Below are 72,089 nucleotides of genomic sequence, written 5' to 3' on the forward strand. Positions count from 1 at the left end.
GTGATTGTTATGGAAATTTCGTATACACTGTCGTCCAAAAGTAGCCTCGACAGAAAACAAAACGGCATTTAAAAAATTTGAAATTTGAGCGATTTGATGATTAATCCATTGGCAAAAAAATAGGCGCGGAAAAAAATCTCTAGGTAGTAGAGCTTGCATTCAATATCTTCGGATACAATTACTCTTCTTTAAGAATTTTAAATACAGTGAAGTTGCTTACATTCAATATGTTGGCAATTTTTCCAGTACTTCTTTCAGGTGACTCCGCAATTAACTCGAGAACTGCTTCTTCTAGTTGCACAGTTCGTATTTCTCGAGGGCGCCCATAGTCAACCGTTTGTTTCTAAAATGAACCATTTTCGCGCAAACGTTGATGAAGACGAGCAAATATTGTGTGATGAGGTACCCTACGTCCTGGATACAACTCAGCATACAATCGTCGAGCTTGCCAACCATTTCCATTACTTCGACCAAAGACAAAATGCATGTCTGACAATTCCGCATTTGTAAAATTTTCCATTCTTTTCGATGAAAGAAAAATTAATTACTTATTAACACTAATGTTATAGCAAACTAAAAGCTTAATAAATTAATAATGACGAAACGCTAATTTGACATTTCTTAAAAATATTCGTATTTAACAAACAAATGTTGACAATAGCCTACTAGGTAATGTAATAAAGAAATAAAAAATACGCGTTAAGATATTTTATTTTTTTGCATCAAAACGGCGCCCCATACGAAGAAAAGGCAAGAGAGATTTTTTGTCACAAATTGAACGAGGAATGCAAAAATGATTTTAATTTGTAATATCCCAGTGGCGTACCATTTTTTTTTAAAAATTGAGATTATTACCCGTACGTGCGCCAATGATGAACATAAAATTCTTAATTGCATGTCAAAAAAATGCGGCATAACTTTCTCTTAAAACACACCAAATTTCATTTGCACATCTCGACCGGTTTCAGATCAATAAATTAAATCATCAGTTTTTAAGACAAACTTTGACACCCCGTACCTTGGAAAACGAATCATTTGCGGACATATGTTTATAAGCAAACTGCCATTATTTTCTCATGTAGAATCACCCCCTGAAATTTGTCGCACTTATTTACTAACACCCTGTATATATGAGATTGTTTCTTTATACAGGTATATTGTTTCCTGATAATGAAACGAGTAAACAAGTAAAAGATGTAACGAAGTGCTACCATCTAGTGGCCACTGCTACTAACTGCGTTCATAGTACCTACAGTACAGGTCACTGTTTGCCATTTTTGGCCTCTTTCTAGATCTCAGGTAGTTAGTGGCAGTGGCCACTAGCAGTAGCAGTAGCATTAGTTACAGCTTTTAGTAATACCTACTTCTTTAATGGATTTAAGGAATCAAAGCAGTTGAATCGTTCGTGGATTGTTGTATCTATGGCATGCTGATGAGGCTTAACAAGTCCTAAACCGGTATATGTCTGGTGTTCCTAAATAAGGGTTGACAACGGGGTCCCATAGGGTACACCCGCAGGAATGCGTACCGCTGATTTTTGCAAAACAAAAATCCTGTTAATTGAATTATAATTACCCCACAATATTATCCCATAACTTAAGTGGCTACGAACTATGGCAAAGGACACTGATCTCAAAATATCCTCTGAGAGAGAATGTTGAAGCAACCGCATACAAAAAATTTGCGACGACAGCCTTGAGCAAAGTCTGTCTACTTGTGTTGATCAACTTAAATTAGTGTCAAAATAAATTCCTAAAGTAATTTAGCAATAGCTTTTTCAGCTCCTTTATCAAAAATAAATAAAAAATTCTGTTATTGTTATCTTGTTATTGTTTAATTTTTAATAGATTTAAAAGGGAAATCGTTAATATAAACGATAAACAGAATTGGACCTAAAACAGAGCCTTGAGGAACTCATTTATTTATGGGGAGTAGACTCATGATCGTTCATGCTAACATATTGTTGTCTGTGGGATAAGTAAGAAGGTAGCAAATTTAGTGTATTACCTCTATATTCTAACTTGTTTGGCAAGATATTAACGTCAACATAATCGATATTACTGGTGAAATCCACTGCTAGGCGGAGCTATAGCTGGTAGAGTAGGTTCCCTTTAATGTCATCACTTAAAAAGATGGAATTATAGGAGAAACTAGTAGAAAGAGGAAAGAAAAATAAAGATTTATTGTATTGAATTAAAAAGGACCCTAATTTACTCAGTCTATGTATGTTTTGTTATGTATCTCCACAAAGAATTTATTTATTAGAAATAACACTAGAGTCGTCCTTACGACACATGATTTTTTTATTACACTTTTTAGTAAAAAAATTATATTAAAATTAGGTACGTGTTATTTCTTTGTAAATAGCATTTTCACATTTTTTAAACAATTTCGATTTTTTTTTACTTTCTTTGAATATTTTTTCCAAAGGTGATAACGATGAAATAAAACAAATAATGTGATATACAAGTATATTACGGTACATTAATATATAGTGTTATATGTATTTTATAGAACACACAACGTATACAGGGTGTTTCAGAAAGGCCTTCCGTAAATACAGGGGGGTGATAGTGTGATAAAAAATAAGAATTGTTGTCTTATGAACTATATGTCTATTTCCTCTTGTTTTCGAGATACAGAGCAACAAAATAAATTTTTTTAAACAGAATTTTGACGAAAATTTCCAAGTGCGAAATATTTTTATGATGTTTGATATTCTGGGATTTTTAAAGCTGCCAAATACGCTGGTCTAATTATTTTTTATGAAACTGTACCTGGTCGTCAAGGTCAGCGTTACTATTCTCCATGTCAAATTAGAAAAAATGTATAACGGGTTCCCGACATAATATGTCCGAAAATGGTTTTAACTTTTTCAAGTTCAGCTCACTTTATTTGGGCAAGGAAGCATTTTTCGACCAAATGTTCTTTGAACTACTCTTGATTTCATTGTAAAATCTATTGGAGACGAAAATCCTGGATATATATTTGCATTTAGTAGTTCAAGGAAATTGTATAAAATATTTCCAAACTGCCATCTTAAATTGTCAGTTGTAAAACCTGTCCTTTCCACCAGTTTCTAGCTCCCATAGTTTTCTGTATAGCAATATAAATATTAAGTTGCTGTGCACTAAACTGTTGCTCTGAGTGCTCTGTGCAAACATCAATCAATAAATTCCCTGTTTTAAGTTACATTTTGTAAGAAAGCATAAAAGCTATAAGCAGTTTTCACCATCTGTAAAGAAAATTATATATTAACAAACGCAGTGTTATCATTACTTGTAGCTACTTTAAAATAGGGTGTCATCGAAGGTGGTATAACGACGTGATGCTTGTGCAGCCTTTTGCTGACATTCACCGTAGATTAACACGGTACTACAAACACAAAGGTGATTTGCAAACGACAGCTAAAAGAAAAACCCCAATTTCAATAACATGATGTGTTTTTGACTTTGTCCTTTTTTGAAGTTTATCAGTACAAAAGAATAATTATAGGTATTTGAAAAGTTTTTACAACTAATATTTACTTACCAGTAGAACAGTTCCGTTATTAATAACGTGGTAGTTTCCAGCCCTTATACAAACACCTCTCTGGTTCCGGGTCATCATAATCAAAAAATGACATCGCAGACACCGTAATTTCGGTAAGTACCATTTGCACTCGGAATATATAGTGTCTGCTGTTGCTGTTGACTGAGAAATAATTACATTTTATGAGATTATCCTAAATTATTCACAACATTCGTTTAATACAAACCTCGTCCATCAATATTTGGGCGGGTAGGCCATATGCCAAAAAGAACTCTGCGATTACAGATAAGATTGTTACAATCGTTCTACCTTTGTCAGATATAGATCCTTGGCTGAAATTCAACGAAATTAATAGTTAAAAATCATAGCTGAATTAAGAGTCTGCAGAGAATGTTTCGGACGGGCGCTCACATATGTTCTTAACCTACACAGGGTGCTTTAAAAATAAGTGCCGAAATGTTAACCATGTATCTATAGACTGTTTGGAAATGAGAAAGAGTAATAAAATCCCGAGATAAGAACCGGCCATGGGCGTGGTAATATTTCGTTTCAGGTAATTATCGGGTAACACTAATCCTAACAAAAATGACAGGGATTGGAAAATCGACTATCTACAGACTTCTAAAGGAAACAAAAAATTAACAAGATACTGTAAATCCCCCAAAATCATCTACAGGGAGGTCAAAAGTCGTTATAGATGATTTCTTCAAAAATGTCATTCGCAGAAAAGTACACTCATTTTATTTTAAAAAAGAAATACCAACGCTAAACAAAATTTTAAGTGAACTTTCAGAGGACAACGATTTGCCAAAAATCAGTAGAAGCAAATTATGGGCCGTCTTACGAGAGTTGAATTTTTGCTGGGAAAAGCAGAACAGGAAGTCAGTTCTTATCGATAAAGATGAAATTATTTGTTGGCGAAGATCCTACTTAAGATCAATTAGAAAATTCCGTGACGAAGGGAGGAATATTTATTATCTAGACGAAACTTGGGTCAACGAGGGATATACTGTAACAAAAGTATGGCAAGATAAAAATGTAAAAAGTTTTCGACAAGCATTTTTGGATGGACTTTCAACAGGGTTCAAGGCACCTTCAGGTAAAGGGCGAAGATTAATAGTGACACATATAGGTAGTGCCAGTGGTTTTGTAGATGGCGGTTTACTTTTATTTGAATCTAAAAATACAGGTGACTATCACGAAGACATGAACGCAGATGTTTTCGAAGAGTATTTTACACAGATGTTGGATCTTATTCCTCCGGGGTCTGTAATTGTCATGGATAATGCCAGTTACCATTCACGGCAGACCGAGCGGACGCCTACGACTGCTTGGAGGAAAGCCGATATAATTCAATGGTTATCCGGAAAAAACATTTCTTTTGAAACAAATATGGTGAAAAAGGAACTTTTGACACTTGTCAATCTTAATAAAGATCAGAAAAAATATGTTATCGATGAAATGGCAACAAATCGCCAAATAACGGTACTACGGTTACCACCTTATCACTGTGAACTTAACCCAATCGAATTAGTCTGGGCGCAGGTAAAAGGAGATGTAGCGCGAAATAATACGACGTTTAAATTAAGTGACGTGAAAATTTTGTTAAAAAATTCCTTGGAACGAGTAACTGCAGATAACTGGCAAAGATGTATACATCATGTACAAAAAGAAGAGGAGAAAATGTGGGAACTCGATAATTTAATTGACGTTACTGTGGAACCTATCGTTATCAATCTAGGAGACGAAGATAATTCATCAGAATATTCAGAGGATGAATTTTAATATACCTACTTTTTTATTTTCTTTATTGTACATTTATACAACACTACATTTACTCACCATAATTTGAATTTTCAAAATACATATATTTTTGTGTGGAATAAAAGTCTATTCATTAAATTTAAATAAATATTTTGATAATAATATTGAATAATTTTATTTGAATTACTAAAAACCCTCTTAACCCGGTTATGATGCTTAAAGTAGCCTCATGTTTTGAAATGCTGTTTTTATATTGTTTACTTATAAGAGAAATGGACCGAGAAATTGAAGCGGCATAGACAAAGACGGATTGTCGGGGATTAAATTTTAGCTACCTGCTACAATTTAGTACAACCCGGTCACACAAAGTTTTTTTAAAAGTACACCTCATCTATACCGATAATACATAATATAAAAATATTGAATATAAGCACCAGTACTACATTTATTTACGATTTGCATACATAATAAGCTTTTATTACTCTCTTTCATTTCTAAACAGACTTTAACTCATCAAAAGCAACATCTCTTGTCCAATATTTTTTGGACACATTAAAATAGCCCTAACGAGTTGCCTATGAATGAATTAAAGGAATATTGAAATAAATGTTCTATATTCACTATCCTAATTCTTTTAAAAATTCAAATTATAAAAATGAAGTTATCTTATAAATTAAAAAAATTATTAGCCAAAAGTTGTTTGTTGTATCGATTTAAGGTACTTTAAAACACGCCTATAATGTTAGCACTTATTTCTGAGACACAGTTCTTATGCAAGTTCACACCATGATCATCATCATAATATTTATAAAGTATCATAGGACATTTTTGAGGATATATATGTTTGTAAAAATAATAATAATAATATATATATATATATATATATATATATTATTATTATTATTTTTACAAACATATATATCCTCAAAAATGTCCTATGATACTTTATAAATATTATGATGATGATCATGGTGTGAACTTGCATAAGAACTGTGTCTCAGAAATAAGTGCTAACATTATAGGCGTGTTTTAAAGNTATATATACTGGTGAGAATTACAAAATGAAAAGAATTTAAAAAAGTCGGCAGAGTATATAGCAAAAAGCAATGGTTTCAGTATACTTCTTTGTGGTACACTGTAATGAAAAGTATGGTCAAATTCCTTGAACTTTCCATGGTAACCTGTTGCCGTGAAATGTTCAAGTAAAATTCATATATATAATCAATATATATTTTAAAGGTTTTATTTAATATTACATGGGATTTACTTAATCATTCCATGGCAACATGTTACCATTTTACAAGTTCAAGGAATTTTACCAAACTCTTTGTTACAGTGTACACCTCTATTCAGTGTACTATAATCTGAAAATGAATTACCAAAAGTAACTCTTTGTTTGCGAAAATTTAAGTAACTGACCATAAATTTTAACGCATTATCATCTAGACCAAAGTATTTTAGCTTCAAAAAAAGAATCCTGTGATGTAATGTGTCGAAAGATTTACTATAATCCAATAGTACTAAGCATGTATTTAATTTATTTTCTAAAGCTCTAATTATATCATCCGTAACGTGTAACAATGCCATTGAGGTGTTTTAATAAGTTGTTTATACACAATCCTCTCCAATACTTTGAATATAGGCAGAATAATGATAGGTCGAAATTGATTTATTTGGGTGGGATTATTTACTTTAGGTATAGGTACAATACCTGCATATTTCCAAAGTGATGGGAACTTAGCTAATAGAAGACTACTGTTGATAATGTGAGGAATAGAACCAATAAGAGTGGGTGCAATTAAGAAAATCATTTTGAGACTTATGTCATCCGTGCCAATAACATTTGATTTAATCTGCCACAATATCTTTTCCACAGATTCTTCTCTTACTGTTGTAAATTGAAATTTATATGTAATATTTGCAAAAATTTGATTAATGTTCATATTAGTAACAAAATCATGATTATTGGAATTTACAGAAGATATACTCTATTAACAAGGACGATTAAAAAACAATGGATCGCTAATATCACCCGGGTAAATATATGGAGTTGACTTTATATTTAAATATCGTAAAGTACGCCAGAATCCCTTTGGATCATCAGCAAACTTATGTTGTAGATAAGCCCTTTTTTCATTTCTCATCACCGCACCATCGTGACAAATTTTCTAAGATCTTTATATTCCATGCCAGGCTTGTTCCTTTCTTTTTTTTTCTTAAATTTTGTAAGAGCCTTATTTCGTAATTTCATCTTAAGTTTAATATTGTCAGTGAACCAAGAGGCCGATAATTTTGTAAATCCAGACGTTTTAAAGCATGAGCATCAAAGACTAATTTTAATTTATTATTAAAAAAAATTACTTTTTTATCCACATCCATTAAATTATATAAGTAGGTAATTCCAATTTATATTCATCAAGTCTCGCATAAAATTATTGTAATTAAAACTGGAGTAATCACGATATGTACGAAAAGTTACTCGAGGTTTCACTTTCTTAACATTTAAATTTCAAATTGCTATGCAATGGTCAGATACAGGGTGTCCCACGGTGACGAGACATTAGACATTTTTCAGAGAGTACTTCGATATTAATTTTGAAAATTTTATTTTATTTATTACTTTAAATGGAACACTCTATATAATAAAGAACTCATAAAGTTCTTTCTTCTTAAAATTAACCGTTTCTGATATATTTAATTTTAAAAAAAAAATAAAATAAAAAAGCACTGCCTAATTCAAAAAGATATGTATTTTACAATAATAAAGTTAAATCCATAACATATATATGGGAAATAACTAAAACTCTAAGCTTCCCTGCCATAATTTCAAAATGACTTAATTTCATACAGGGTGGTAGAAATTTAATGCCGAATTTAGTCAACTTTAAACCATCTTATTTCTTTATTGTTAAAGAATGGAAAACGTTAACTTTTATTCAAATTCTGACATTCTAAATTTATTATTTATTCATGGAGAGTGCCACAAGATAATAAATATTCAAAATGTACACCTTTACAGGCTGTTACAAATTAGCTTCTAACGGTAAGAGGTACATATGTACCTGCTGTTTTTCAGTATGCTTTCGAGGCATTTTTCACCTATTTCGCATCATCTTATCGGAAAATTAGAATATACGTTTATATACGAATATACGACAGATTGTTTCGTTAGTTTAGGTTTTATAAGCAAAAAACTAAAAAAAATGCGTATGCATAAATATGTTTAAAAACAATTAATTAATGGTAAATTGGAGTAGGAAACATATCTACAGACTGTCTTTTACATGCTGGAACAGTGCGTTTGCTACTAGTATTTTTGTTACAAAATCACGAATTTAATGCTCAATTAGTTGGCCAAAATACATGCAAAATTAAAAATATATCTAAAAAATTTGTACTTACTTTATTGTCATATTGTACATACTTATACATTTCAGGGCAACGCTAGTAACCATTAACAGTGCAATTGGCACGCTTAGTAGTTCGTTTAAGTAGTCAACCAACCTGGACAACAAAGAGGTAATTGGTAATATTTCGGTTAAAAATTAGTACAATTAAATTAACCGAAAGAATAACTCATTTTTTTTATAAATTCGACAAAATTACCTGCAATATACTTAAAAGTTAGTCATAGTTTAACTACAAATTTCCAGAATATTCTTAGTGATTTTGAAAAGCTTCAGTAAAATTTACATAGGTAATAAAATAACGGACAATATTAAGGAATCATCATTAGAAATTAAAAATTTCCAGTGGTATACTTCACTGTACAACTATTGTTTTCCTAAATAAACTCTTCTTACAAATTAAAAATTTTGAAAAATTTTATAGTGTATATGTGAACATGACAAATCTGTAACAACAAACTTCAGTAAAGCATCAATTTGTATCGAAGGAAATTTTGTATTCCTTTAAGGAGGTATATCGGGGTCCGAGTGAAATGAGGAGCGCAGGGGGGGGTCCTATGCTTTTCTTATGAGACTAAAACCCGCTGCCAATTTCAAAAAATAAAATTCTATTGAAATTATTTGCGATAAACATTATCTATACAGCAAACAAATCTACTCATGGCTCATGCACATGGCATACATATTGACTAATTAACAACATAAAAATATCATGTTTAAGTAGTTTTAAAATATATTTAATGAACGCATAGAGACTATGTAGATGTGACAACAGCGCTAATAATTGACTAGCAGTTGTACACACTGTGAACCTACACCTCGGACATCGGAGATATTGCGTGTCAAATTCGGGTAAAGATGCGTACGCGTTCAAAAATGTATTGTGTGTAAATTATGTACAATATAATTATTATATATAGCAAATATATCGTATTATCCTCGATTTGTATCCTTTATTTAAAATCCGTAAATCATGTAAACTGGTAAAACAACGAGAATTATGTTAATTTAGTTTTAAAGAAATGAAATGACACTCGCGCCCATCTCTCGTCCAAGTCAAAGAAAATGTTGCATGCAATTTTGAAGGTTCTGTGATAGAAATTACATTATTACTCACTGTTCGTGTTTTTAATCTCTATTTTAGTAATGTTACAAAAGTTTTGCAGCTATAACAACAAACAAACCAACAAACAAGTAAAGAAAACTTTATGTAACCCTAAATATTGCTGAGTAATGATTACGATGTTTTTATAAACCATTAAATATACTGTATTTTATTCCAATAAATATATCACAGCTTCCTAGTCTTTTTTAATTAATCTAGTTTTTTTAAAATATTACAAAAAATCATCTGTTGTGGATAATTTATTGTTGATAACAATGTACATGGGATTTAGGAAAAATGTATGTGTTTGAAATCAATTTCGTTTTTATCAAGTTTTTCAAATACATTCGCTCCTTGCTGCACATTAACTCTCAAGTCAGACAGAAATGCAATTATTGGTTTCTGTTTCTAATTAATACAGCCGTACTATGTTCAAAACTTACATAAAAAATAAGATAATACCGTGTACTATCTATGGAAAAGTTTTAATTCACAATTTCTACATTTTTTTTCTCAGTTATGCGCAAAAAAAGGGCCGCACCGTCCATCTTCGCCATATAAACCTATGTTAAAATGAACAACTTTCAACAACAATATCTCAAAATCTAGATTCAAAAAAAATTTCAAAAAAATATGACGCACAGAGGGAGCACTGACTAATACGCTATATAAATTTCGAGTACATCTGTGTATTTGAGTAAACCCGATATACCTCCTTAATTTAACTGAGACAAATTAACTAACCTCATAAGGAACTGCTGATATTTAATTATCGATTTTAGCTTCCGTATATAGATCTCGACGTCGTGGTCATTTTCAATTTCCATTGTATTAACATCCACAATCCTCAAATTTACTAGTCTAAATTGCACTGCAACCACAACTATCAGGGAACATATAAATATGTCGAAAGAAACAAAGGCGAACGCAGCGTTTATAATAACGTAAAATTCGACAGTATAAAACAACGGAAATGGTATAAAAGGAGGTATGTAGCAGTTAAATATGGACGAAGCATTCGAAACGAAGGGTCCTATGACGTATATTAAAATTGCTAAAATTAAGATATTTTTATAAATTTTTTGCACACCATTGAAATGCTGCAGCAAATACGTTATCTGGTCGTCTGCAACATTGACTTTCCAGAAGAGTTCATTTGCCTCTAAGATTTGTTTGATTTTCTTTCTGCCTAGTGCAAGCGGTACATACTTCACCATTATCTGAAACAGAAATAAAATTATTATAATTATTAATTTTTATAACAAAAGAACCATACATAGGAACTTATACTAGTATTTATACTTACTACGACAAGTGCACTTATTGTTTCTACAATTTGTAGGTCTCTATCAAGATAGCATTTGAGGAAAGCCAGGACTATAACACACGCTGTTAAAAAGTTGTTGAAAGTAACACGCCATTTACAAGCAGAAAGGTGAGGATGAATCCCGAGAAGAATAAAACTTTTAAAACAGAAATTATTTTCCATTTTTCAGCATCTGCTGTTACTGCAGAAAGATAAACAGCATTTGCCAGACGGACTGCAACATATAACGGTTTTATAGTGACGAGTTACGATCTACACCCACCTATTTATATATTAATATAATTTATGACTGTAACTTTAAATATTGATTAAAATGTCTTCGAGTAACTGTGGTTAATAATTGAAATACGGAAAAGTTATCAACTGCATCGAATATTTCAATTTTTTATCACTACATATTTAATTGTAATGGGCATTCGAAAGGGAATATACCATACTCCAAAGGTAGCTTCCTTGGATTAAAAATAAACCGATTTGGATAAAGTCACCTTAGTACAATTTTACTTTCTTGAAAAGTTACAGGACTACAAAGAATATTCCCAATTATTTAAAATTTAAGTAATTAAAGTAATTTAAGTAATTTTTTGAGTCCCATATCCTACCTATCTCTTAGATAATCATCTACCTTAGAGCTACTAAACCCCATAAATCACTACCCCATAAATCACCCTAATTTTTCCTATGAGATTCGTTTTATTATATGTAATGCCTATTTCATCATATTATTTATTTATTTATTGTGTTTACTTGCTACCCATCGGGTTGGCAAAGTTATTGTCTACATTTATAAAAGTTAGCCCAGAAATGCTTTTTCGTGAACAAACAAATAACGTTCTTAGATTTAAGAAGTGTGTGGCGGTGGAAGATTCCCATATCGAAACTTAACTTATTCTTGCTTTGTTTTTCTATTTTATGTTATGTGTAAAGTATGTCTGTCCAATTTTGTTAGTGAAAATTACATTAGCAGACAGTAAGATTTGCTAGACTTATTTTAAAAATATGTACGGTTTTAACATAGTAATTATGTCCAATTAAAAATTAAAAACAAAAAATGGTGGATGCGCCGCTCGATGTGCACTATTACATAAAATCATATATATTTCCTAAACTGTTAATTTTACCGAGTTGAACCAAGAGGGTATTATCGTTGGCAAATTCTTCAGGGAACTTATTTTTGACACAGGCAGATTGCGATCGTCATCTATGCAAAAATTCTGGGTTGTTAACCATCGGGCATAGTCTGTCCCTGACGTTCTGGTCATAATGAGGTTTCACTTACAACATCAAAAACAAGCTATAGGCATGTGTTATCAATCACCAAATTTGCATCATGCTGAAGTTAATAGTTTAGAGACTGTAAATGAAAATAACTTTTTAATTTTCACCTTTGAGGGCCCGTAACTTGTTAACAAAGGCCCATATGAAAAAAAATATGACGAACTGATTTTATTTTGACCTCAATTATTTGTACTACATTTACTTTTTTGTATCAAGTACCGGGACACCCTGTATATACGAGTATAGCTAGGTTCAAGTACGAACCACACACTATATTGCAAGAGATATGCCTAATTCTTTTTTGAAATGCAATTTCAGGTGCACTTTGGGATACACGAACTTGCTATTATTCGCTTTTTATAATTATTAACCAGGCACTTTAGAAAATCAATGAGACTGGGAAGGCAATGAAATTCCTGAATCAAATTCGTAGGTAAAAATAAAAAACTGCTATTAATCTTAAGCTATTCATAATATTAATAATTTTGTAACGTAATCTTCCAAAGAAATATTCTGTATTCTTGTTTTTCATATTGTCAACACTCTTGACATTGTTGTTTCAAAATTTGATTTTTTCTAAAAAATTTGTGTTTTACATTTAATTTTGTTTTATTTAATATCTATTTATGCATCCCACCTGAAAACGCACCCTAAATGAAAAAAATGTTAAGAACTTTCTGTTATGGTTATTTTTACGTGTTCGTGTTTGTTAAATGCGATATTAGAACAACAAGAATACATAATATTTAATTGAAAAAATATATTATTTAACAATTTTAGTATGTCAGGTATTTTATATTAACAGAAAATATTGATTTCCCACATTTCCCTAACCTACTTTTTTCTTTTGCTGGACTTCTATAGCTTGCTGATTATATAGTCTTTTGTAACCCTAGTTCCTGGTTTAGAGCATTTTTTCAGAAACAAGGTCAAAATAATACTCAGAATAACTGATACTCATTTTATTCACATAAATTCTAATGTGATCTATACTATTCCACATCTACTTATTTCCTTTTGCAACATATATTAAGTGATGTCCTTATAAGGTGCGGAATTTTTTCTATTTGATAGTTATTCAAATGATACTGAAAATAGTGTGGATGTATTTTTACGGAAAACTGTTTAAAGGAGGTATAAAACCGCTATTTTTGAGAAAAGCTTCCTTATTTCATAACGCTTATAGTATTTTTTTGTTATTTCAGTTGTACTTTCTATATTACCACATTGGTACTATAAAAGTGTTTTAATATGGCATTTCAACTTTTCCTTCTAGTCTCTGTTCACGATGGACCATGTACAAAAAGACAGGAGCTAAATATTTTTTTGGCGAACTGAAAAAAGGAAAATTTCATATTTGAAGGAACCAAATCTTCTGGCTTTTCTGATATATTGTATTGTTTCAGATGAAAAGGATACTATAGCGTTTTGTTACGATATTGAAGGCCTAATAAACCAATTAAAACTCAACTCAAAGTTTTTAGAGACGAGTGGAGGTTATTCAAGACAGTTGTTCTACAATCTACATAGTGGTGGTAGATGTGATTCACTTCCAACAGCATACTCAACAAAACTGAAAGGAAACTGTTATAGTATGAAGAATATCTTGGAAAATATAAAACAATTAGAATGAGGATGGCGAATATGTGGAGCTTTCAAAATTATTACTGTTGTCCCCAAACACCAACCAGGATTTACTAGGTATCCCTGTTTAGTTTATGAGACAATGGAGATAAGAAGAATCACTTTATCAGAAAACCTGACCTAACCGAGGAGCTCTGAATTTAGAATTTTTAGCGTTACTCAAGCTCAAAATACATCCGAAATTCTGTTTTGTCCACTACATATAACACTTGGGACTAATAAAACATGCTTATGGTGCTTTAAATAAAATTTAAATTTCCCGAAAACAGACAGTGCTAAAGCTGAAAGAGAGTATATTCGATGGACCTCAAATTCCTAATATGTTACGTGAAGATTGTGTATTAACAATAAATTAATCTAAGCAGGTGCATAGCAAAAATTTAACATCTGTAACATGTACAATCCTTGCGAATGCATATTCACAAATAACTTTTTAACAATTTGGGGAGCATTTTCTCGAAAATGAAGGCTTTTTCTGTAAAATAGCATAGAAGCTGTAAGCAGTTTTTATCATTTGAAAAGAAACTACAAAAGTATTTTAAAATAGCCTTTCTACTTCTTCTAAGTCTCCATTAAGTGCAAATATAAGCTTCTCGTAGATACTTTAAACTTTAACATATAATTTTTTTCTTTGGCGACTGTTCAGTTCATCATTTCACTTATGTTACTTCTTGTAAGAAGGTATGGAAGGTGTAAGCAGTTTTCATCATCTGAAAAGAAAATTATACTTATATTAGAATGTTGAACATGTATCTCTAGAGACTTTATACTTATAGAAAATAACGATTTCAAAATCAATCATTTTTCATATCTACTACATTTCTGATTTATCTGTAGCCCGTTATTTTACTTACTAATAAAATTGTTCTGTTGTTGATAACGTGATAGTGTCCAGCCCTTATACAAATACTTTTCTGGCTCCGGATCATCATAATCAAAAAGTTTTTACGCAGAGATCGTAGTTGGGGTGAGTACCATTTACACTCAGAATATAAAGTGTCTGCTGTTGCTTCTGACTGGAAAATAATTACATTTGTTATATCAAATTTTTTACAGAGTTCTAAACCGAGCAAAAAAATTAGGGGAGCATAAAAATTTCCCAATTTTTTTTAATAATTTTTGAATGGCTGTAACTCGTGAATAATGATCGAATCGAGAAAAAGCATCTTGAGGCTCGAAGATTCTAGTTTTGAAAAATTAGTTTTGTTTTTTTTTTATTTTCTGAACGATTATTTCTCATCGAGATATTGGCTTTTGAGTGAAACTCACCCTTTTCTATGAGCCGTATCTCATGAACTAATGATCGTACACTGAAGGTGGGTTTTGTAAACTTGAATCACTACTCTTGAAGGCCTATTGGTATGTTTGAGATTTTTTTTTAATACCTACTCAGTGTTAATTTAAAAAAGTGCAAAAATGACCTTTTCTGCTGTGTTGGAAAATCAACGACTACCTTTCAAAAAATTGCTAATGTTCGTAGGTATTTTTTAGCTCAATACATGCCCATAAGGCCTGAAAATCCGTTTTCCTGTCCTGAATCGTCAAAGTTTTATAAAAAATAAAGGAGCGAGTTTATTGGTCTATAAACATCAATTAATGATGATTGGGACGAAAAAAAATTTGATGCGTTATATTTCTCACAATTCGCGTTATATATTTATCAAATATCGAAAGAAAAAATTTAAAATTTTGAAAATTCGATCTTGAAAAAAAATCAAAATTTTCAAAATTTCATTGCCATTATCTTTTTTACAACTTCATATTGAATATTTCAAATGACCAAATGTTGAAATAAAAAAAAAACAATTTTTAAATAATAAAAAAATATTATATGACTTCAAAATTTTCAGAAAATTATACCTAGGTACTTAATAATTTTCTGTCCAGTTTTGATGTGACTTTTTTCTTCGCATGCCGTTTTTCATCGAGTTAAAATTAATTGCATTAATTTATGTTGATGGCCTCATGTGAATCTTCATGTATTTTTTTACACATTTTTTTACAGTAAATCGATATACGATTTACTGATCCATTTTTAATAAAAAAAAAATTTCAAAAATATCTATTTTTTTCATTAAAAAAATAATATTCAAATTTTATTATTTTTTTAGATATTTGATAAGTATTCAGTGTGACATTGCGAAAAAAAAATTTGAAAAATTAGATTTTTTTAATTTTTAATTTTTTTTATCTATATTTGATGAGTATTTAACACGAAATAGTGAGAAAAATAACATAATTCTTTTTATCTAAATGATTGAATGATGTATAAGGAGCAAACCAGCTCCTATATTTTTTTTTATAAAACTGACGATTCAGGGAAGGAAAACGGTTCGACTCATCAATTTCAAAATTTCCAGACCTTGTGAGCATGTATTGAACTAAAAGAAAACCTACAAACACTGGCAATTTTCGCAATATTTGCAGAGTAGTTATTGATTTTCCAAATCAGCAGAAAAAGAACTTTTTGGCAGTTTTTCAAATTAATATTGAGAATATTTTTTTTTGTCAAACATGCCACAAGGTCTTTGAAGAGGATTGATTCAAGTTTCCAAAATCTACCTTCTATTCGCTGTACGATCATGAGATATGATGACAAAAAAAAAGGTGACTTGTCACTCAATGAGAAATAATCGTACAGAAAATAAAAAAAACAAATTGTAGGTGAGAAATCAGGCTAAATGACCCTCTCATTGATTAATCCAGAAATAAAATAAATTTCTGGGCCCATGGTCAGTTTAAAACAAAATAAAATTTTTTGCCCTTACTTTATTTTTTTGATTGCACTGAGAGTGATGTTCAAAAAAATTTTTTCGTCTTAAGATTTCAAAACTAGAATCTTCAAGATGCTTTTTTTTCTCAATACGACCATTATTCACGAAACTACAGCCTTTCAAAAATCACTAAAAAAATTTGGAAAATTTTCTTACATCCTTAATTTCTTTGCTGAATGTATCTATATGGGGTCCGCTCAAATTTTAATTATAATATGGTCTCCATTGCTTTGAAATCATTGACAAAAATTTCTTTGCGTCTAGAGTGTACTTCAAAATATAGTTTAAAAATTTGAACGATCCCCCTGTATTTATTAAATACAAACCTCGTTCATCAGTAACTGCGCAGGGAGCCCATATATCAAGAAAAATTCGGCAGTCACAATGAAAATGATAATAAAAAATCTACCCTCCTCGAACACAGAGCCTTGGCTGAAAATGATATGGAAAATTATTGTGTCTTATTCCCATACTGGGTGTATTTAAATGAATGATCACAAATGCCACCTTGTTAATCTTCAGGCCAAAAGTAGATCAAACTGAGATAAGTTCACTTTAGTTCAAAGTTGCCATGTTGACAAATTGCAGAGTATTTGATTTTTTCTAAAATATCACAAACATGTAAATATCTGGGAAGATATTGTAGTGACCATTTCAATATTAGTTTTATTGTAACAAATCAATTGCCTAATAATTTTTAAAGAGGACTGAGGTGTGCTCTGAACTGCGAAAAAAATACTAAGTGACAACGTCATTAAGAACATCAGAATTTCAATGTTACTGAATATTTTCGATATTCGATTAAGATCATTTGATTCATACAATTCATAACAGGAAGAACTTTTATCACATTTTATGCTAATGGTAAATGATTTACTATTTTTTAAATTAAAAATAAACTTATGCCACAGTCGAAAATAATTCGCAAACTATTCGTTTTATAAGAAAAATGCACAAGAGTTATTTTTAGAATTATAATTTTAAATACAATGTATCAAAAATCCCACACCTAAATTTTTTTCTCTTAACAATTGCATTGTATTTAAAATTGAACTCGTATAGTATAGTACTCTATTATTAGCTTTATAGCTAGTACATTCATGTACATCTTATTATGTAAACAATGCAATATAAAAAAAATAACAACTACTGTCAAGATACCTACACTTGGTAAAAAAAAGGTAACAATAAAAATACTTGAAAATAAAATTACACAAATAAGATGAAATGTTGAGAACAATTTTTGGAAAAAAACATGTTACACGCAAATAACTTGAGTTTTTATCATTTGGCACAATTTTTATCAAAAACTATACGAAAAGTCACATTTTTCGAACTTCGTTTTTTCACATCCTGATATTTGGCGGACTCTAAAGGGTGTCTATAATATAAACGCCATATATTTAATTTGTGTTAGTATAGATCAAAACAACAAAAAACCGTTATACAAGGTGTCCCGGTACTTGATACAAAAAAGTCGAGTACAAATAGATGAGGCCAAAATAATATCAGTTCTTCATGTAAATTTTTTTCATAAGGGCCTTCGTTAAAAAGTTACGGACCCTCAATGGTAAAAATTAAAAAGTTATTTTTATTTACATACATTAAACTATTAACTTCAGCATGATGCAAATTTGGTGATCGATAATACATGCATACAGCTTGCTTTTGATGTTGTAAGTGAAACTTCATTATGCCTAAACCGCCAGGGACGGACTATACCCAATGGTTAACAACCCAGAATTTTTGCATAGATGACGATCGCAATCTGCCTTCATCATAAATAAGTTCCCTGAAGAATTTACCAACGATAATACTCTCTTGGTTCAACTCGGTAAAATTAACTGTTTAGGAAATACTTGTGATTTTATGTCAGACACACACAGACACACTTTACACATAACACAAAATAGAAAAACAACACAAGAATAAGTTAAAGTAAGTTAAGTATTCAACTCCAAATATCGATGTCCATACAGACGTTTCTGAAAAACGTATAGACCTATTAAATTATTACCCACTATTAATGTATTGACAGGAATAATGGATAATAATTTAATACGTCCATACGTTTTTGAGGAACGTCTGAATGGATACATCGATATTTGGAGTTTTTGCAAAGTAATTTGCAGCCACTATTAGACCATGTTCCATTAGTCACCCGAAAAAACGTTTGGTTCATGCACGATGGGGCTCCTCCCCATTACAATGTTAATGTATGAAATTATCCATTATGTTTAATAATAACTGGATTGGGAGAGGAGGCCCAATTTCATGGCCACCACGTTCTCCAGACTTTAATCCGATGGACTTCTTCCTTTTGGGATATCTGAAAAATTTAGTGTACTCAACCCTAAATTATGTTGCATGGTGATAATATTAGACGTATCATAAAAATGCTTTTTCATGTACAAACAAATAACATTTATAGAGTTAGGAATGGTGTGGAAGTAGAATGTGCCCATACAGAAAATGTATTTTGATAGTTTTCTTTCTTTTAAATTATTTTTTAACTTCCTTTAACTTAATCCTGCTTTTTTTCTATATTGTGTTATATGTAAAGTGTATTTGTCATATTTTGTTAGTGAAAATTACATTAGCAGACAGTAAGGTTTTCCAGGGTCTTATTTTAAAAATATGTACCAGGCAGATTGTGATCGTCATCTATGCAAAAATTCTGGATTATTAACCATTGGGTATAGTCCGTCCCTGGCGTTCTCGTCATAATGAAGTTTCACTTACATCAAAAACAAGCTGTACGCATGCGTTATCGACTACCAAATTTGCATTATGCTGAAGTTAATAGTTTGGAGACTGTGAATAAAAATAACGTTTTAATTTTCACTTTTGAGGTCCGCAACTTGTTAACAAAGGTCCGTATGAAAAAAATTTATACGAAGAATAGATATTATTTTGACCTCATCTAATTGTCCTCGACTTTTTTGTATCAAATACCGGGACACCCTGTATACAACGTAAGTCCTAGACTTAATTTTCAATAAAAACAGTTTATATCAAATTTTGTAAATTTAATAGTCGAAGCTTACAAAGAATTGTTTGCCATTAAGGGCAACAATAATTTCTTTGTGCAAACATCTCATATTATTTCTCGTCTCGTATTTTCAGTACGAATGATATTAAGCTTGCTGTAATTCGTTGCCTGTTTTTTATTGTTTTCCACAATTTATCGATTATTAGAACTTGAGATGTTAAACTGTTGCCAGGGGAAAGCAACATGTAATTTTTAGAAAGCAAAATGTAATTCTTAGGATAACCGGTACCCAAAACATATGTTTTGATTATAAGTTAGGTTATTTGTCGCTATGTTCCATAGTGTTTTAGATAGTGGCAACGTAATTTCTCGCCCTGAAAGCAAGCCACAATAACAAGTTCGTGCAAAAAAGTAAATACTATACTTTGTTCGCGACAATTTTGCTACAAGTACAAGAAAAATTATCAGTTAAAGGGTGTATCTAAAACAATAGTTGCAATATACTTAAACAACATAAACGTCACGTACAGGAGTTGACAGTAGCAGGTTTTCCCGACAGACAGACTATCCGAGTTCTTCTTAGAAGCAAATCGCTATTGAACACACGCACTGCCAACCCCCTGCACCTGTCGGGGATAATATATGACAAACTGGCCTTATATTAACCTTGAAATGATTTTACATATTCGTCTGACTATAAGTGCAACTATAAAAATGATAAAATTTATACTTACTGTGTCGTCCTAACATACAGACTACTACAGATCATGGTAACGCTACTGACCATCAGCAGTGCAATTGGTACAGTTAATAATTTATTTAGATCATCAACAAATCTGAAAGAAAGTGGATTGGTTTATTTTTTTCATATCCGTTTCAAGTGAAAGACTGTGATTTGGCCAGGGAAGTACATAGGTAATTTTTTTTGCTGCTACTAGAAAATGTGATAGGTTTGTTGTCAAGAAAATTATTATTGATTGTTTTTTAATCGATTTCTCTTTCGTTTATTTTATTTGTAAATATATTGATTAAGTAAAGGATAAAACACCTACAATATTCAAAAATTAAAGATTCTTTTCCTCATTTAATTTTTTATATAAAATGTGTTTAGGAAGGAAATGTATCTCTAAATATATGTATTTTCTTTTAAATGGAACAGTCGACAGTCGAACAGGCGGCAAATGTATATTTGTCGCCTTTTTTTTCTTTCCTTCTTACTTCTGTTTACAATGATATGTAAGTGTCATATATTTGCTTCGATAGTTTGCACATTTTTTTTATTTACTTCATGGCTGTTACAATAGTTATTTAATTATGCAGTAAAGTACAAGATGGTATTTAAGCAGCAAAGGCATTAAATCCACTTTACTGCCCAGTTAAACACATATTTTTTTTTAAATTTTATCATAATTGCAAACAAAGCTATTTATTTATTATTAAAATTGTATGATAGTTCTTTCATGTCAATAACATTATATCATTTTCAGAATATGTACTATTGGTATATTTTGCTGAATTAAGTAAAAGTATGAAATCTTCATTATGATCAATATATGCGAAGCTCAGAGCTACTTTGAATGTCTACAACAACATCGATATTGGAAAACAGGTAACTAAAATTAAAAGAATTCTTGAAACGGCAATCGGATGGATGTCGTGCTAAAAAGTCAGCAGTTTTAGAAAATGAACAAATTAAAATACTCTAATGGAGGCTCTTGATGGTACGTATTTAGATACAAAGGCAATTATAAACAAAATATTTTTATAAACGAAGAATACTGACTATTATTATTTTAGGTGACAATGATTTTTGCCATATCTGGGGCATGTCGATGTGATGAATTACTTCAAACAAAAATTGGAGATTGTGTTATCAAATTGTGTTATCAATCTGAAGTTAATAGTTTAAAGACTAAATAAAAATAACTTTTTAATTTTCACCTTTGCAGGCCCGTAACTTGTTAACGAAGGCTTGTATGAAAAAAAAAATTATATGAAGAACTGATATAATTTTGACCTCATCAGTTTGTATTCGACTGTTTTGTATCAAGTACTGGGACACCCTGTATATGAAAAAGTCAATGTTCGTCTAAAATTAATTTTACATCTGCAAAATAAAAATCCTTTCAGTGGCTCGTTCTCAAATTGTCGTATGTCACGAGATAGATTTAATTTTTTTCATGCTCAATGTATATTCATGATCATGATTATATTGTGCACATAAAACTTCGTTCCAGTATTTTCATGTTATTAGAAGATATTGGAGATATAACATTTTTTTTTCAAAAGACAGCATACATCATACATTATAAATGAAAGCAAATGTATAATATAAAAAAATATAAAACATTAATTAAAATATTATTAATTAATATTATTATATATAGAGCTAAATTGATTTCCTCAAGAAATGAAATTTTTAATAATGATTTGAAAGTCAAAAAATTGTTCTAATATACAAGAATTTTCTTGAAACAGTTGTTAGGAATATTGAAGGTAAGACAAATTATGTCAGACAAAAAAGAGAAATTACATTCACAATAAAAATTATAGATTAAAAAAAATAGGTATTAAAAACCTTAGAACAGTTTTCCAGACAACTAATACTGCATGAACTTTACTGTCAAATACGCGCCCAAATAACAATTTTCAAAATTCAGAAAATTGCGTAGTAATAGTAGAACAAACATCATATGATATGTTCAACCACGGAAACAGAAAAAACAAACTTTAAAGTGTCAGTGATAAAACGTCTCCTTAATTTTTGACAGTTATTTATTTACGCACTGTATAAAGTATAGATTCTAAGGTATTAAACTGTTTCCATTAAAGTGAGGCACGTGGAATAAACCAATTTCAGTAACACTGACATACTAGAAAGTTTATGTAAATAAACTAACAATAAGTTACACTTACCTTATAAGAAACTGTTGATATTTAATTATGGATTTTAAATTCACTTTGTAGACCCTAAGGTCGTGATCGTTTTCAATCTTCCTAGCATTAAGATCTTCAATTTTTAAGTTTACCAGCCTAAATTGGGCTGCAACTGAAACTATCATAGAACATACGAATACATTGAAACAAAAAGCTGATGCCGCCCCAACTATAATGACATAAATTTCGAAAGCGTAGAATATCGGAAAGGGTATTCGGGGTGGAATGTAACAGTTGCATATGGACGATCCTCTAACAAAAAAGGGTTTTGCAACATGTAATATAATGCCGAAAAAAATAGCGTGCTTATAAACTTTCTCTATTGTTTTGAAATACTGGACGTAATATTTTACTTGGTCGTCTTCAACGTCGGTGTTCCAAAAGTGTCGCATGGCCTCTAAGATTCGTTTTATCGGTGCTCGACCAAATATCAGTCCCAAATATTTCACAGTCACCTGAAGTGGAAATTTTCTTAATGTACAATACAAGTAAAAACGTCACAGGTATACTCCAGTCGAATTAGAGTTTGAACGTAAACAAAGTCATTAATAGACATTTTATTGCAAATTGTGATGGTGAAGGGTATGTAGAATGATAAAAACTAACTCGAAAGAAGTGACACTAAGTTAGCAAATTGCAAATAAGTGTCAAAATTAAATGTTTTTTTCACTTTTTGATTGCCCATGAAAATTTAGACGACCTATCGGAAAATTGGTTATTTTATATTGTAGGCTGTTAAATTACCTACAATTTAAGCTACCTAAAGTCATATTTCACTAATTTGTTAACTGTAATATTTTTTTTTATTTTCAGGTTTTGTAATCTAATTCGACTGGTGTAGTAGCAAAATAACATAAAACAGATAAAAAAAGGATACTTACAATAATAAGACCATTGCATACGTCCACGACTCCTAAATCTTTTTCGAAATAAGAGTTGAGTAGCGCCAGCAGACAAATACACGATACCAACGAGCAGTTAAAAATAATACGAAGTTTGTCCATGGGTTGGCTAGGATGTATCCCAAGGAAAGAAAAATGTTTAAAGTATGAAATATTCTCCATTTTCGTGTGTTCGCTGTTATTAGAAGAACACAAATGATTCTCTCGTTAGCGTGTAACAGAATATAAATACAATGGGCAGTTACCACCAACACCCACCTGTTCAAGTATTTATAAAGGTATACGTATAATTTTAAATGTTCGCTGAATTTGTTCCTCTCTCTAACGTTAGCGATTGAAATATTAAAACGTCATCAATTTGTTACCGCTAATTGAGTAGTCAGGGGAAATACAGCATGTTTTTGAAGTTAGTTTGCAATATAAAACCAAACATTTTGTATAATCATTTATTTTTTCAGTTATATAAAAATATCTCAATTTTTTAATGAATGAGCGAGCTATGAAACAATACAGCGAGCTTGAAGTATCTTGTGGAATGACGCAAAAAGAGCGAAAACAATACTTTTGAATAAAAAGAGGTCCCCGAACTGATTTTACGTTGTTAACTTAATTGAGTTACTATATTTAATACAATTCAAGAGATAAAGTTGTTATAAAGTCCTATTGTAGTTATTTTTTCTAATGTTAATGCGGGAAACTGGAATAACAATATTCTCAGCATGCCTGGTATAGTGCTGGTGTAGGTTGCAGTGTTTGACCAAATTTCCAACATTTTTACGAATAAGAAGTAAGGATTCATATATAAAACGGATGGAAGTGGTAAAATCCTAATTTTTAAAAATAAACCGCAGCCTTCTGCAGAATGAAAGCTTTTTGGGCATTACTAGAATTACCCCAAAGTGCAATGCCATATGTCAAATGACTATGAATGAATAAAGAGTAATACGCCATTCTCATTACACTGTTATCAGCTAAAGGTGGCAGCTGTCTTAACAGGAATATTTGTGTAGTTTTATATCAACATATGCTGTCCAGTTTAGACTAGAATCTAGAGTAACACCCAAATACTTTACATCCGATTTGGGTTGGATTTTACAAGAAGTAAATGTTATGTGTTGAGTTTTGGAAACATTTAGCTTCAATTTATTCGCTGAAAACCAATTTTCCACCGCAATCAAATTACCCGAACTCATATCGCTACTAGCACGAGACAACAGTGTTATGTCATCCACAAAGGGGATACATGTATATTAGGAATATTGACAGGCAAGTCGTTGATGTATATCGGGAAAAGCACAGGACTTAGTACTGACCCTTGAGGTACACCATTACATACAGATATTATATTATTGATATATATGAGTAATAATGAATCCCGCTCACTATATTGTTTTATCTTTACTTGAAACGCTTATTTCAAGATATAATGACGTAGAAAAACAACAAAATTTGAATGGTCGCCCATCGCCAAAAATAACGGCAATATTTAACGAAAAGAGAAAAGGTCGGGAAAGTTTTCGAAAAGGCAATCTTCGTGATATGATAATAATAATTATTAATGACTATGTGAAATGAAGAAAAAATTAAGTATGCGAAAAATATCACTGGATTACCAAGTAAATGGGGCAAAAGTTACAACGAATTAGAAATATTTTCGAGCTATAAAATGCTATACTACGAAATTATAAATTGCATTTCCCTTCAATTAAGTATTCGTTTTGGCAATTTACATGATTTAAATTTTCTTGCTTTACTAGATTCCTCAAAATTTCCCGAATATGCAATGAAATTTCTCGAAAAATTGTTTGAATGTTTTCTACAAATACAGGGTGATTCAGAACTTATCAAAAAAAATTCTGGATGTACAGGGGACTGTTACAAATACAATTTTGTAAAGAAAAAATTAAGAAGGGCAGTTCGAAAATTATTTAAAAATACACTGCACGGTACTGGAAACTGGTCCACTGTATAACTTAGCCTGGCACAATGCGACCGTCACGGCGACAGTGATAAAAACGAACAAAAACTTGAAAGAATATCGTAAGGAAAGGAATAAATATAATTTTATAGCCCCTATTTTATATCAGCAAATTCAACTGATTGTTAGTATTAATTATTAAATTTATTTGTGGCTTTAAATCAAAATTTTGTCCACCGACGTGTAAACACATTTGGGTCCGTCTTATTCTTTCAGTTTCTACGAACTAACACAAATGCTGTCTTGTTCCACCATAACACAAATGATTCACAATAGGTAATACAAATGTTTTCTTGCTTCACCATAAATTAAAACGATATCCATCAACTCCGAGATGCTATACACGCAAGCCATTTTTGGCACTAACTACTAAAAAACTATTGTAAACGCTATGGTAACGACTACTGTAAAATCGGATTTCAGTATTCGGAGTCGCTGAGGCCACGTGGTTCTCCATGCATTTTACGAATGACGCTAAAGGCTACAGTTGTCCAGCTATGTAATGGTTGAAAGTACTACAACTTCAATAATTTTTTTCTCGGAAACTATAAGGACTTTACAAAAATTTTTACGATATTGACTCCATTTCTCATGCCGCATCTATTCCCAATTTTTTTAGGATAAGTTGTGAATCACTGTATATCCAAACCATTTTGGAATTTAGATAGGTTGAAAAACGAACTTAATATTTTATACAGAGATGAACAATTTCGTAATTTAGAAGTTAAAAAAACGGTAGAGATATTATACAAGGAATTTAAAATGGTATTTTCGGACACATACAAATTGTTTTGTCTAGTTTTAACAATTTCTCGGTAGAAACAAACTTTTCGTGTCTTAAGTGCATTAAGACTTACTTAAGAAATACGATGACACAAGAGCGCTTAAAGGACTTATCAATGATGGCAATAGAAAAAGAACTATTGCAAAGATACAATATTATGAAGATATTATAAGTAAATTTTTAAATTTTGGAGACCGATGATAAAAAATTAATGTTTTTAAAATATTTTGTTAAAATACATAGTAAAATAGATAAGCTGTTTTTTCATATTTTTTAATATCCTAAATTTCTGGATATTATAGGTTCTGGTAATGGTGCTAGTTATTTTTGACAGTACGCACCACAATGGGTACACTTTCTTAATTTCTCAATAAATCAGACCAAGATTTTGCTTCAATGCACTGCGATTTTAATAACATATTATATTCTATTTGCAAAATTTATATCTAACAATTCAAACGGAACAAAAATATAGCTCTTTGAGAATTCTCTTTGAAACATCGAGGATCAAAATGTAAGTATTAATTGTAAGAAAAATTTAGATTGTTCTGTACGGTTTTTTCGAAAACGATCAAACTGTTTTATTAATGGTTTTAGGAAGAAGGACAAAATAAAACACAGTATCTTAGGATTATTTAATTCAATTGAATTCTAAAGAGTAGTCTACATCGTGTTGCAGTTTCATGTTTTCTTTCACAATATGCATCTGTGTTAAAATAAATTAATATTGTTAGTAGTAGTACTTAATGCTCCTAATAAAATTGTTGTTGTGAATATGCCTGTGTCCAATATCTTCACGGAGTTCATAGGGTCATAATTACAAACTTTAAGTAACTATTTTAATATCTAGAATATTGCTTTAAACGCTCGTGAGAAATTAGTCAATTAATTTCTTGATTTAAGCTACTTTTTGTAGAAAAGTATAAAAGCTGTAAGCTGTTTTCATCATCTGAAAATGAAATTATTTATTAGGGAGTATAATTTTTCCAATTTTTATATTTACGCTATTCAACAGACCACAGCTCAGTAACAGAATAGAGAACATAAAACTCATGTAAACAAAATATTGTATATTGTAATGTGATATAATTCAATATGATACATACAAAGAAACACAACCAAATGGAGTATACCAAAAAAAGAGAAAACAAATAAATAACAAAATTTAACACGTATGTCAAAAATTTAAAGTAATTTTCTTAAAATGAGTTAAGTTGCAGGAAAAAATGTCAGTAAAAGTAGACGCATTATTATAAAAGTTGCAAATATACTGTATTTTATAATATTTATTTGTTCGACGTAACCCAGTTTTAGGGATGTGTCGATTTAGTAATGAAGTAATGTAAACAAAAACTTAAGCAATATTTTTAATAGGATCGTTAAAGTTTAGTTTCTTGTCAAATGTAACATCAAGATCAGAAAAATATTTTGGTCTGAAGAGAACCTTATTAGTAAGTTAGTAAGTATAGATTTATGACTTCGATACGAACGAAATCTATTGCGAAGGTAAGATTTTGGTATACTAATTTGACTTATCTAGCTTTTTTTCACGCAATTGAAAGAAATATAGGTATTGTATTCAAATAAATCAAATCAACAAAATGTGCTTCAATTTATAACAGGTTTTGCAAATTTATTCCTTTTTCAAGTAACTATATTTTGCGTTTTCCACTTACAATTAGAATAGTCCTGTTGTTAATAATATGATAGTTTCCAGCCCTTATACAAACACCTTTCTGACTTCGGGTCATCATATTTAAAAAATGTTTTCGCAAGGGCCGTAAATTCGGTAAGTACCATTTGCACTCAAAATATACCATGTCTGCTGTAGCTTCTGACTAAAAAATAATAGTTTATCATTTTGGTACCTATATGGAGTTAAAAAAGAGTGTAAAAAATGTTAAGAGCAAAGAGTACTGCAAAAAAAATAAGAAAAAGTGTCAGCAAGTGTATTTCAAATGCATCTTTTCCGGGATATAGAGTGTCAAGTTTTCCAAAAATATCTGCTTATATCTTCCAAACGTATTGATCAAATCATTTCAAATTTGGCAACGGGTATTAGCTAATGATTAATTGAGGTAATGATGATAAATAAGCGGAGATTCAGATGTACCTTCACTTTATTTTAAAAGTACTTCCACCAAGCCACGCCATACACTAAACTTTTAAGATAACCCCTTATGCAACAGATGCAACGTATTCAGGTCTGGCAATTTAGATGGGTTTACCAAGTTTAATCGTCCGTAAGTTTCATTTATGTGCTTTTGAACCGGTTTTGAACCGGTAATGAGAAATAAGGAAGAGCACCATCGTGCTGAATCACAAACCACGCCAGATCTTCGGTTGCATGTTTTCAAGTAGCGGTAACATCTATTTTAAACAGTGTAGATATTTAAGATAGTTTAAGTGATTATGTAATGTAATGTGTTAAGTATATATTACCTTCATAAATGATTACAAGCCACGTGACTGGTATATTCTTTGAAATAGTAATTTTATTTCCTTCGCGTTGGCAATTCAGTTATAGTAAAACTAAAATTTATTGAAACAATTAGATCAAGGTTAGGTTAGAATACAAAATTCTGTTACATCGGCTTATGATTGGTGTAATTTGTAACGACATGTTATTTATCCAAGCGGCGATCGCATTATCTCGCGCGTAGACATAATGGTTTGTAATTGGCCATTGTAAATGTAGATGATGATGATATTGATGACGCTTAAGATTAAGGGATTTTTACTTGACAGTACTAACGTGCAATGTTGGTTGCCTAAGCTTGGTGATCCTGTGGTTTGTAATCATTTATGAAGGCTCTCTGGACCATATAGACCAAGCGGGATCTGTTTTGGTGTAGGTGTTTTATATAGTATCGCTAATTTTTGCTTTAATGGCTCCAAAATGATATAACAAAACATAATTTCACTATACGCGCGCCACAAAATGTGTGCTAAACTTATTATTACACAAATAGTGAAAAAAATAGCAAAAAAATTCCATTTTTTCTCTCTTTGTTTCAACACAGTTCAAAACCTATTCATTTTAGAGAAAAATTGAAGAGGAAAAAAAATCGTAATTAAATTTTACACATGATATACCTTTTTTCAAATAAAAATACAACATAATTATTGCAAAGATAGCAAAAACAAAAAAAAAAAGTGGAGAAAATTACAATATTTTTGCGATTTTTTAAAAGTACTTATATTATAGGTAGGATCTTCATACTTGGTTATAAATATCTTTTTGATATAATAAAACATCACACCAATTTTCGTTAAAATCGGTCCTACAGTTTTCGAGTAATAATTTAGCAATCCTGATTTTTGAAAACATTGTAATTTTTGCAAATTTAACTGAGCCTAAATTAAGAGTTCTAGATACTTGAAAATTTTATCACATAAAAAAGGGCACCCAAACTTTAAAATGCGTCCAGAAAAATTGAAATCCGTTAATTAGGAGAGCCGTGGTAATTGTTTAAAGATATGCGTAATTTTTGGGCTTATAAACAAATAGAATAACTATATATATTCATTATAATTATTTTATTAAATTATGCTTTTATAGTACTCGGAAATATGCGAAAAATACGAGAAAAGTAAAGCAAATTAAAAAGTGGTAATTATCAAAACCTTAATAGGTCGATAATTAACTATAATTCGCATTTGAAAATGCGATATTTGGACTTTTCGGCTCGCGAGACATCGATTTAAAAAAATCCATCAAAATCGGACCACTAGAAGCCGAGATAATAAAAATATTTAAGCGCGCCGCTATTTTGAACGCGCGATTTCAATTTCGAGTCGGCCGGCGCCGTAGCCGCCGAGCTCTCGACCCCCCACCACTACCTCCCATACATTATTCGTGAATTTCATGCTCAGTCCAATAGTTTTAATCGACATTTTGTATGGCTTACACAAGGGCGCAAGTTTTACAAATTCACTCCCGGAAAGTACTCGGAATGACAAAGGTATTTGTTTAAAAGACAGCCAGTCCTCGTAGTTATGCCACAAATACCGGTCATTTGATCTGGAACTAATTCAGTCATCTAGTATCGAAACCCCTTAAATCCGTATTTGATGAAAAGTGAGATATACGCTTCAAAATATTCCTACTAAAATGTGTGTGTTCATTCGAATAATTGCAAAAGTCACCTTTTTTAATTTTTTTAGTGGGGAATTTTAGTAGGAATATTCTGATGAGTATATCTCATTCTTCATCAAAAACGGATTTAAGGGGTTTTGATACTAGAGGACTCAATTAACGAATCACCACGTTTTTTTTTAAAGAAGCGCATTCCCGAGTACTTTAAAAGCATAATTAAAAAAAATTATTATAATGAATTTATAAAGTTATTCTATTTGTTTATAAGCGCAAAAATTACGCATATTTTTAAACAATTACCACGGCTCTCCTAGTTAACGGATATCAATTTTTCTGGACGCATTTAAAAGTTTGAGTGCCCTTTTTTATGTGATAAAATTTTCAAGTATCTAGAAGTCTTAATTTAGGCTCAGTTAAATTTGCAAAAATTTCAATTTTTTTTTCAAAAATCTGGATTGCTAAATTATTACTCGAAAACTATAGGATTGATTTTAACTAAAATTGGTGTGTTTTATTATATAAAAAAAATTTTTTTGGCCAAGTATGAAGATATACCTATAATATAGTAGGTACTTTTAAAAAAATCGCAAAAATGTAATTTTTTTCACTTTTTTTTGTTGTTTTTGTTATATTTGCAATAATTATATTGTATTTTTTTATTTGAAAATAGGTATATCATGTGTAAAATTTAATTACGAATTAAATTTTTCTCTAAAATGAAGTTTTTGAAGTTTGTCGAAAAAAAGTGAAAAAAAATGTAATTTTTTCCAATTTTTTCATTATTTGTTTAATAATAAGTTTAGCACACGTTTTGAAGCGCGCGCATAGTGAAATTATGTTTTGTTATATCATTTTAGAGCCATTAAAGCAAAAATTAGCGAAACCTAGGTTATACTCTGTATGAAACTAGAAATGATTTAGTCAACCTGTTCTATGAATAATTCACAACTAACACCCTATACCTCGGGAAAGAAGGGTTTATCGGCATATTTTCATCTGACCCTTTATTATGATCCTTTGGTATATTCCTTTCTTTTTCAATTTTTTTAACACTCTTTATATTTTAGTATTTTTAAATCCAACCTCGTCCATTAGTAACTGCGCTGGCAGGCCATATACCATAAAAAATTCGACAATTAAGGTGGAGCAACTTATCATAATTCTACCATTATCAACCATAGACCCTTTACTGAAAAAAGTATTGTGGAATTAATATGGTGTTTTGATAAGAAATTTGAGCATTAGTAAAATGAATTCATATTCCATGATAATAAAAGGAAAAGTAAAATCTTTTTATTATATTAAATAAAGTAACTGTAAATTGAGGTTTTAATATATTTATTTGGGAAAATATTTACCTTGTAGTCAAAGCGTACATGTTTAAACACATCAAAAAAACACTAGTGATCATCAACAGTGCAACTGGCACATGTAGTAATTCATTCAAAACTTTAATATATCTGGAAAAAAGTATAATAAATATTTTAGTATTACTGTTTCGTTACTTTTGTGGCGAGAAAATGTTGTTTTTCTCCAACCGAAATTCCCATTTAATTATTAATTTGTGCTTTGAAATTATTCAAACCAAAGGATAATAAAGCAAAGTAAGTAAGTAGGATATATCGATGTGGTCACGAGTACTTTGTCAATCACATTGCTAATTGAGTTCATTTGTGATTGTTTGTGGTTCAATTTGCTGAAAATCTGTAAAAATGGAATCTAATGGAGATTTAGGTGTACCTGAAGAGATACTGGAGTGTGTGAATGAGGTTTCTTTGAATTTTCTCCCAAAGAAATTTATGAATCAATTTCTGAACTTTTTTGAATTGATTTTTTTTTTATAGATTTGTGCAAAGGAAAAACATTAAGTTGTATTCAGAAGATGTATTGATGGTGTATTTCACAAACTTAGCAAATAAAATGAAGCTGTTAACGCATTGGTCACAATATTCAATGTTGCAGTCAACGTTGGATATAAAGAAGAGGATTGATAGGTATAGCAAATGTTCAAAGTTCCTTGCTTTTCTCAAGAGACAAAATGAGGTAAATGTACCGAAAATATCGCGAATATTTATAGAGCAAGTTGCCGTTCTGAAGAATTAGTCAATTTAACACTTGATAATGTTGAAGATGTGAGATCCGCCTTTAACATAAAAATTCCCAATACCAAAACCAAGAGACCACGTTCTTTTATTGTGCTGGAAGACAATTATTTCAGTTTTTTATCGAAAATATGTTGCTTTACGTCCACCTGGATTAGTCGAACGTTGATTATTTCTCAGACATGTTAGTGGGAAGTGTCATCGAATGGTGGTCGGTATTCATAAAATCAGTACCGTCTTGCAACAAGTGGCAAAATTTTGAAAGCTCGACAACTGGAAAGAGTACAGAGAACACGCATTACGACGAACGTCTACTACCCATTTTTATTGACGGCGGTGGTGACCTCACTTGTCCTAAAAAACACGGAGGATGGAGATTGAGCTCTTTGGCGGAAGGCTACAATAAAGACTCATTTTTGAATAAAGAAAATATTGCGAAAAGAATACTGAAAGTTGATAGTGGTAATGATAAACCAAACATCGTTGTCATTTCTTATTTCACAACATCTGAAAATAACAACACTCGGCACAGAAATTAAGGGATATTTAAAAAATCCCAAAATTTTAGGTTATATTCAAAGAGCTGTAACTTGGAGGGAAATGGTCGTAGAGAGAATAAAAAAAGGAAATTGAAGTTCCAAGTCTCTAGTTTATATTTTTTTAGCTTTATCAGTTTTTAAGTAATCGTAGAAATTCAATGGAAATTTTTTTTGGTAAATTTTTGCTTTTTTTTAAAAGGCCTATGAACTTCAATAATTTTTTTTTGGTAATTTCATCATAAAGCTCTTTTAGATAATTTAACTCGCTTCAATTTGAGCAGTTCCGGAGCCTGGTACGATTATTTAAAAAAAATTTAATAGTGTACAAGTTGATTAGGAAAAGGTAAACCATTGCATAATTAGGGTTATTTGAATAACTTGGCATAACATTGCAAATAATGAATAAACTAAGGATATTGACTGCAACTTTTCAACCTCAAAGTGTCCTAAAGAAACCCTGATAGTTTCAAAACGCCGCGATTTTTTTTTCCTAATACCCAAAATGTTTAAATTTTCGTTTTGCTGAAAATCAATATATGTAATTTTTCAATTTTTATTCATTTTTTTAAGTTAAAAATGTTTTTTAGCAATAATCCATATTTTCTTCATCAAAAAACGTTCCTGATTTGTAAACAAAAAATGAAAAAAAAAATTTCAAAATTTTTTAAATATACACAAGCTTCACAAACGTCAAAAAAATTTGGTTGATTTCACGTTGCAAATCACAATTTAATATCGGATATTTCCGCCTCTGTTCCTGATCACCGATTCTAAGCGGTCTCGCATGTAGATATACAAATATTGTTGAATAAAGTTTTAAAAATTAAAAATTGATTAACACCTTTAGTCGTTAGACTTTAGCTCCTAGGATTAAAAGTGAATACTTTTGTTTCTAAGATGCCATTTTTTTTGTCACAGTAAGGAAAACGTCAACCTTAGAGACCTCTGACAGTCATAGTCATAGTTTTGTGACGGTTGGAGAAAAAATATATTTGTATGTCAAAGATATAAATTTAAAGGAGGTCAAACTTTTCAAATTTTGAAAGAAACTGATGTTATGATGGAAAATACCCCTACCCTCGTCAGAAGTTCCCATTGATATGAAGTTTTTTAACACAATAGAATTATACATACAGGGATGGCCAGAAGTACGGAATAAAATTTATATCTTTCGAATGAGTTAATTTTTTTTAAAACGCCAAAACACGTTAACTGATTTTGATTTTTTCCCATCTTTCGGTTATACAATAATTAATTTTTCTTCAACCCCCTAACCCCCAGCTACCCCTACTTTTTTTTCTAATGGAAACATTAGGCATTAGGGGGCTCGTTGAAAAGCTTATAGAAAACCGAATCCAGCCATACCAAATAAACAAGTTTTATTTTTTCAATAGCAAGGTTTTTAGGGTTGTATAAAGCACCTACTTAAAATACACCTAAATAAAATTTAATTATCTTCAGTGTTATCCTCCATGAATTTGCACAGAATAAAATAAAGAATTTGAAACTGTACCTATCACTGCTATCGCAAAAAATATACATTTTTATGTTGCGTTTTTTTTTACTTGCCAGGCTTTCTGGTTAATTTTTCGCTTTAGTTGTAAACTGGAGTTTGAAACGTTAATATTGTGTCAAAATCAAGTTATTTACTGAATTGCAATGGTATTGTCGGAAAGGCAACGCATCGAAATCTTGATATTGCTTGGATGTGGAGACAAAATAAGAAGTCAGGCTGAAGTGCGCGATTTATTTAATGCGAAATATCCCGAAAACCAAATGTCGCAAGGGACAGTTAGTAAAATATTTCACAAATTTGAGGAACACGGTACAGTACAGACTTTGCCCAAAACTGGGCACGTACTTTGAATGAAGAAAAGAAATTAGACATTGCATTAGAACTTGTTAAAAATCCTCATACTTCAACTGTTTCATTGGCCCGCAATCACGATGCTTCTCGAACTGCAATTCGAATGTTTCTGAAACAAGAGAAATACCACCCCTATAAGGTATGTCTTGTCCAAGAGCTTTTGGAAGACGATTATGATAGGCCATTACAATTTTGCCAAGAAATGATGAGACGGTGTGACAACAATAATGGTTTTCAAGGAGACGTACTTTTTTCGGATGAAGGCACAACTATCGCTTTTGGTCCCAGGAAAATCCACACTGGAGATGCGAATCACATACGCAGCATCCACAAAAAGTTAATGTATCGGCAGGTATCATCAACAACATAATCTTGGGCCCATTATTTTTTGAAGAAAATCTTACTGCCGCACGCTACCTGGATTTCCTAACGTTTGACCTGATACCTGCTCTAGCTGTGATTTTCCCTGATGAAATTGATCCAGATATACCGAATGAAAGAATTTGGTTCCAACAAGATGGCGCTCCCCCACATTTTGTTATTGATGTTCGAAGACACTTAGATGAAATGTTTCCAAATCGTTGGATTGGTAGACGGGGTACAGTTGAATGGCCGCCAAGATCCCCCGACTTAACACCCCTGGATTATTTTCTTTAGGGATATTTGAAAGAAAGAGACTACCAGGACGGACCGGATAATATTGAGAATTTAAAGAACAAGATTCATAAATTACCAGCTGAAGTCATTCAGAATGCTGTGGACAGCATTACTATCGTCTTGGAGAATGCCAAATAGGAATGGAGGACATTTTCAGCATTTGTGACATTGAGTTTATTTTTGTAAATTATCTAGTTGTTTCAATTTCTAAATGAAAAAAAAAACTTGTTTATTTGGCATGGCTAGATTCAGTTTTCTATAAGCTTTTCAATGAGCCCCCTCATGCCTTATGTTTCCATTTGAATAAAAAGTAGGGGTAGCTGGGGGTTAGGGGGTTGAAGAAAAATTAATTATTATATAACCGAAAGATGGGAAAAAAATCAAAATCAGTTAACGTGTTTCGGCGTTTAAAAAATATAACTCATTCGAAAGATATGAATTTTATTCCGTACTTTTGGCCATCCCTGTATACAGTGCTATTTTTTGAAAACCTGACATAGGCTAACTTTTTTATTTAAAGTGATAGACTAGTATTACCAAATGCAAAGTTGTAGGAAATAACTTGATTAAGAAAAATTTACAAATAATTCTTTCCGGTGTTGCCAGATTTCTGCAGTAGCTACTAAAACGATATTTTTTTAAATGGCAACACCGTATTTTTTTAACATAATTTGACAAACCTTCAAATTCTAAATAGAAAATGCTATGTCACATTTTCTTATTGGAGTAGCCGTTTTACAATAATCAACAAAAACAACGAAAATAATATGTAGTCGGCGGGAACTAAAAGAAGCTAACATAGCAATAGTAGGCCTTGCATATTAAACAAAAATTCTGTCGTTTGAAAGGAGCCATCATTATTCTGCTGTCATTGTGGTATTTGACAGTTGTTGTATTTGAATGTGTATAAAAAATAACGTTTTAATTCAGTTGCTAAGATGAGTCAGTTTCATAAATATTCCACAAAAGAAAGTTAAATTAATTTTTAATTCCACGCAAGACATCCCGATACGCCTCTTCCAAATCCAGTTTTTTAAAAATAACTTAGTAAAACTAAAAACAACTGGTAGTTGGTAGGATCTGCCAAAGGCTGAAAATCATATTCTCAACTTAATTATATTATGTCCATTTGGTGCAAGGATTTATTTCAATAATTTTTATTTTTTTTCACAGATGGCAAAACACTCAAAAAATTAGGAAAAAAATGAAAACTATGCTACAAATAAATAACTTTAGACAATATGTCATTACAAATACATTTGTGAACAGCTGAGACAAAATAATCATCAACTTTTAAATTTAGAAAGTAATATTAATAAGAACTTCTCTCTTCAGCATCAAGCAAGCATCAAATCAATGAAAAATGGATCCCCGTCAAACTGACTAAAGTTATATTTTCTAGCTTTTGGCTTCCTGAACAAATGTTACTCGTGGTCATAAGGTCCAAAAGGCTTGTTTGCGGGATACAGATAGTCAAAGGACATGCGATATCACGTGTGAGACTTGACTGCAAGTCAGTTGATTGGTAGGAGACGCTTCTTTGTAAAAGAAATTCTATTTGAAACTTATTGGGTTTGGGACGAGACTCTTTACGTTTTTCCAAACAATCACTGACATGACATTTGTAGATCTTAAAAAATTGCCATTTCTGGATTTCATGACCTGGAGAACTTTTGTTTTAGGGATCTAAACACATAGAGTGACCTACTGTCAGGTCTCATCAATGGAACAAATTTTTTTGCGTTCTGTAGTTATTAAATGAGTATAACAAATGCACTAACCTCATTAGGTTCTGTTGGTACTGAATGACGGACTTCAAATCTCGTACGTATCTGTCAAAGTAGTGTTCGTTTTGGACATCCTCACAATTAAGAGCTTTAATCTTTAAATTCAGTAATCGGAATTGCACCGCAACTAAAATTATGAGAAAACATACAAACACATTCCAAGAGAGGAAGGCGGATGTCGCAACAGTCAGCGTATACATCTCGGCAACATAATAGGATGGATACCATATTTCTGGGGGCACATAGCAGTTAAACACGGATGACCCCCTTACAACTAATGGTTTCGCAGCAAATATCAGAAGGACCAACACAAATGTGTATTTGTAAATATTCTCCACTCGCTTTAGATGCTTCAAGAAAACTGTTACTCGCTCATCGATAATATTCAACTCCCAGAAATTTTCCGTGGCCTCCACAATTTGTTTTATTAGTTTTGGTCGGAATATTAATGTAAGATATTTCGCCATTACCTAAAATAAGATTAAGTTAGGTTAGGTTAGTTAGGTAGCCGCGGGCAGATTAAAGAGTAAAAAAGCGCCGGGAGCAGATGGCATCCCCCCGGAGGTCATTAAAGTGGTTGCGGAAGAACAGGACCTTGTTAAATGGTTTTTATTCGAAACGAGATTTTCCAGACACCATGAAGACTGCGAAATTGGCGCTGTTCCCTAAACCGGGAAAAAAAGGTGTGGAAGCGTCTGATTTTCGGCCAACATGCCTTCTGAATACGATAGAGAAATTATACGAACGTGTAATCGTACACAAATTTAAGGAAGAAATAGACAGATGTGGAGGACTTAGCGAGAGGCAATTTGGCTTTCGAGAAGGAATGTCCACTCTGGGTGCTTTGGAAACAGTACTGGAAACGGTAGCGAGGGTGAATCGCAATAATAACTGGTGTGCGTTGATTTTAGTAGATGTCCGAAACGCCTTCAATATGGCATCTTGGCATCAGATTCTTACGGCACTGCGAACTATGGGGATAAACGGGCATCTACTGAGAGTAATCTCCAATTACCTGTGCAGAAGGAAGGTGATAGTATATAAAGGAGGAACCCGACCAGTACAGAGGGTAGTACCACAGGGATCCGTCCTTGGTCCAACGTTGTGGAACGCTATGTACGATAGTGTACTGAGGGTAGAAGTCCCTAGAGGGAGTGTGTTGGTGGCATACGCAGATGATTTGGCGGCCGTGGTTGAGGGAAGTACGAATGTGGAACTTATGAGAAATGCCAACAACACGTTGAGGAGAATAGAGGAATGGATGGTGCGTCACGGCCTACAAATGGTCCCGGAGAAAACTGAGGCGGTTGTTTTAACTGATATGAGAAGAGCAGCGGACGTTGTTTTCTGCCTTGGAAATAATGACATTCATCTAGGAAGGATAGTGAAATACCTTGGTGTCATAATCAACAGAGGCATGACGTTTGGCGCGCATGTGGAAAGGGCATGCAAGAAAGCGGAAAAGACGGCGTCTGTCGTGGCTAGGATGTTGCCAAATATCGGAGGTCCGAGGTGGAAAAAGAGGCATGTGTTGGCGGGAGTTGTGGACTCTATCCTTATATATGCGGCTCCTATATGGCATAGGGCGACGTCGATCGCGAAGCACAGAACCAGGCTGATGAGCGTGCAGCGAAAAAATGCGTTACGCATCGTCTGTGCGTATAGGACCGTATCGACGGAGGCGAGTATAGTGGTGGCAGGCATAATCCCTATTGACCTCAGAATAGAAGAACGAAGGAAAATCTGGGAGGCCCTTGGACGGGGAATTGAAAAGAAAACTGACATGGACGAGTGTAGAGATAGGGCTTTCACAAAGTGGCAACAGAGATGGGATAGCGAAGGGCTAAAGACACAGTGGACGAAAAGACTTATCACAAATGTGAGAGCATGGGTAAACAGGAAGCACGGTGAAATCAGTTATCAGATTACGCAGTTTCTAACGGGGCATGGAAACTTTGGCTCCTATTTAATGAAAATAGGCAAGACGGATACCGATAGTTGCATATACTGTGGAGAAAGAGACACTCCGGAACATGCTGAGCTAGTGTGTGAAAGGTGGGCGGAGAGGAGAACTAGGGTAGAGGTAGATCTTGAGGTAGAGCTTTCTACGGAGAATGTAATTGGGTTTAGCCTGGCCAGTGAACGGAAGTGGACGATAGTTATGGGGATGATTGGTGACATCATAACAAGGGAAGAGCAAGACCTCAGGGATATAGAACGAAGAGACCCACAGTGATGTAGGGAACATAGTATGGAAACGAACTAGAACGGTGCGGACGGAGAATTGGAGCTGACCAAACTGAAGAAAACCATGAGGTAGTTCCGGGATGGTCGGCGGTATAGGAGGGGTTTTAGCCGGTAAGAGTCCGGCACTATCCAGCGCGATAGAAACTAAGCGATAGAAAAATACAAAATTTTCATAACTGCATCACTCAGCGAAGGCCTCAGCTGCCTCATAATAAAAATCTGCGTTGCAAGCTTAGAACAGAGAGAGCCGACATGAGGTGCCCAGGATAAACTAGGATCTAAAGGCAAAAATAATACACTTGCAGTCACGCATATTGATTGGCAAGTTATTTACGTAAATTAAGAAAAATAATGGCCCCTCACCGACCCCTGCGGCACACTATTTGCAACGGGCAGTATAGCGCAATTACAGTTATGTATTTATATTGACAAATTGCCCTCTATTTGCCAAGTAAGAACCAAAAAGATTCAACGCTAAACCTCGGACACCATAATAGTCAGAAGTACATCAACATTAACGCAGTCAAAGGCCTTGGTCAAGTCACAAAACGTGGCATTCGTTGTTTGGCCATGGTCATCCAACCCTGGTCCCTGGGTTATGGCTTCCACGCCGTCATGGCAATTACAAGTAAAAGTGTTACGGAACAGGGGTTCGGATCCCCAGAACCGGCGGCTGGTCAGGGTGGGAAGGCGGGCCCGCAGATGTCGTCATCCAGCGACCGTAGCTCCGCATTGGTGGGAAACTTGCCCTTTGAATAGTCAAATGCTACAAGTCAAAGATCTTGTAAAAATGACGTTAACAGCTTTTGTATCGTTTGCGGACTGTATACTCCCAAAAACAAATTTAATTTTTCAGATTCATTAAAAAAATATATAAAAGCACATTTAATATTGTGACTGATTCTATTAGCAAATCTTACACACCAAATATCATCTGTGGTAAATGTCATCATATCGTCAACGGAACAAGGAAAAAATATATTTAAAAATGTATAAATCTCATTAATGCATAACATGGTAACAATCTCAATCTGCTTTGAGATGACCTTGAATGACCTCGAGGATTCATGCAAAGTAAAAATAAACACCGGATTCGGATTCAGCGACCTCAAAAACATGTCCATGAATTTTTTTGACCGTTTGATTTTCAAATGACCTTGAACTTGACATGATGAAGCCTAACCGACCCGCTCGTCGTAATCAGCGTCCCCAAAAACCCTAGGATACCATCTTCGATTCCCGTGCAGAAGCCTAGATAAAATGTTGACCTGTGTTATTAACTAATCAGAATAATTGAAGATAAAATTATTTACCTCATCCTATTTCTACTTCTGTCCAATGAACGATGACAGTTCTTATTTTAATTCGTAATAAAGATTTAAATTTCTTTCGCATTAAGTTTTAAAACGATTTTACAAACATAGTTGCTACGATATTGACTCCATTTCTCATGCCGCATTTATTCCCATATTTTTTTTGGATAAGTTGTGAATCATCCTGTATAATCGAGTCTGTTGATTTTCGGATCAGTTTATTGTTTTTTTTTCATTATCCGAACAAAATTGTCGGCTGACAACTATTTATGCACCCTCCTTAAATGTGTATCTTCTTCACTGTTAATTAGACGGAATAACTACTTTGGCCGGCTCAAAGAGTCGATAGAATAACGATGATTTTGCCGTAAGGGAACAAATTTAAAATGTATTGTAAGCAGAAACGACTTTCAAGGCATTTTGTGAAAAATTTTGACTTTTAAGTCAAAAATATCTACCTATACTTGGAAAATGCGAGGATTAATTTAAGGTAAAATACACCTAAATTTAAAATTAGTTTTTAATTAAGAAGAAAAACTAGGCTAATATGTTTCTTAGAAAAAAGAATATACATTTATATCAAAAATTTTTTTTAATTTGCTCAACAAGTATTATAAATTCATAAACGGACATATTAAAACTAATTAGTTAAATATAAACAAATCTATTGTAAACTGTTTGTTTTTTTTAATTAGAACAAAACAAATAATTTGTGTTAAATGGCACTGATTTTTCTCAGTGTAATTCTCGAAACAACCGACTACATTCATTATAATTGCGTATAAATTAAGTTGGTACGCCTTGCGAAAAATAGTGTAAAATATGAAAAATGTGCCTCACAAAGATGACACCGTAAGTGTCAAAATATTTCTTATTAATATATTAACAAATGGGGTGCACTGTACTTACGAGAATTATACAACTAAGTGTTTCCAGGGCTTCTAAATCTTTATCACGATAAAATTGGTACAACGCCATGAATAGGAAGTATATTAATAGAGCAATGTTAAAAATGCAAAGCCATTTTCTTAACGAATGAAAGGGATGTGCTCCAAGGAAGAGAAAATTCTTATGGCAAAATTTGTTTTTCATTTCTATTAAGTAGTGTTAGTTGTAGATTAAGGCAAATGGTGAACAATTTCCACATATTCTTATATATAGTAGGGAATTGTGACCAACGCCCCCTTATTACAGCATTTGAAAACGTATAATTTACGATAATAATCTAGAGAACAGTCAGGTACTATATTTTAGCTCACTGCTCAACTTAATAGTCTTACCTACTTTCATGATAAAAATACCACTTTGAGGGTCGATTCCTGATAATTAGTATCAATTGAACATTATTTTTAGTGCCCTTCTTCTAAACATGTTGTTAAACTTGTGTTTATAAAAAAATATTCAAATAATTTATATATTTATATTCTTGAAGAACATCTCAAACTTAGATCCGAATTTGATGCAAAATTTCTAGTATTATTATATGGAACGTGGGGGTATGAGGTGAACTCAATTAGCATAAAACACCATAAATTTTAAACATAACATATTTTTTGTTCTTTCTGGCTGCTTATTAGTCCTTAATAAATAACCCTAGTTTGACTTCACTGTTTATTTAACTAATTTACGTATTATGAATACATTTATTGCTATATTTTATGAAGCTTGTACTATATTTTTGTATTATTTTTTCATGCACACCTTGTCCATCAATGATTCGGTAGACGGTCGTAAACAAAAAAGAAATCAACGACTGCAGAGCAGTTCATTATGAAAATTCTACTTCTTTCAACAATAGATCCTTGATGGACAACAATTACAGTTTATCAAACAAAACAATTAAAAAATTTACGTCAAAAAAGATTGCGTTGTGAGTAATAATGACTTCATCAATTAAAATTAATGTTAAAGGCCGAATATTAGACACAGTTTATTTTTCAATTACATTTTTATAATCAAATGTTGATGATGTTTGAGAATATACAGGGTGTTTCAATTGAAACTTTCCATCTGGAAAATATCGGAATTAAAAGAAAAACCTAAAACGTCGATTTTCTTTTCAAGGGGGACACGTGATGGCGTAAGTTTTGGTGTCTTGGAAACTACCCCTTAGGCGGGAGTGCAAAATACTTTTAAACTTTAAATAGCAGCGTATGTAAAGTGACACTTTATTTTAAAACTTTTTCAATTCTGTTTATGACAACATACGACTTTATAAATTTTTTGGATATGACAATAAAGTCATCACTTAAAGAATAAGAAAATATCAATGAATGAAAGATTGTTATTTTACTAAATGTTCAAATTGGTTTCACTCCGTTTCCATACAATAATAAAATCTTCGCTCCACTTCCAAACGGACATTTCGAAGCATTTCGGGCGTTATCTGACGACATTCTTCAACAATTCGCCGACGAAGCTCGAGTTCGGTCGTAGATATTGCATAAATTTGCGACTTTAAGTGTCCCCATAGAAAAAAGTTTAAGGGCGTTAGATCTGGCGATCTGGAAGGCCACTCAATTGAACCTCTGCGTCCTATCCAGTGATTTGGCAAGTTCTGATTAAGAAAATCACGCACAGCTACGGCATAATGTGGTGGACCACCATCGTGCCGAAACCACACATCCTCTTCTGGCAAAGCATTGTCATTTTACAAAACTTAGATATTCGTTCCAATAGATTCAGATCCCTCATTTTTTTCTTAGAACTGCAAGCGGCGATCAGGATCGTCTTCATTAATTTAAACCAATTTAATTTTGTATGGGTGATACTTAAAAATCTTTAAGTTTCCTGAAGTACTTGCAAGTTTCCTGAGACTCAAATTTGGTTCCATTATGATGTGACAGCTCATTACGTACGACCTGTTCACGTTGATCCTTTCTGTTTGCAACCGATCCAGTTTCCAAAAATGTATGCACTAAATCCAGGAAATATCTGTGCAAAGTGTTTTTGTCAGGATGACGATCATTAAAAATTTGTGTGTCTCGTCAATATGAGACGAAACAATATTGTCTCGTTTAAAGTAAAACAGGGAAAACATTGAACTGATAGAGTATGAAGTTTTTGTAGTTACAGATAAACGAAAAATCAAAACAAATTTTTTTATCGAGAAATTGATGACGATTGTCGTCAGATAACGCCCGAAATACTTCGAAATGTTCGTTCGGAAGTGGAGCAAATTATTTAAGTGATTTTATTGTCACATTCAAACCAAAATTTAAAAAGTCGTATGTCGTCGTGAGCAGAATTGAAAAAGCTTTAAAAAGAGGAGTCAGTGAACATAGGGTGCCATTAAAGTTTAAGGGTATTTTACACCCCTGCCTTAGGGGTAGCTTCGAAGACACCAAAACTTACGCCATGATGTGTTGCCCTTGAAATGAAATAGACATGTCTCAGGCTTTATACTGTATAACACCCTGTATACTGTTGCACTAATTGATATATTCATCCAAAATATTCATGAATATTTGTAATTTTATAATCTTTCGACATGCGCAAACTGTTTCCATAATTGATCTTTAAATATCGTCAAAAATTTTACCAAATTGTTGCATACATTTTTTTACACTATATTATTTTAGAAAACTGTAATAAATCTTATGAATGCTCAAAAATAAATAAATAAATATAATATTATTTTTTTTAAGTTTTATAATAAGTGATTTAGTGTTAGTAAGGAGTGATACTTACTTACTTTAATACTGAACCTTATAAAGATAACTTTAATAACGATAATAAAACTAAAACGTTTTGATAAAATTGTGAGAAGAGTAAAAGTAAGGTTACTGCTTAATATCTAGAATAACATTGCTGAGAATCTGCGGAAAAAATTTTCTACGTAATAGAAATAAGCAGGTCATTCATACCTTATACAGAAAAAGTATATGATGATGAATATTGATGTTAATTAGTTTTTAATTTTGTCACCCTGGGTGGACATGCCATAGGATCACTAGAAATTTAAATGGGCACATTTCTTTTTTGCTTATTTCGCTTCACAATTACATTTTGAGCATTACCTACATGTTGTTTTAGTTAAAATTTATTTCATCAAGGCCACAATTTTCTTTATCAGCCTGTATTATTAGAGTTTATTTTTTTATTGATTCATTATTTTCTCCATATCACAAATGATTTGGTAAGGTAAGTTTACAGGCATTCTAGGTTATGGGGTACCGTACTTCTGTTATCTTTTTATTGTTGATTTTTAGAGAAAAAGTTATTCCTGATAAACAGTTTTGCTTATCTTATGGGCAATAATTAAATATGTAATAAAACTTACAGGGCGTCCAAAAAATTTCAAAATTTGAAACTTACCTAAAGCAAAGTGCGTTTAATTTTTGTTTTTCTTAAAAACTGTTATTATGCTACACCAGACTTTACTCTTTTAAATTTTTGAGTATTAGTTATCAATCGAAAATTTGCATTATCTTTTGCCCAGTATCTACAATTTTGAAAGGAAACCACGCCATTAGTTGATTCGTTATTAAATAAAATATTGTTATGAAATAATTTGTTTCAATCAGTTTCTCGACCATTGTTAAACAAAAGTCTCTAAACGACGAACACCATCTCCTTCAAGCATTTATGGTTGAACACTGGTTTGAATGAATAGACATTGTATTATTGTTGTATACTAAAATTCTTTGAATATGAGATCTGCTAATATCTATGTTTTCTGACCATTTCCTGAGTGACATCTTTGGATTTCCCATCCGGAGACACACTGTATACCAGTACCAATTCAAAATAAACTTTTTCAGCTCACGTTTCAAATTTCATACCAGATCTACTTCCTCATAACTTTACGTAAAAAATTATACAGGGTGTTTCTTAATAACGTGCTAATATTTAAGGAGGTTATTCTTGGGTCCATTTTAAGAAAAAAACTTCATATGAACATATGTCCTAAAAGTCTTAACTTGTGAACTACAGGGTGCTAAAGTTTCATGAAAAAACATTATTTTATGATAACTTTGGTATTACCCTAGATATTTTTTCAAATTTGGTACACGCCTTCTATTCATCGAGATGCATTTTCTGATGTACAAACTATTTTATAATTTTTGCCAGTGGCGTCTGTACAGGTTTTGTATTGAATATTTTTGAAGAAAAATATGTTACGCCACTGCTTTTTCTTAAAGTAAAAATCATTTTTGAAATCCTCATTCCTTTCTGAGCAAATGTGGTGTCTTTAATTTTGTTCGTTTGACGTACGGTTTTCGCATAAAAAAATAAAATTCATTCATTTGTACACTGTTATGAAATTAGGTATTAATAAGAATTAAAAACGATCTAGTAGGTAAAAAGCAGATTTTGTTTTGCAAACATAAACAGTTTTGACAGTTGTCTACCCAGACTAGTTGTCACGTATTTAAGTCATTAACATTAATAACATTATTTAAAAAACATGGTCCTATATACGAATTCTGAGTTTACATACATGCACTACATGTACGGGCTTGCTGATGGTAACGCACTGGAAGCCAGGCGGTTGTATGAAGACCGCTTTCCAAATAGAAATATTCCGGATGCGCTAACATTTTCAAACATTAATAGAAGATTGTGCGAAAAGGGGAAGTTTTAAACCAGACAATCTAATAAATGGAGTACACCGTACTGTAAGAACTCCAGAAATTGAGATAGCGGTTTTGAATTCAATTGAGGAAGATCCAGAAGTACAAGAAAAATTGGGAAAAATTTGAATGTCTCACATATTCTTATTAGGAAAATTCTCCATGACTTTTTATTATATCCCTACCATATCCAACGGGTTCAAGCTCTACTACCTCGCGACTTTCCATTACGGATAAACTTTTGCCAATGGTTTCTTCATAAAGTGAATAAAAATCCATCATTTGACACTGAAATTTTATTCATTGATGAAGCCAACTTCTCCAGAAACGCCATCCAAAACTTCCACAACAATCACTTTTCAATCACATTTGAGCTGAAGAAAACCCACATGCAATTTTGAAATCCCGTCACCAGGAGCAGTTTTCCATTAACGTGTGGGTTGGAATATACGGTGATTATTTAATTGGACCCTATTTTCTTCATGAGAGGTTAAATGGACATAATTACCGGCATTTTCTCGGAGAAGAAATGCCAGGTTTGATGGGGGTTGTTCCCATTTATTAAGAAATCGACTATGGTTTATGCACAACGGAGCACCAGCGCACTTCAGTGCTACGGCGCGCGAATATTTAAACCAAAATTACAATAATCGCTGGATAGGTCGCGGCGGACCACAGTTATGGCCACCTAGGTCCCCGGACCTCAATGCTTGAGCTTACTTCCTATGGAGTCATCTCAAAACATTGGTTTACAGCACACCAATTCATACTTAAGAGCAGTTGAGAAATCGCATCATAGTTCGTTGCGAAACTATTAGAACCACTCCCGGCATTTTCCAAAGGGTAGTGAGTCCATAAGAAGAAGAGCAGAAGCATGCATATTTGCAGGAGGTGGACATTTCCAACATCTGATATACCTAATTTATTTCTTTGTGCGTTCAGTGTAATTTCCTTTTACCATTCCAAAATGTATGTAGATTACTGTAATTTCATAATTTCTTCGTTTAAAAGTTATTATCTTAAATAAATTATTATTCAAAGTTACATAAATCTTTTTTTCTCGTAAATAAGATGCAAATGAATGAATTTTATTTTGTTATGCCAAAACCGTACATGAAACGAAAAAAATTCAAGACACTACATTTACTCAGAAAGGAATGAGGATTTCAAAAATGATTTTTACTTTAAGAAAAAGCAGTGGCGTAACATATTTTTCTTAAAAAATATTCAATACAAAACCTGTACAGACGCCACTGGCAAAAATAATAAAATTGTTTGNACGAAAAAAATTCAAGACACTACATTTACTCAGAAAGGAATGAGGATTTCAAAAATGATTTTTACTTTAAGAAAAAGCAGTGGCGTAACATATTTTTCTTAAAAAATATTCAATACAAAACCTGTACAGACGCCACTGGCAAAAATAATAAAATTGTTTGTGCATCAGAAAATGCATCTCGATGAATAGAAGGCGTGTACCAAATTTGAAAAAATATCTAAGGTAATACCAAAGTTATCATAAAAAAATGTTTTTTCATAAAACTTTAGCACCCTGTAGTTCGAAAGTTAAGACACATATGTTCATATGAAGTTTTTTTCTTAAAATTGACCAAAGAATAACCTCCTTAAATATAAGCACGTTATTAAGAAACACCCTGTATAAGTACATAACAGGAAGATCTACGAAAAAAAACATGTGTATTTCCATTTAATAAAATATGTATGCGAACGAAATGACCGTTAATCAGGAAAGTCTTAGACGAACGATTATCTGGATCGAAGTAAAAGATAGTATCAATTATTTAATGCATCCTTTAATATTAACATTTTATGTATGAAATCGAATCGTGGAAAGTTTTTTGCGTAGCTTTTGAGTAGTTGGCCATTTCTACATTTTAAGAATTGAAAGAATTGAAATTTTAAGAATTTAAATTTAAACCAATAACTGCTCAAAGTGTCTTCCATTTTAAACATACACCCAATAACATTTAAGGAACAAAAACTGTAATTTTTCTAAATATTCCTGCAGATTCGCAAACCCTCGTTTCTTTGAATCTCTGTCGCAACTGCTAAACTGAAATTAGTTCCACAGCATAAACTTATAACCTCAAAAATGATTTCAAGGGAAATGACAAAATAAAACACGATATGTTAAGATTATTTAATGTAATTGAAAGATTGGTGTACATTGTGTTGCAATTTCATGTGCTCATTCACAATATCTATCTGTGTTAAAACAAACTAATGCTACTCGTACTAGTACTAGTGACACTTAATAAATCTGTTAAAAAACAGTTGTAGATGTACCTGTGTCCAATAACTTCACGGAATAGCCCGCATACGGTGGCAATATAAACTTTAAGCAAATATTTTAATATCTAGGACACGTATTGCTGTAAGCGCTTGTGAGAAATTAGTCAATTCATTCTTTGACATATGCTACTTTTTGTAGGAAAGTATAAAAGCTGTAAGCTGTTCTCATAATCTGAAAATGAAATTATTTATTAGGGAGTACAATTTTCCCTATTTTTTATTTACGCTTTTCAATAGACCTCAACCTAGTAACAGAATTGGCAATAAACAAATTATTATGCTATAAATATAAATATATTATGCTATGTATATATATTGAATATGATATACACAAAAAATACAAATAAATAGAATATAGCGGAAAAGAGAAAAACAAATAAATAACACAATTTGAACGACAGAAAGGTCCTACAAAAAATAATAGAGACTTTTGTTTTATTTTAATTTAAAGTAATTTTCTCAAGATTAGTTATGTTGTAGGAAATATGACATCAGAAGTGGACAGATTATCGTGAATACTGCAAATATTGTGTGGTGGCTTTATAAAATTTGTTCGAGGGATAGAAAAGTAGAACAAATTTAGTTGACGTGACGCAGCTTCAGAAATATGTGAATTGAGTATGTCTAGTATTAGATTGCAGTCATTTAATAAATGATTAATTTAAACAAAAAACTTAAACAATATTACGTATATTAACAATTAAAATCATTTGAAAACGATCTATTAAAAACAACTGGTATACATAGGTATACCTATAATGAATAATTCGGTGACCATATTATTGATGTAGGTAGATCCATATATTTCAGTGGGAGGAGAATCTCATTAGTAAGTGCGTAATCAAACATTATCATATTATTTTGTTGGGTGGTACGTGATATTCCACTTATCTAGATTTAATTATAAATAATTTCTAACACATCAAATTAATTAATTTGAAGTTATTAGAAATGTAGAAAATAGTTATTTATGGTACTAGTGTGTTACGGTATACAGTGTAGGAAAGTACCGATGGTCTATCAGAAGTTACGTGAGAGCGATAAAGTAAGCCATAGAAATCCATGTGATAGACAAGGATGGCTATAATGAAGGCGTCTAATTAGTCAACGCCCATTTCGCCCTTCCACAAATAAGATCCACTTCTTATTCTACCGTGGCAGAAGGTTATGTAGAAAAGTCAATTTCCAGCAAAATTGATATTGCTAACAAGATACAAGGGGTGCAGACTCCTGAAGCAAGCACAAGGAAAGGGACAACCTGTTCTATAAATTTACCACAATCACAAAATGATTCCAATAATCCTTTGCAATCAAATTACGGGTTTACCATAAATGTTAATGTTAATATCAATAAGTAGGTAGATTGTAAGTTTATAGCATTTTAGGTTATTCGTTGGCTTATTATTGTTTCAAATTGATTGTGATGATTTCTAGTCTATAAAGCCATAACTTACTAGCGACTTATGACTTTATAACTCACTAGTGACATATAGGCCACATTATTCCTTTAAAACCAAAGAAATTATATATGTATATTATATACAAGTGTTGGATAAAAAACTTGTATATAACAGCAAATTCACATTTAAATCATTTATTACTATATTTCCCATAGTAGGGGCCCAAGGATAGAGCCTTGAGGTATTCCTGAAGTTCATTCTGTTTGTACAGATTTATTTATGATCTCGATAGGATTGAGGTCTGTTATGAAGGTAATATTGTGGTTTGTGGTATACTAACTATATTTATCTAGCTTTTTTACAAGTAATGAAGGAACAATACAATGTGCTTCAGTTAATAATAGCTTTAGCAAATTTATCCCTTTTTTATATAAGTATACATTGCGTTTTCTACTTACAACTAGAATAGTCCTGTTATTAATCATATGATAATTTCCAGCCCTTATACAAACATCTTTCTGACTTCGGGTCATCATAATTAAAAAATATTTTCGCAAGGGCCGTAAATTCGGTAAGTACCATTCGCACTCAAAATATATCATGTCTGCTGTAGCTTCTGACTAAAAAATAATAGTTTATAATTTTGGTACCTATATGAAGTTAAAGAAGTGTAAAAAGTCTTAAAAGCAAAGAGTACTCCACAAAAATAAGAAAAAAGTGTCAACATATTTCAAATGCAAGATCCGGGATGTAGAGTGTCAAGTTTTCCTAAAATATCTGCTTATAACGAGCGTTCAAATAAAAACGTGGTCAAGTTGGTTCTGAAAATTTGGACGTAGGGCGTAGCGTATAGCAAATGAACTTAAACGTCATCTGTCAAAGCGCTGTATCGCCGCTTTGTTATTGAAACTGACAGCTGCTATACAGCTCGTTGAGAAATGAGGTTAAGTTGGTCGCTATAAGCTACGCCCTACGTCCAATGTGTCAGAGCCAACTTCGACCACGTTTTTATTTGAACGCTCATTATCTTCCAAACGTGTTGATCAAATCAATTCAAATTTGGCAACGGGTATTACCTAATGGAACTGCACAATTTAATTGAGGTAATGATGATAAATAAGCAGAGATTCAGATGTACTGTCACTTTATTTTAATAGTACTTCCACCAAGCCACACCATAGATCAAAAATTTAATATAACCCCAAATAAACAATTGTAGCGTATTCAGGTCTGGCAATTTAGATGGATCTACCAAGTCTAATCGTCCGTAAATTTCATTTATGTGCTCTCGAACCGGTAATGATAAATAAGGAAGAGCACCATCGTGCTTGAATCACAAACCATGCTTGATCTCCAGGTGAACGTTTTCAAGTAGCCGTAACATCTATTTTAAACAGTGTAGATATCTAAGTGATTATGTAGAACGTTCATAAATGATTACAAGCCACGTGTCCAGGTTATTGTTTGAAATAGTAATTTTAGTTCTTTCGCGTTGGCATTTCAATTATGGTAAAATTAAAATTTATTGAAACAGTGACATCAAGGATACGTTAGAATACAAAATTCTGTTACATCAGCTTGTGATTGGTGTAATTTATCACGACGCTTTATTCATCTAATCGGCGATGCCATTATCTCGAGCATAGACACAATGTTTTGTCATTGGGCATTGCAAATGTAGATTATGATGATATTGATGATGCTAAGATTTAGGGATTTTTAGTTGACAGTACCAACGTGCAATGTTGGTTGCCTAAGCTTGGTGATTTTGTGGCTTGTAATCATTTATGAAGGTTCCCTGGCTTCTACAGCACCATTCTGGTTAGCTCTTTGCAATAAAAAAAAAATAATTCTTAATTCTAAAAAATAGTTGTTTATAATTTTAGTTAATACGTTATAGTCTTTCCGATTTCAATTGAAGAACCAAGAATTTGACAGAATGTACCAGGCTCGGTCGCTACGCAGCAACTCGGCATTGAATTATTTGAAAAACTTGTTCCCATATTTATTTAGCCATACCCATATACAGGTCTGGTCGAACTAAATGTGCAGGTGGTAGAAATGTAAACGCCCAGTTGAAGAATGCGCGTGCGGACAAAAAGCGTTCACTCACAGTTGCTCTGGTCGACTGCGTCATAAATTTCAGTTGTCGCCTGGCAGTGCAGTGGCAAATTTTAAATTATTAGGTACAATTCTAATAATAATCATTCACATTACAATTGGGAAAGGGAGAACTAAGAGGGATATTTTGTTTACTAATATTATTACATTTAACATGACATTTTGGAGACTTTTTGAAATTGAACAAAACGAAATTTACCATCAATGAAGTTTGAAGACATAAATAATTAGAATATGTTGTTGGCCAAATGAACATATAATAGAAATTTTCTACACATTATACACAAATTATTATAATTTTTGCTCTTAGCAGAAAATTTTTTTAGGGACGCCTATGAAAGTCATTAAATTTCATGTTGAAATGACTTAGGAAAGATTATACTAGAGATTAGTTGATCAAACTGTATTATTTTATGTTAATGCAGGTCTGTTAACTGATTCTACATATAATACGATAGCTCGTATCAACCTGTCTTCCTGGCTTCAACAACACTATGTGAATTCTGGTTAACACAGAGGTAGCCTTTATGGAAATTCTGTCTGTCGTAAATCTTGCTGTAAATGCGAATTTCTCAGGTACACAAACAAATCTATGTCTTCCATGGTTCATCAAATCTTTCACTATATCGAAGTCAGTAATTAAATCTAGCGAATATTCAACCGGAAGTAACTGAATAATTAGTATACTGATGACGAGCTTCAAGTCCATTACCATTAGCACATCCGTTCATAAAATGCATGTGTGCCATACAACGGCATTATTTGTGTTATTAAATGGCAAGCAGGCAACTGAAATTATTAAATACAATAAACTAATAGAAATAATAAAAGTTAAAATATGAAAGTTTCGCTGACGCAAAAGTTCTGTTTGAAAAAGGATGACGATACCTACGCTGCTAACTTATTTCATTTATCAGGGGCATATGTAAATCTTTCACACTTTTTAGGTAATATTCTGTATCAAACTGGAAATGATTCAGTCAAACAGTTTTACGAAAATTGACTAACGAAGTGTACCTCAGAAACAAAGATACATGTTTATCTGGCATTTGTTTTATGATTTTTTGGAGTATTCTTTACTTTTTCTTCAGCTTTTTTTAACACCGTATATGTATATTTGAGTATTTTTAAATCCAACCTCGTCCATTAATAACTGCGCTGAAAGGCCATATACAATAAGAAATTCCACGACTAAGGCGAAAGAAGTTAACATAACTCTACCACTATCAACCATAGTCCCTTCACTGAAAAAATGTTTATGGGATTAGAATGTGTTTTAAACATTGCCTAAATATCCCATGGTAATGAAAGGAAAAGTTATTTTATATTAAACAACTAACTTAATATTTTATTAAATTTATTTGGGAAAACATTTACCTTGTAGTTAGGGTGTACATGTTTAAACACATTAAGAAGACACTAGTGATCATCATTAGTGCAAGTGGCACATATAATAATTCATTCAAATCTTTGACATATCTGGAAAGAAAAACGAGTAATAGAAATTTTAACATTGCAATTAAAAAGAATGTATGTCAAATATACAGGATGATTCAGGTTTAATCGGGATAACTTCAGGAATCGATAAAACAGGTTAAAATAATGTTCATTCGTTCACACATTTCCTAAATCGCACCGTTTCGGAGATAGAGGGCGTTGAAGTAGGAATTTTTTTACCGTTTTTCCCTCATAAATTTTGAACCACTCATCCGATTGAAATGATATTCGGAATACAAACACTCCTTATGATCTTACATTAGCTCCTTAAGTTTGAATCACCTACCTCAAATTATTTCAAAACTTAAAAAAAATTATTAATTTCAATAAAACAGCTGCACGATACTTTGGCCTCTTTAATTTTGAAACTTTTTCGTCTCTTGTTTTTTTTTCAATATTTGGCCTTGTTTCTGAGATATTCAATGAAATTCGTGACAGTGTAGCCCCGAGGTAGTGACCTAGCCGCGTAAATTTCATTTAACGTTATAGCAATCCAAGAAAAACAAAACTCACACTGTGAAAATCAACGTTAAAAGTATCATTAAGTTCAAAAATTACGAGGGAAAAACGGGAAAAAATTCTTGTTTCAACACCCTCTACCTCCGAAACGGTGCGAAACGGAAATAAGTTTATATTATGAATGAACATTATTTTAACCTGTTCCATCGATTCCTGAAATTATCCAGATTAAACCTAAATCACCCTGTATAAGTTTACTTGAAGCTGTTCAAACTTTGAAGTTCAAATTTCAAACCGAAAGAAAATGGTGGAAAATACCTCTACCCTCGTCAGCACAAGCCCCCATATTAATTTTATTCTGGCATTATAAAAATGTATATAGAATTATATAAAAATTTTTGAAAAATTTAATTACAAACACATGCTGTGAACAGCTGTGTGAAAATAAAAATCAACTTTATAATTTATAATTCAAGGGACTGCTACTTATTTGTAACACATTTTAGAGGACGTATTCATATGAACTTCTCTAATTTTGACGAAATATTTTTGACACTCTGTACAGGGTGACCCAGAACTGATGATTGACCACCATTACAAGAAAATGAAAAGAACAATTGGAAAACACAAGCCGAGGTCTTTTTTGACATGATGAAGTGTTTTACTTAAAATTTATTTTTATGACATCTATGACATCATTGAAATTATTTTCCCCTATTTTGAACACATTTTTGTACATCACATGAAATATAAAGGTCTTTCAATATCTCTTCCCATTCAAAAGATATAGAACGATTTGTATAAAAACAGGTTTAATCAAGTTTGTTCTTGATTTCAGCAGCGTTGTTATGTTAAATTTCGAGCTATTAGTAATTTCTAAAAATATGCCTTTTATACAGGATGTCCCAAAATATGTGGGCAAACTCTCGGATTTATACAGGGAACGTTAAAATAACATGACAAATTTCTATAAAAATTTTCCCTAAAGGGCCCTCCTACGGAGGTACAGGCCCCTAAAAATCGATTTTTTTAAATAACTTTTAAAATATTTTGTGTAATTTAACTATTTTTTAATATGATGGACAATAGATAATACTCCTTAAAAATCGACCCACGAATACAATTTGGTTTACTTGGTTTGCCAGGGACGGACTAGCTGTAGCACAATAATGTCAATTTTTTACACCCTTTACGATAAAGGCACAAAAAAATATTTTTAGATAGCTTGAATCTCAAACTAAAAAAAAGCACTCTTGGTTGATATCGATAAATTAAACTGTTTTCGAGAAAAACCTAATTTTGTTTAATATGATTTTTATTACATCCACAAAGAGAAATATACCTATGAAATTTGCAATATTTCTGTGCCTATCTAAAAAATGTCACTTTTATTTACACTTGTTTTTCCCTTTGTTTTTTGTCGCTATAGTTTTTTTTTGACATTTACTGATTTAAATAAGAATAAAAACTTCTGATATTTTCCTTATTTTTTTTATTCCTCGGATTTATTTTATTTGCCGTAATGGAATTTACGTTTACTGAATATGCCGACATGCATTTACTGCATGGACTTGCATCATGTAATGCCAGAAAGCTTTATGAGGAACAATTTCCAAATCGAAGAATTCCTGATAGGGAAACTTTTGAAAGAGTGGATCAGCATTTAGGTAAGAGAGACTGGTAAAAATTACAATTTATTTGTTACTTGCATTAGCGTACTTTTTGAGTAGGTAATATGTAGAATTAGAATGCTGTAAATAATTTCAGGAACATTTGCTAAAGCCAAACACAATTGTGGTAATCAAATCAATTGCGGTGAGATCGCTGAAGAAGATAACCTAAATGCCGTAGAAGCAGATTTTTCAAAAAGTGTCCGGAAATTGGCTGCCCAGTTTAATTGCCCAAAATCTACGGTTCTTAGAATCCTTAAAGAGCACTTCTTCCTGTAGACTTTCCGTGAAGGATGGAATTTTCAAACTGGCTTTTAGATAGGTACAAAAACAATGCAAATTTTATCGGTCAACATTTCATTAGACTGTATTGCCTAGAGGGTTAACCGGGCAACTAACTTTATTTGGAATTTCTCCAAAATAACTTGCAAAAACTTCTAAACGACCTACCTTTGCCAATACGACGTGGTATGTGGTTCTTGCACGATGGGGCACCACCCCGTTAGTCTGACAGTTCGAGAACACGTGAACAGGCATTTCCAAAATCGTTGGATAGGTAGAGGAGGACCAGTGGCTTGGCCTCCTCGATCACCAGATTTAAATCCATTAGATTCTTTTTATGGGGATATTTAAAAACTTTAGTCTATGCAGTCCAGTCGACACTAGGGAAAACTTATTAGAAAGGATTAATTTCCATTGTCGCGAATTAATAACCAATGTTTTTTTGTTTTGTTGTGGTTTTAATCACATGCTTCTTATTGGAGATTACGCCTTCCATAAATATTTGCATTTATACTATATTATTATTTTTATAAACCTCGTTTGGTAGGTTCGGGGCTTAATCAGGAACAATATTTACTGACCCTCCTCTGAAGAGCATAATTTAATAGATTATTTACAGCGTTGCCGTAAAAAACAAAATACCTTCAATGTTTATCATTCATAACTGACATGCATTATTCACTTTTTTTTTAATTTGCTCGTGTTCAATTTATCTATACATATCCTCTGATACTTATCCTTTGAAAGGGACAAGTAGTGAAAAACATTTCATATAATATAAAAAAATGAAGTTGAGAAAAATAATTTTGATGACCTGACGGTCCATAAGACGGTGAAATTACCAAGGAGAAAATTTTAAAACAAATGGTATCATGTTTTAAAGATCCTCGTTTGCTGTTTTATAATTTTTCTTTCTATTTTCCTATAATGACGGTCAACAGTCAGTTGCATTCTGAATTTTAAAATGTTAAATTTAACATATCTATATCTTTAAGTAATGGTTCGGCGTAGCTATATTTTAATTGACATGTTACTTAGAGAAACATAAAAATTACACAGGAACACAAAAAAGTGGATGCAGGGAAATCGGTTATGTTATGAGAAATATTCCATTATCCCTGTTTGTTCTTTAGATCTGCAAAATTTGCTTCTCAAACAAAACATAATTCATTCAGTAGAACTCTAAAAACGAGTAGATTATATTCCCATTGCCCCAGTTCAAAGTCTTCTTGTGTATTATCTGGACACGTGTGCAAGGTCCTGGCAAAAATTGTGTTCAATGCAGTAATTTAATTACAATAATAACACAGCCCCACAAAAATATTTTTTTGTGTCCCTGAATCCGAATCCGGTGCCCGTTTGATCCGATCAGGCCTGGGTTAAGGTCAATTCTAGGTTAAATATAGAGAATCAATTGCCAACAAACAGTCAAAATCCGAGATCCGTTTGATACGATCAAATACTTTCAAGTTCTAAACTCAAAGCACTCAAATCAAGCATGTATACCTATTAAAATTTGAGTAACAAATAAGATTAAGAACGGAAATTGAAGTCCCGTTTCATCTGATTCTTCTATTTCTTCTATGGATCTTTGAGCTGTTATCTTTTATTGTTGCGTTGTGGCTGCGAAATATTTTATTTGTGGAGTTTACTATTTTTTATATGAAGGAAAAAACATTAACAGAGTAAGTATTACAATTTGCTAGGCATAGTTGTACTTAGCACTAAATTCAAGTAAATAATAGATATTAAAATAAATATGTAGGTATTGTATTTGATTATTTGAAAATAAAAATTACATATGCGACAATGGACTTTCCGCTTACTTAGCCGTAATATAAATATGACATATTGTTGTTGCAATGCACAATACAGGCTGTTCCAATAGTGTGACAAAGTTTATAATTATTTTCTGTTATAGTTGTATAGGGCAAAATCTTCAGGCCAAAAACAAGATTTTCTGAACGTTTAATTCGGTCTGAAAATAATGAATAATGGAAATAATAATAAAATGTGAATCCGAGCAAGTAACTTTTTTCGTATCACTACTACAGGCAGTTATACTAAACTTTATCGCACTATTGTGGCACCCTATATATGACTAGATATATCATTATGGTAAATCAAAAGCATAATAGGTAAAAATGTATAATTATCTATGTTTATAACAAATATTATCTGGTAAAATTCTTTTCTTACTTTCAGATACAGAGACAGTTAAATATAACCGGAAGAAGTCTATATGTTATTTCGTAATATACCTATAGTGGTGAAAACAACCCGCTCTATGTAGAACAAATTAAGAAAGATGAAGAATTATGGAAAAAATCAATGGCAACAAATTTGGAACAATTTTATAAAAATTGTATACTACCAGAAATAATATACAAAAATATTCCACAGGGAAAAAGATGTATGGATCCAGAATATATTATAGAAGCTCAAATTAATAAAAAGAAATAATTTTATTTTATGATTTTTTAAATTTTTTCCTGTTCTACTGTACCTATTCTATTTATTTCTTTATTACTTTCATTTATTTACATATTTATTAAACTACACTGTTCCACAGAATTTCTGTTTATATTGGAGGTATTAAAGTACCTACAACTATTTTTTCAAGTGAAGTGAACTGAATACCTATTTCTCATAAAAAAAATTTAGTCTCAAATCGTCCTTTTGTACATAATTCTTTACACATTTTTTGGACAAAATAAGTATATCGTACATATTTTTTATATTTTCTCATTATTATGTATATTCACAATTAAAATTCTATTTATATTAATATGCGAATTTTTTTTATCAAGAATTACTTAATATTAATTATTAAAAATATAATATTTTCCATTTCTGTTTATACCAAAGTAAGCCGCTTTATTCACAAATCGTAATTATAACATAACTTTCCGTTATGAACAACTTTTCTTATTAACATTTTTTTATATTATCAAAAACAAAAGCAGTTTATTCTTCAACGTTATTAATTTTGTTAAATTTCTGATCACCCTGTATATATATAAATTACAGTTTTTCATGACAAACATATTCAATTAAAAAGCAAAATATTTTTTGTCACGAATTACTTTTTCTAGTAGAATAGAAAATAAAAATGTTTTCCCTCTTATCCACTAACCGTAGATACTAATATAGGTATATTAATTATAAATTATGGTTTTAAATAAACTAAAAATTGTTTATATTTCATATTTTCTAAAATTATATAATAGTATGGACTTGCACTGTTACTTATATACTTTTATACAAAAATATATCTAAAATGATCATGACATTCTTTAAATATTTACGTATCAATTAACAGAAACCATGACTACCAATTCAGAATCAGGTTATACCAAATTAACCACATACAACAGCTGTTCGTTAAAAATAACCCGAGTCCATTCATAAATAAATTTTTACTAGTGCGACATCTATTACAAATCAAGCGAATTAAAAGTCGGAGATAATGCTATTCATGAATGAATATTTTTTAATAATTTTATTCCAATATAACTTTTTAAATAATAAAGTGATGAACAAACTATGAAATAAAGTCTAATCAGTTTATTTATTTAAAGACAACTATATAAAAAATTGCATAATTCTATAATACTATGAAGAAATAATCGTTTCTTTGTAAAAGTTCCAAAAAACTTCATATTTAGAAATTAATTTCTCACGAATTATTTACCTATCCCAATTAATGTTTGCTTTACTGTCTTCATTTATACTTTGCCAAATGTGATATGAAATTTTACTACTTTCTTCCATTGCTTTAAAAAGATATATTCCGGTATAAAAAAAGGGCTGTTTTCTACCATTTTTCGGTATAGTTTAGGCAACCAGAAACGCATCAGTTTCCATCCTTAAAGAAAGAAAGGTTTAACTCTGAGCCCATGACTCTCGAATTAATTGTTTTGACATGACAAAATTCTAGTATCAATAAGTAAACTTTAAAACAATATGCCCGTTAATGACTACTACTCACTTTTGTGGTATCGAACTATTTTGCTGTCAAAAAATCTGCAAAGTGATGATTTCTATTACGTTTTCTCGATTTCGATGGCAAAAATCATTTTAATGACCAGCAGTAATCGGATGACATGTTTATATCCCATCTGCCTTGGTACCGACTTCCTTAATATCTTGGTGAAATTTTTCTCCTTGTTCCTCACTGTAATCATCCAAATTTTCAGGGAAATAATCGACATAAGATCAAAAATGTAATTTGGGATTAATTAAGCAGCCTAGATCTTTTTTGAAGAATCACATATTTGTAACTAAACTAAATGAAAACGAGAAAGCAGCATGGTTATGTTTTAAGGAACTTTTCTGGGAAATCGATAGAGTCCAAACTATAAAGAAATTGTATCGAATTTGGTAGAAACTTTTAAAAACCTAGGCTGCCTAATGAATTTCAAATTACGTTTATTATGTTATTATTTCCCAGAAAATTTTGGCGATTACAGTGAGTAACAAGGAAAAAGACTTCAAAAAGATATTAATTCGTAAATAACAGTGGTTATTAAATGAGTACAACGAAGTGCACCCACCTCATTAGGTACTGTTGGTACTGAATCATGGACTTCAAGCCGCGTACGTTTCTGTCAAAGTCGTGTTCGTTTTCGACATCCTCACAATTAAGAGCTTCAATCTTTAAGTTCAACAATCTGAATTGCACGACAACTAAAATTATGAGAAAACACACAAACACATTCCAAGAGAGAAAGGCGGATGCCGCAACAGTTAGGGTGTACATCTCAGCAACATAGTGGAATGGGTACCATATTCCAGGGAGCACATAGCAGTTAAACACGGGTGACCCCTTTACAACTAACGGTTTAACACCAAGTAATAAGAGGGCCAATACAAATGTGTATTTGCAAATATTCTCTACTCGCTTTAGATGTTCCAAGAAAAATGTTACTGGATCCTCCATAACATTCAACTCCCAGAAATTTTCCGTGGCCTCCACAATTTGTCTTATCAACTTTGGTCGAAATATTAACGTCAGATATTTTGCCAGTACCTGAAATTAAAATCGATTTATTTACATTTAACAAAACAAAGGAAAAATACTTAACGTAACAAAGTTTTCTTTCAAGAAATATTGGAGGTGTGTACTAAAGAGGTTGATGTTTTTAAATATTTTTATTCGAATAGAATTAATGACAATTCAATAATGCCTCTCTCAAAATAATTCACTTGGGAAGCCACACAGCGTTGGAGACGGTTCTTCCACTCCTCGTAGCAGTGGTGGAACTCAGATACTGGAATAATGTTCAGCTGGTGGGTTACAGCTATTTGTATGTTCTCGAGTGTCCCAAAATGGCGTTCATGTGATGATTTTTTAATCTCGGGAAGAGGAAACGTCACAAGGATTCAAGTCAGGTGAGTAGGGAGGCTGAGGAGCCACAGGAATATATGTATTTATAGGCCAAAAACCCATTTATTGAAATTGCTGTGTAACAAGGCGCATTGTCGTGATGCAGGATCCAATTGTACTTAATGTTTGGTCTCACACTCATGACCCTTATCGTAGTCTTTCAAGAACCTCTCGGTAAAAGTGTTGATTGACTGTCTGGCCTTGAGGCACAAACTATTAGTGGACCATTCCTTGGCTATCAAAGAAGCAAGTCAGCATGCTTTTGGTCTTTGACTTGCTCATTCTTACTTTTTTGGGCTTTGGAGAGGCTGAGGTGTGCCATTCTATTCCGGCGTTTCGGTTTCGGCTCGTACTCAAACATCTCATCACCAGTTCCAAAAAATATTGATCATTTTTGCCGATTCCGAAAAGTCAAGGCATCTTTCTCTGTTGTACCCAGAAGCCAGATTAAGTTAAATCAATTGTATTTAACGAAATTCCGAATCAAATTTCCATTGTGATTTTAACTTATCTTGATATCTAATATTTTCAATAATATATAACGGAACTCTATCTTCAGAATTTTTATTGTAAATATTTTTTTGAAAACACATTTTTTTGCGAAATGATTAGAAAAACCACATAAATTACATTTTTTACCAAAAGCAGGACACTGATTTTTACCATGTACGCTTCCACACCTGGAACAAATGCCATTATTTCCATGAAGTCGTGATGTGCTGCTGCTGGAAGTGTTAAGTTGCCCGGAACTGCAAAATTTTACACCTGGTTGCCGTACCTGCCGCTGCTGAGAAGGATGCTGCTGGTTTACAAAGAAACTCCGTTTCTTTGAAGACGAATTAACAAAACGTTTTGGTTTACGTACACTTTGTACATCCAAAGAAGTCAAGGAACTTGTACGTTGTGTAGTAATAGAATATTGTTCCTTTGAATTTTCAACAGAAATGCAGTATTTGACAGCTTTTTCTAAATCCAGGGAATCATCTTGTAATAAATGTTCACGTAACACATGATTTTGTAAGCCACACGTGAAAATGTCTTTAGTTAAACTGTCTTTTAGATCACCAAATTCACATGAACGCGCTTTATTTTTTAAATCAGTTACAAACTGTTCAATTGTCTCATTTATTAACTGTTTACGAGTAAAAAATTCAAACTTTCGTACGATAAATTCCTTTTAGGCAAAAAATGGTTGTCAAACTTTTTTAGAATCACATATATTTTGTTTCTATCTTCGTCATTCACATATGTAAAGGTATTATAAATATTAAAACCTTCTTCTCCTATGTAGTGTAAAAGTTGTGCAATTTGAATTTTTTCATCTTTCCTTGTTATTTCTGATGCCACCAAATTTTTGTTTCCATAGCTTCCAATTCTCAGATAAATTTCCTGACAAATCCATAGGAGTTATACCACGACAATCAGAAAAAAAACTCATTTTAATTGTTTATAATGTCCACAAACTGGTATCACTTTTTATACTATTTTAATTTTTATAACTTTTAAGCCTCTACCGGCTGCGCCATGTTATAAATCAAACGACTGCCTGAGAGATACTGAGTTTTATTCGAATTCCTTTGTCAGTTCAGTACAAGGATACTTTTTTATACTATTCAATATTATAAGTAAATACCAACTTAAATCATGACAGATGTCCTATTTATTCCCGTGAAAGATTTTTTGCAACCATTTTCGAGCAGATCTTTCTCATCGCCAATTCATTGGTCAAAACATGACGAATGGTGCTGTGACTTAAATTCAGTTGTTTCCCGATCATACTGATCGTCAAGCGACGATCTAAACGCCTAAAATAAATCCTGTATTCTGCCGATTTTTTTATTGGTTCTTGCAGTTGAAGGCCATCCGCTGCGTGGTTCATCTTCCATCGACTCTCTTCCTTCTGAAAATGCTTTAAACCACCGAAAAACCTGGGTTCTTGACAAAACACTGTCTCTATACGCCTGCTGACATTTTGTAAAAGTTTCTGTTGCATTGTGCCCAAGGCTGAAGCAAAACCCGATAGCACAGTAAATGCTGTACGTTTACGAGAAAAATGCAAAAATCGATGAAAATTTACTTTAAGATTTTTTAGCAGTGAAACTGTTCAAGTCTTACTATGGTCATCTTCAAAGAACAAATATTCCCCCATAATTATCGCCAATGGACAATAAATTAGCGTGAAATGCAGCTGAGATATAGGTAATTAAAAAATATATATAGGTCAACATCAATTAGCATTGTAATAAATTTAAAATTCGATAAAATTTATATCGAGCAATGTGACAACGGCGCGGCAGTTAACACGAGGTAGTAAGGTGTCCAACAACCAACAATACCCTATCCAGTTCGTATCTGCAATTCGATAGTCGAAGACTTGCGGGAACGAATTTTTGCCGCTGCCTAATAAATAAGTACATCTCCAGGTATTTCCCAGGGAGTGCGCGAAAATTGGATTCGAAGGTGTCGTGCGTGCATCAAAAATGATGGTAGACATTTTGAGCATATGTTGTAGTTTGTTTTGTACTCGTGCATTTAAAAATTACTGAATTTTACTTACATTTTTGATTTATTTAAAAACTGGAAAACAATTTTCTTGAAATTTACTATAATGATTCACAGTAATAGTTGTTTATATTTTTGTTATTTCGTAGGACAAGTCTGCCGCGTGCACACTTGGTGTGCATCAGCTGTATAGCATTAGGTTAAGCGCTGTTGTCACGTTGTGATGAAACTCTCCAATATTAATACTCGCTATATTTTGAAAACTGTGAATCTTACGCCCCTATCATATACAACTTTTTAATTCATTTATGATTACTCTATCTCATGCTGAAGTAATGGCAGTGAAACTTCATACACCCTGTATATGGCGGAAATGACTTTCAGGGGAGAACACAACTTGGTTACGTGATTGGAGTAATGCTTAAATATGTTTTGTACTACTGAACATATTAAAGTTGCAAACTATCCAGACGTTAAAATTTTATAACTGGTTCACAAATAAGAAATTATACATATCTTTGGAAAAATGTTGTTGCAAAACTTAATTTAGAATCTTTGATAGGATAATATAAAACTACGTTACTTAGGGAAAAATTTTTTATTGAAAATTTAGTATTTTAATTCGCCTACAAGATATTATAAAATCATAAATGGCTATATTAAATCTAATTAGTTAATTATAAAGAAATCTATTGTAAACTGTTTCTTTTTCTAAATTCTAATTAATTTCTAAATAATTTGTGTTAAATCCAACTGATTTATTTAAATTTAACTAGCGTAAATATTTTTTCGGTGTAATTGTGTACAAATCGTGCGAATAAGCTTCCAGCTAAAGTTGAAACCGTTACAGTTATTTTAAAATTAAATACGCCACTGAATTCCTTGCGAAAAATAGTTGCGCGAAAATATGAAAAAGTTCAAATATATGTATACCTCTCAAAAATCACCGTAAGTGTCAAAATTAAAAAACACCTTTGATGATCAATGAGATATTCTAGAATAACAAAAAAAATGGGATGCACTGTACTTACGAGGATCATACACATAACTATTTCCAAGGCTTCTGGGTCATTATCACGATAAAATTTGTATAACGCCATAAATAGGAAGTATATTATTAGTGTCACGTTGAAAATGCAAAGCCATTTTCTCAACGAATGGAAGGGATGTGCTCCAAGAAAGAGAAAATGTTTATGGCAAAAATTGTTTTCCATTTCTGTTAAGTAGCGTTAGTTGTTGTAGATTAAGGCAAATGATGAACAATTTCCACATATTCTTATATATAGTAGAGAACTCTAACCAACGCTACTTATTACTGCGTTTGAAAACGTATAATTTACGATAATAATCTAGGTACTATATTTTAGCTCAATGTTCAACTTAATAGTCTTACTTACTTTCATGATAAAAGTGTCTTTGAGGGTGAATTTGAATTAAGACAGTCATTACAAAGTCGATTCTTGAGAATTAGTATTAATTATTATTATTTTTAGTGCCCTTCTTCTAAATATTGTAAAACTTATTTTTATTAAAAATATTCAAATAATTTAAAAGACATTTTCAACATTTGTTTCTCCAAAGATATCTCTAACTTATATCGGAATTTGATACAAATTTCTAGCATGGCTAGATGTATGAGGTGAAATTAATTAAAATAAATAAAGATTGCATTGTGGGTAATAATTTTATTTAATTTATTTCGATACACAGGAAATCAATATCTTCGAAAAACCAAATTTGGTATACCTACGGTGTGAGTGTGCCACGAATCGACAGTAAGTAGAGTTCAGTTGAAACATTTTAAAGGGTTGATAAGGGATGAGACACCATTAAAATGTTACAGATTTTTTTTTTGTTTTGAGACAATTACAAATTGTATAACAATAGTCACTTATACGTATAGCAGATATTTAAAGTAAAAAACAAATGTAACTTAACCTAGGAAGCAAAAAACTCACCCAAGGAATAAAAACATTTGGTCACTAAATATAATTTTAACATTACTTTAAATTGATAAAAATATACTTTATCTTGTCTTAATTCAAAAGGTAATTTGTTAAAAATTTTAGGCCCCAAATAATTTGGTGACTTATTGGTAATTGACAATTTAGAAAAAGGTACCCGAATATTATTCTTATGCCTTGTGTTTACACCATGTATGTCACTACTTAAATAAAATTTTTGCCTATTTTTAAAAACATAAATACACATATCAAATATAAATAACGAACTTAAAGTTAAAATTTTGTATTGTTTAAAAATATCTCTACAGGTATGTTCACTAGGTACACCAGCAATATTGCGCAAAATACGCTTCTGTGAAATAAAAACAGAATGTGAGAGGGTGGAATCACCCCAGAAACAGACACCATAACGAAGACGCGATTCTACTTGAGCATAATATAAATTAATTAACTGATTTTTTAATAAAATTGTTTTCATGTTTTTAAATAAAAAATTTATTGAACTTAAAGTGGAAACGAGATGGTTGCAATGCACTTTCCAATTAAGGGTTTCGTCGAAATAAATTCCCAGAAATTTAACACTGCCTAAAGTGTCATTCTTAATGACACAGTTATTAATTTTTATTGTTAGGTCGTCACATTTTCTCTGTCTATTATGAAACCTTATCATTTGCGTTTTATTTACATTTAAATATAAATAGTTCTGATTAAACCATGCACATATATTTTCAATCGTTTTATTAATACCGATGTTAAGATTTTTATCCGAGTTACTTGAAATAATCAGAGATAAATCGTCGGCATACATGGTAAAAGCTACGTTACCTATTACATTTTCTATTGAATTGACATATAAAACAAAAAGCACAGGTCCCAGAATAGAGCCCTGCGGTACTCCCATTTCAATTAAGCTATAATCAGAATTGATCTCATTCAAAGTATCGGAATTAATGTGTTGTATAGAGACATATTGTTTCCGAAATTTTAAAAAACACAGTAACCAGTTCAACGGAACACCTCTTATGCCATAATCATAAAGTTTGGTAAGTAAATTATCGTGATTAACGCAGTCGAATGCCCTACTAAGATCACAGAAAATCCCGACAGGGCACTCGCCTGCATCAATACATCTAATGACTTCTTCGTAAAAAGAGTGTGTAGCTGTTATAGTGGACCGCCCTGAACGAAATCCGTGTTGGTTCTTAGTTAAAATTCTTGTTTTGTTTAAAAAATTTGTCAAACGTTCTAAATAAGCATATTCAAAAATTTTTGAAAAGCTGAGAGGAAGAGTAACTGGTCTATAGTTTTCTAATGATAAACGATCACTTTTTTTAAAAATAGGGAGTACTTTTCCCACCTTTAAAGTGTCGGGAAAGATACCGGTTTGAAAGGATAGATTTACTAGATACGTTATAGGCTGCATTATCACTTTTAAAACACGTTTTATTAAAAACATGGGAACGTCGTCTGATCCTGCGGATTTCTTATTTTTTAATTTATTTCTTAATAAATTTAATAATTCACTTTCAGAGAAAGGGTTTAAAAACAAAGTTTGATTTACTATTTTAGTAACACACACTCTATTATCAACGTTATCAGCAGATATATTCTCAACAATATTTTTTGGTGTATTAATAAAAAAACTATTAAAAGTTGAAGCAACCTCAACAGGATCTTCAATTGTTACTCCATTATATTTTATTGATATATTACTCCTATCTTTCTTTTTGTTAGAAATTTCATTTACTATATTCCAAGCTGCCTTTACTGGATTATCCGAATTATTAATTTTATTTTGGTAATATTTTCTTTTTGTTTCTCTAATTGTAGATATATGCTTATTTTTAGCTATTTTATAGACAGGAACTAAATCGGCATAATTTGTTTTTAAATGAAAAAGAGTTTTAAGACGAGAGCTAGATCTTTTGACTTCATCATTTACCCATTGTTTACCGGAGTTATTTACCTTAAAGTGATGCCTGCGTACTGGAAAGAAACTGTTAAAATAATGTAAAAATATCCTATTGAAGTAATCAAAAGCCTCATTTGTGTCAGAAAGCTGGTACATATAGGACCAATCTTCTTCATACAAAGAGTTTTCAAACTGTGCCAAATTGTTTTCATTGTAATTTCGTCTCATATAGGTTTTATTACAAGAAGTTGGAACATAGCAATCTAATTCAAAAAGTATCGTTCTGTGATCAGAGAAAGTGTTGTCAAAAACACAACATGTTCCTTCGTCATGAAAGTTAACGAAAATGTTATCAATTAAGGTAGAAGTGGTGTCTGTCACTCGAGTAGGCCACCCCACCACATCCTTCAAATTAAAACATGAGAGAATTGTACACAATTTTCTAAAATCAACATCACTAAAAGCATCAAAGTTAAAATCCCCACAAACTACAAAATTTATATTCGGCTTAAACAAAATATTTAAAACATCGTTAATTTTGTTCAAAAACATAGCCACGTCACCAGAAGGTGCTCTATAACAGTTAATAATAATGATGTTAGCATTACGTTGCTTCAATGAAACAACACAGTACTCAAAATGTTGTTCAATGCAGGAAATATTTACATTAATTTTCCTAGCGTCTAAATTTTTCTTACACCATATTCCGACTCCTCCACATTTTTTTAAAGGTCTACAATAGGAACTAATCAATTTATAATTACCAATATGTATGTTATCAACAACTTCTGTTTTAACACCAATTTCTACCATACATAAAATATCCAAGTTTGAATAATCAGAAATATCTTCCTGTAACATGTTAATCTTATCTACACTTAAGACATTCACGTTTAACAAGAGTAAATTGGGGTCAAACACTACTTTACTGCAATTTTTTCCTTTTTGCGCAGGTGTAAAAAACGGCTCACACAGGTACCAAAAGGCCACAACTCTGAATTCATTGCTGCTTTAAAATGTTCTTCCAGTACAGATACCTTAAATGAGGCATACAGTTCAGGATACTTAGGTGTTAAAGATTCACACTTAACTTCTGCAAAGTAGGGTTTAAGCAAGTCCACTACTTGAGTTGATGTTGTTTTCGGATCCAACCTGTATACATGTAGGTCTGTTAATCTTGGAACTCCTTTTATAACAGAAGAATTTTTATTGCTGCCAACTACCCTCGTTGGACGATTGTTATTAAATTTACCTTTTTTATTAACTACTTGAACCCATTCATTATTATTGTTTCGTAGGGACGACTGAGGCTGTTTATTAGTAGTGTCTTTATTCAAATTGATATATTTATCAAACTTCATTTGACTCTCGACCTGCGGCACAGCCTTTGATACATCATTCTCCTTTATAGTGCAAGTTCTGTTAGAAGAATAATTGTTATTGTTTATATTATCATTCGAAAATGATTCAGATGATTTGTTGACATTTTTTAAGACGACTTGTCTCTTTTTGTTCTCGGTCAGCAAGCTTAGTTTTTCCTGGCTTTCTTGCGAAGTTTGTCGTATTTCTTCTGATCTGCTGATTTAAGAATAGAATCTTATCGATTAGTTCACGAATAATTATGTCTTTCTGGTTAATAATATAACTAAAGATGTGAATGTCCACTCTTTTGTCTTTACTCGAAATGTCACTAATGGCATCGAAAAACGCGGCGTCACTTTCAGAATTTATTAAAACATTGTCACAGCATGACACTGTAGTATCGTCAATAAATTTCACATTCATTTTCTTTGCACAACTTTGATGAAAAACTGACTCACAGTTTGCACATTTCAAGTAACTAATTGGCTTAACTTTACATCTTTTACAGACAGAGGAGCTCACAACGCTACCTCCTACCGTCGCCATTGCTAATTTAACTCGTAGGCGGACTTAAAAAATTGTTACTTTATTTTATGGGGAATTTAATTTTTCAAAAAACTGCCGTTTTAAAAAAAAACACGAATAACTAATAATACTTATTGTAGCTGTGTTATTTCGAAAATTCAAAAGTTGGCCATGAATTTGAACGTCAAATTTGACAATCAGGAAAAAAGTAATTTAATTTTGACGAGGTACCACGACAACCCAGACAGGAACACTGATTTATGCATGATGGAGCGCCCCTTCATTTTAGTAATATTGTTAAAGACCAGTATCTAAATAAATGGATTGGAAGAAGAAATAATTGCCTACATGTTTGGCCTTCACGATCACCAGACTTCAAATGTGACTTCCTTTCTTTGGAGAACGAGAAAAGAATTTGTATATTCCTCGACAGTTACGGCTTGAGCAGAATTGAGAAATCGCATTATGGATAAATGCACATTCATTAGAAACAATCAACAGTTATTGGATAGAGTAGACTTCATTTTTCGAGGAAGAATAAATTTATGCCTCAGCGAAAGCGGTGATCATTTTGAACAATTTCTATAACTTATCAGTGTTATTTATGTTGTTTAAATTGTTTTTTTTTTCTATTAAATTATAATTTTTTAAGTCCGCCAACGGGTTAACATTTTAATGGTGCATCATCCATTATTAACCCTTTAAAATGCTTCAATTAAAATTGAACTTTACTTACTGTCGATTAATGCTCTTGGTATACTCACACCATATACCTTCCAAATTTGGTTTTCCGAAGTTTAAGTATAACTAAGATTTTTTTCGAAATTTTAAACTCGACTTTCAAAACTTATAACTTCTCAGTGGTGCAGCTTAGTATAAAGATAAGTTGCGTTAAATTACCACAGTTTGGGGCCCCTGCTCTTTGTCGGTTCTTATGTGAAACAGCCTGTACATTGCATTATTTTTTCTTTTGTTCATTATTAGGTTCAGTTAATATATTATTTTTTTTTATTTATGGACTTCAGCAGGGGTCAATGTTAACTATTTTCTGAACTACTTGTGTATATTTTGTTTTTTTATACATTTTTTTGTTTGTTTTCTAATTCTTTTTTATTTGACTTACATCCTTTCACAGAACTTTGCAGTCTCAAAAATGTCATCCTTACAAAGTTAACGTCTTACAAGAACTATAGGCAGATGACATAGACAGAAGATTACAGTTTTGCGAGGAAATTAGAAATTTATTTGAAAGACAACCCAACTTAAAGAATCACATAATTTTCACTGAAGAAGCAACTTTTTACTTAAACGGAATCGTGAACAGGCAACATACTAGGTTTTGGAGCCTAGAAAATCCGCATTGGATGCAAGATAAACATACACAACAGCCGAAAAAAGTGAATATTTGAGCTGGAATCGTAGGAAATCGCATACTGGGACCCTATTTCCTTGACAGGCGACATTTATTTGGATTTTTGCGTTTTTAGCTGATTCCAGCCCTTTCCTAATTCTAATGAGCACGATATGCCTGATAGTGATGTCTCGTTCCAATAAGATGGTGCCCCTCCACATTTTCGCCTCGATGTAAGATATTATCTTAATGAAGTTTTCCCAAATCGATGGATAGGTAGAAGAGGTCCGGTTGAATTGCCACCACGCTCCTCTGACTTAACCCCACTAGATTTTTTTCTGGGGTTATCTAAAAAGCAAAGTGTGAAAAATCGTATCAGAGAAGAAGTTCAAAACATAACACAAAATGTTATTCAAAATGTAATTGATAACTTTACTTTATAACTGAAACCGAATGGGGCATTGTGCAATGGTTAATGGGGTCCACTTTGAACATTTACTAAAATGTAATAAAAAGGAGTACTTAATTATTTTTTTCATTTAATTCCTCCATTTTTTGATAACTATGACAAAAAAGTAGGTGTAACCTTATGTCGTTGAATTCGTATTTAGAAGGGCTATCTATTTATTCTATAAAATATAGAGCGTCCTATTAAAAAATGTCGGTAATGTTACATGGCTCAAAATAATAGAAAATATTGCACAAAAGCGACAATCTCTATTTACTAATTTT

The 72,089-nt window shown here is 31.9% G+C and overlaps 4 protein-coding genes across 4 annotated transcripts; all 4 read right to left on the reverse strand.

Annotated features, from left to right (window-relative positions):
- Positions 1-3,184: 3,184 nt before the first annotated feature.
- Positions 3,185-10,634, reverse strand: LOC111691379 (odorant receptor 49b-like). Its single transcript, XM_023454086.1, has 5 exons — positions 10,552-10,634; positions 8,698-8,799; positions 3,758-3,863; positions 3,532-3,693; positions 3,185-3,235 (listed from the first exon to the last, which is right to left on the reverse strand). The coding sequence occupies exons 1-5, from the start codon at positions 10,632-10,634 to the stop codon at positions 3,185-3,187; spliced, it is 504 nt and encodes a 167-aa protein (XP_023309854.1).
- A 4,040-nt stretch (positions 10,635-14,674) lies between these two features.
- LOC108903212 (odorant receptor 49b-like) lies at positions 14,675-22,884 on the reverse strand. The gene is made up of 5 exons (XM_018705311.2): positions 22,739-22,884; positions 20,557-20,658; positions 17,157-17,262; positions 14,911-15,072; positions 14,675-14,766 (listed from the first exon to the last, which is right to left on the reverse strand). The coding sequence occupies exons 1-5, from the start codon at positions 22,882-22,884 to the stop codon at positions 14,716-14,718; spliced, it is 567 nt and encodes a 188-aa protein (XP_018560827.2). The 3' UTR covers positions 14,675-14,715.
- A 4,280-nt stretch (positions 22,885-27,164) lies between these two features.
- LOC108903207 lies at positions 27,165-37,677 on the reverse strand. The gene is made up of 5 exons (XM_018705307.2): positions 37,469-37,677; positions 31,881-31,982; positions 31,606-31,711; positions 28,100-28,261; positions 27,165-27,372 (listed from the first exon to the last, which is right to left on the reverse strand). The coding sequence occupies exons 1-5, from the start codon at positions 37,672-37,674 to the stop codon at positions 27,322-27,324; spliced, it is 627 nt and encodes a 208-aa protein (XP_018560823.2). The 5' UTR covers positions 37,675-37,677; the 3' UTR covers positions 27,165-27,321.
- Positions 37,678-49,032: 11,355 nt separating this feature from the next.
- Positions 49,033-62,102, reverse strand: LOC111691374. Its single transcript, XM_023454080.1, has 7 exons — positions 62,030-62,102; positions 61,878-61,976; positions 60,909-61,041; positions 53,822-53,923; positions 53,583-53,688; positions 50,782-50,943; positions 49,033-49,095 (listed from the first exon to the last, which is right to left on the reverse strand). The coding sequence occupies exons 1-7, from the start codon at positions 62,100-62,102 to the stop codon at positions 49,033-49,035; spliced, it is 738 nt and encodes a 245-aa protein (XP_023309848.1).
- Positions 62,103-72,089: the final 9,987 nt, after the last annotated feature.

This window comes from Anoplophora glabripennis, unplaced genomic scaffold, assembly GCF_000390285.2.
Source record: "Anoplophora glabripennis isolate ALB-LARVAE unplaced genomic scaffold, Agla_2.0 scaffold114, whole genome shotgun sequence".
Classification (NCBI taxonomy): domain Eukaryota; kingdom Metazoa; phylum Arthropoda; class Insecta; order Coleoptera; family Cerambycidae; genus Anoplophora; species Anoplophora glabripennis.

Excerpts from the sequence above, each read along its gene's own strand:
- LOC111691379 (XM_023454086.1), bottom strand. The coding sequence starts at position 10,634 with ATGGAAATTGAAAATGACCACGACGTCGAGATCTATATACGGAAGCTA. Across the intron at positions 8,800-10,551 it reads TATCAGCAGTTCCTTATGAG|GTTGGTTGACTACTTAAACG; the intron begins GTTAGTTAATTT and ends TTTGTTGTCCAG. Across the intron at positions 3,864-8,697 it reads ATGTACAATATGACAATAAA|CCAAGGATCTATATCTGACA; the intron begins GTAAGTACAAAT and ends GTTGAATTTCAG.
- LOC108903212 (XM_018705311.2), bottom strand. The coding sequence starts at position 22,884 with ATGATAGTTTCAGTTGCAGCCCAATTTAGGCTGGTAAACTTAAAAATT. Across the intron at positions 20,659-22,738 it reads TATCAACAGTTTCTTATAAG|ATTTGTTGATGATCTAAATA; the intron begins GTAAGTGTAACT and ends ACTTTCTTTCAG. Across the intron at positions 17,263-20,556 it reads CTGTATGTTAGGACGACACA|CCAAGGCTCTGTGTTCGAGG; the intron begins GTAAGTATAAAT and ends TATCATTTTCAG.
- LOC108903207 (XM_018705307.2), bottom strand. The coding sequence starts at position 37,674 with ATGTATACGCTGACTGTTGCGACATCCGCCTTCCTCTCTTGGAATGTG. Across the intron at positions 31,983-37,468 it reads TACCAACAGAACCTAATGAG|ATATATTAAAGTTTTGAATG; the intron begins GTTAGTGCATTT and ends ACTTTTTTCCAG. Across the intron at positions 28,262-31,605 it reads CGCAGTTACTAATGGACGAG|TCAGAAGCTACAGCAGACAT; the intron begins GTTGGATTTAAA and ends ATTATTTTTTAG.
- LOC111691374 (XM_023454080.1), bottom strand. The coding sequence starts at position 62,102 with ATGTTTGAGTACGAGCCGAAACCGAAACGCCGGAATAGAATGGCACAC. Across the intron at positions 61,042-61,877 it reads CTACGATAAGGGTCATGAGT|TTGTCGTGCAATTCAGATTG; the intron begins GTGAGACCAAAC and ends TCATAATTTTAG. Across the intron at positions 50,944-53,582 it reads CGCAGTTATTAATGGACGAG|TCAGAAGCTACAGCAGACAT; the intron begins GTTGGATTTAAA and ends ATTATTTTTTAG.